Source organism: Bombina bombina, chromosome 6 (assembly GCF_027579735.1).
Source record: "Bombina bombina isolate aBomBom1 chromosome 6, aBomBom1.pri, whole genome shotgun sequence".
Classification (NCBI taxonomy): domain Eukaryota; kingdom Metazoa; phylum Chordata; class Amphibia; order Anura; family Bombinatoridae; genus Bombina; species Bombina bombina.
Window position 1 is genome coordinate 39,970,482 of NC_069504.1, and position 72,089 is coordinate 40,042,570.

The following is a 72,089-nucleotide window of genomic DNA, read 5'->3' on the forward strand; positions in this document are numbered from 1 at the left end:
TTATTATACCACACTCTAAGAGGTTAATCTCAGGCAGTTCATTTCCCTCAAGTGGATTTTCAGATAACACTGGAGTACTAGCAATATTAGACAGTTCGTTCCATTCATTTCCCTTTATGAAGTTAGTAACAGGCAGTTCATTTTTGTTAAACAGTAAGGGGTTAACAACCGGCAACTTTTTTACCTCTATTGTTGCTTTCTCATACCCCTGCGATGTCTGGCTCCTCTCCGTGACCGCTGCGGCTGCCCTTGCTGGTTCCAGGAACTCCGTGTGTGCATCTTGTACTCCCTTTGATCGGCGGTGCTTCCGCCCTCCCCTCCGGTGTCGCCTTCTGAGCCTGTGTCTAAAAAACAACATAAAGCATCCATTAAATCAAAAAGATATGTCACTTCCAGTATCAGCACATTTTACAAATATGGGCCATACAGTAAGCCAGCTTCGCTTTCAAGTGATTGACCATATCCCCCATCATAGAAGAGGGGGTAATAGGGAACTAAAACTAATGGTTTTAAATGATGGAATATATTCTGGTACCACTAGAGGTCACTGTGTTGTTGAAATTTACAAACCTGGATAGGTATGGGTTAAACCAATTAACACTGAGAATTGAAGCATGATTGGTCCAGATACCCTTTTTAAAGTCTGTTTGTTTGATTTTAACTTATGCATGATTAAGGACTATGTAGGTCCGAAACGTCGCTTTTTTACTGGTTGCTAAACCTCAAATAAAGATTTTTCACCTTTAAAAGAAGATTGTGTGCTGTGGTGCTGTTACCTTATTTTCTACATGGACTGTATACACTGGAGTTTGGCTGATACTCCTTGGTAACGTGCACACAGGTGGGAAAGAAACTTTACTAAAACCTATGGTGCTGGATTCAACTCACTTACTTCTTGTTTATGGAATCAGCAGAGTCACGAGCACCTGTAGTGAGTGAAAACATAATGGAGGACAAGCAGCCTTCTACTTTCTCTTATTCAGACATAGATGCAGCACGCATCACCTCATTGGCCCTGGGATCAAGGAATTTCTTAAGGGTCACTGCAGAAGCAGACACTAAAAAAGAGTATGAGAGAACAAAAAGAAAATTGATATCTCTGGAACTGCATTCTGTGACACTTGCAGAATACTACCGTATTAAAAGGATCCCCAGAGGCTTAAGAGTTAAACTGAGGCCCACCATTCTATCTAACAATGAAATGTATAAAAATAAATTTGAGAGCATTCTGAATAAGTGCTCATTTGACCTTATCGTCCTGACCGTGGAGTGCCTACAACTGGAAATTGAGAAACAGAAAAAAACCGTATCAGAAGTGGAAAGAATAATGGAAACTAAACTCACCCTGGATATGCTGAAAACTACTAAAGAAGAAGTAGATGCATTACTGGCACAATACCGTTCAGACCTGGAAGAAAGGAAAAGGGTTAAATTCATACGGGATGAAACGGACTATGCTAACAACCGAGTGTACCAGTGGTCACATGACCAGACGTCACGACGTGAGGGCCCACGCTGGAGGAGACAGCCGAGAACTACAGCAGCGCAAGAAAAGGAAGACAGCTCATCATCCGGCGAGAGTTTTTTAGACACAGGCTCAGAAGGCGACACCGGAGGGGAGGGCGGAAGCACCGCCGATCAAAGGGAGTACAAGATGCACACACGGAGTTCCTGGAACCAGCAAGGGCAGCCGCAGCGGTCACGGAGAGGAGCCAGACATCGCAGGGGTATGAGAAAGCAACAATAGAGGTAAAAAAGTTGCCGGTTGTTAACCCCTTACTGTTTAACAAAAATGAACTGCCTGTTACTAACTTCATAAAGGGAAATGAATGGAACGAACTGTCTAATATTGCTAGTACTCCAGTGTTATCTGAAAATCCACTTGAGGGAAATGAACTGCCTGAGATTAACCTCTTAGAGTGTGGTATAATAAGGGAAAATGAACTGCCTGAAATTAACTCCTTAGAATGTGACATAGTAGATAGTACACTGTCTGAGTTTATACCAGTGATACCCAATGCTAGTCCACAGGCAAATGTTGAAATTAATCTGGTTATTAATATCTCTAAATATAAGCTTACAGATAATGAGCATAGCTTATTAATGAAGGGCTTGTCATACTGTCCAGTGAAAGATTGTGATGAGTTTGAAATTGATAAAGATCTATACAAATTTTTCAGACTGCTAAGGTTGAAAACAATATATGGTGGTAAAAATGTAGCCAATGTAAGTGAAACTAATGCAATAAATGAAGATGATATGCAGAGTGAATGTTTGAATTTGAAAAAGTTAAATCTGCACAAAAAATCTTCATATGTACCTCCAACAAGCAACTCAGGTGTAGAAACATTTGTTAAATTTGTTCAACAAGATGTTGCTAATCTAATGAAAAAAACTAGATTAAATCCTTACACAAAACAACATAACCTCACAAAAGGGGAATGGGAGGCTATATCTACTTTGAAAAATAACAAAAATATCACCATAAAAAATGCTGACAAGGGCGGAGCAATAATAGTGTTAGACACTGACTATTATGTGCAGGAGATATTACAACAGCTGTCAGATGGAGGGGTTTATGAAATACTGGATCATGATCCTCTTAAAGAAATACAAAGAGAACTTAAGGGCATATTAGATAGAGCTTTGACACATAACATTATTTCTAAACAGGTCTATGATTTTTTGTATAACAAATACCCTATAACACCAATTTTTTATACATTACCCAAAGTCCATAAAAGCTTATTACATCCACCAGGACGCCCTATTGTGGCCTGTACCGATTCTATTTTTTCTAATATCTCTATCTTTCTGGACAAAGTCCTCTTTCCATTTGTCAAACAACAAAAATCCTTTATTAAGGATACAAATGATTTTCTTTCAAAACTTATGGGGATTGAAATAGAGGATACTTGGTTAATTTTTTCACTGGATGTGGTAAATTTATATACCTCTATTCCCCATGAGGCAGGCCTATTGACTGTGAAAAGCTTTTTGAGTGACAGTGGCTTATATAATCTATCTCAGATTGATTTTTTTGATGACATGCTAAGACTTGTCCTATATTGCAATTATTTTCTCTTTCAAGACACTTACTACATGCAAAAGCGGGGAACAGCCATGGGCTCCAATGTAGCCCCCTCATATGCCAATTTGTTCATGAGTGGCTTTGAGAACAAATTTGTCTACACTAATCAGCCATTCATCAGCCATTGTAAGCTGTGGCTAAGGTATATAGATGATATTTTTGGCATATGGGGGGGCTCATTGGAGTCCCTGATACAGTTTGTTGAGGATATCAATGCCTCCATGACAGGCCTAAGATTTACCCTTACTTACTCTATCCAAAAGATTAACTTTCTGGATACAACTGTATATCGACATGGAAATACATTAAGTACAGATCTATATGTAAAACCCACAGATAGAAATACTCTGCTGCGATATGAAAGTTTCCATCCTGATACTGTTTTTAAATCCATACCCAGGAGTCAACTTTTGCGTACTAAAAGAATAGTTAGAGATCAAAAAGTATTGCCAGAAAGACTAGTGTCTATGGGCAATAAATTTATCCAAAGAGGATATCCAAAAGAAAATATCGCTAAAAACATTCAGGATTTGGATAGAATACATGATAAAAAACCAACAGAGAAAGGAACAGATAGATTAGTGCTTTCAATGGAATACAGTGACAAGAGTAATGACATCTTTAGAATAGTAAGAAAACACTGGCACCTTTTGTCAAAATATAATCCAGAGATAGAATCATTTAAACTCCCTCCTATGCCATCATATAGAAGGGTAAAAAATCTTAGGGATCACATAGTAAAAGCTGACATAGGTACAACTAAAATGTCTGATGTAAATTACTTAACTACCCCTAATAAAGGCTGTTACCCCTGCTTACACTGTGCCCAATGTAATTCAGTTATTAAAGGGAAATTCTTAGCACAAAATGACAAAAGAAAGCAATATACAATCAATGGGTTATATACATGCCAAACTAACTATGCAATCTACCTACTTAAATGCCCATGTGGCCTTTGTTACATTGGCGAGACCACCCAAGCCGCCAGGGATAGGTTTAGTCAACATAAAGCATCCATTAAATCAAAAGATATGTCACTTCCAGTATCAGCACATTTTACAAATATGGGCCATACAGTAAGCCAGCTTCGCTTTCAAGTGATTGACCATATCCCCCATCATAGAAGAGGGGGTAATAGGGAACTAAAACTAAAACAGAAAGAAGTATGGTGGATTAAACATCTGAACACATTACATCCATATGGTCTGAATAGAGATTATGATTTGTATTTGTTTTTATAATGGTTTTAAATGATGGAATATATTCTGGTACCACTAGAGGTCACTGTGTTGTTGAAATTTACAAACCTGGATAGGTATGGGTTAAACCAATTAACACTGAGAATTGAAGCATGATTGGTCCAGATACCCTTTTTAAAGTCTGTTTGTTTGATTTTAACTTATGCATGATTAAGGACTATGTAGGTCCGAAACGTCGCTTTTTTACTGGTTGCTAAACCTCAAATAAAGATTTTTCACCTTTAAAAGAAGATTGTGTGCTGTGGTGCTGTTACCTTATTTTCTACATGGACTATATATATATATATATATTATTTGTTTATACTTTAAAACTCATTTTTTTCTTGAGGTGACGTTTCTATCTGTTCTCCAATCAGTGTTTTACCTATATGGCACTCACAAAAAAAAAAAAAAAAAGATGCTTCCTAGTGGCGCATGAGCTCGTCTCCTGGCCTTCCTCTGACTTGGACGTATACAGACCAGGAAGGGAAATGGGGTGGAGGATTAAAAGAAAAATGGCATAAGTAAAACATTATAACTTTCAGTGTTTTTGGTAATTTTTAAAAAATAATTATTTAGCAATTTGCTTTTAGATAATACATATTTACAAATAATCGGCTAGATTTAGAGTTTGGCGTTAGCCGTCAAAACCAGCGTTAGAGGCTCCTAACGCTGGTTTTGGGCTACCGCTGGTAATTAGAGTCAGTCAGGAAAGGGTCTAACGCTCACTTTGCAGCCGTGACTTTTCCATACCGCAGTTCCCCCTACGCCATTTGCGTATCCTATCTTTTCAATGGGATCTTTCTAACGCTGGTATTTAGAGTCTTGGCTGAAGTGAGCATTAGAAATCTAATGACAAGACTCCAGCCGCATAAAAAAGTTAGTAGTTAAGAGCTTTCTGGGCTAACGCCGGTTTATAAAGCTCTTAACTACTGTGCTCTAAAGTACACTAACACCCATAAACTACCTATGTACCCCTAAACCGAGGCCCCCCCACATCGCCGCCACTCTATTAAAATTTTTTAACCCCTAATCTGCCGACCGCACACCGCCGCAACCTACGTTATCCTTATGTACCCCTAATCTGCTGCCCCTAATACCGCCGACACCTACATAATATTTATGAACCCCTAATCTGCCGCCCCCAACGTTGCCGCCACCTACCTACAATTATTAACCCCTAATCTGCCAACCGCACACCGCCGCAACCTACGTTATCCCTATGTACCCCTAATCTGCTGCCCCTAACACCGCCGACCCCTATATTATATTTATTAACCCCTAATCTGCTGCCCCCAACGTCGCCTCCACCTACCTACAATAATTAACCCCTAATCTGCTGACCGGATCTCACCGCTACTCTAATAAATGTATTAACCCCTAAAGCTAAGTCTAACCCTAACACTAACACCCCCCTAAGTTAAATATAATTTAAATCTAACGAAATAAATTAACTCTTATTAAATAAATTAATCCTATTTAAAGCTAAATACTTACCTGTAAAATAAACCCAAATATAGCTACAATATAAATTATAATTATATTGTAGCTATTTTAGGATTAATATTTATTTTACAGGTAACTTTGTATTTATTTTAACCACGTACAATAGCTATTAAATAGTCAATAACTATTTAATAGCTACCTAGTTAAAATAATTACACAATTACCTGTAAAATAAATCCTAACCTAAGTTACAATTAAACCTAACACTACACTAGCAATAAATTAATTAAATAAAATACCTACAATTATCTACAATTAAACCTAACACTACACTATCAATAAACTAATTAAATAAAATACCTACAATTAAATACAATGAAATAAACTAACTAAAGTACAAAAAATATAAAAGAACTAAGTTACAAAAATTAAAAAAATATTTACAAACATTAGAAAAATATTACAACAATTTTAAACTAATTACACCTACTCTAAGCCCCCTAATAAAATAACAAAGACCCCCAAAATAAAAAAATGCCCTACCCTATTCTAAAATTAAAATAGAAAAGCTCTTTTACCTTACCAGCCCTTAAAAGGGCCATTTGCGGGGCATGCCCCAAAGAATTCAGCTCTTTTGCCTGGAGAAAAAAACATACAATACCCCCCCCCAACATTACAACCCACCACCCACATACCCCTAATCTAACCCAAACCCCCCTTAAATAAACCTAACACTAAGCCCCTGAAGATCTTCCTACCTTATCTTCACCACACCGGGTATCAGCCAATAGAATGCAAGCTCAATCTGATTGGCTAATCGGATCAGCCAATCGGATTGAACTTGAATCTGATTGGCTGATTCCATCAGCCAATCAGAATTTTCCTACCTTAATTCCAATTAGCTGATAGAATCCTATCAGCCAATCGGAATTCGAGGGACGCCATCTTGGATGACGTCCCTTAAAGGAACCGTCATTCGTCGGGAAGTCGTCGGTGAAGATGGATGGATCCGCGCTGGAGGTCTTGAAGGTCAGCCGGTCGTCATCGGATGGAAGAACCTAGAAGATGCGGCTTGGATGAAGATGTTTGCTGGTCCGGATGTCCTCTTCTGCCCGCTTGGATCAAGACTTCAGCCGGAGGATGGATGTCTTCAGCCCCCCGCTTGGGCTTGGATCAAGACATCGGAGCCTGGACGGATCGCTGATACCCGGTGTGGTGAAGATAAGGTAGGAAGATCTTCAGGGGCTTAGTGTTAGGTTTATTTAAGGGGGGTTTGGGTTAGATTAGGGGTATGTGGGTGGTGGGTTGTAATGTTGGGGGGGTATTGTATGTTTTTTCCAGGCAAAAGAGCTGAATTCTTTGGGGCATGCCCCGCAAAGGTCCCTTTTAAGGGCTGGTAAGGTAAAAGAGCTTTTCTATTTTAATTTTAGAATAGGGTAGGGCATTTTTTTATTTTGGGGGTCTTTGTTATTTTATTAGGGGGCTTAGAGTAGGTGTAATTAGTTTAAAATTGTTGTAATATTTTTCTAATGTTTGTAAATATTTTTTTATTTTTTGTAACTTAGTTCTTTTTTATTTTTTGTACTTTAGTTAGTTTATTTAATTGTATTTAATTTTAGGTATTTTATTTAATTAATTTATTGATAGTGTAGTGTTAGGTTTAATTGTAACTTAGGTTAGGATTTATTTTACAGGTAATTTTGTAATTATTTTAACTAGGTAGCTATTAAATAGTTATTAACTATTTAATAGCTATTGTACCTGGTTAAAATAATTACAAAGTTGCCTTTAAAATAAATATCAATCCTAAAATAGCTACAATATAATTATAATTTATATTGTAGCTATACAGATAGCCCTCAGTTTACGCTGGGGTTAGGGTCCAGAAGGAATGGTTGTAAATCGAAACTGTTGTAAATTGAAACCCAGTTTATAATGTAAGTCAATGGGAAGTGAGGGAGTTAGGTTCCAGGCCCCTCTCAAAATTGTCATAAGTAACACCTAATACATTATTTTTAAAGCTTTGAAATGAAGACTTTAAATGCTAAACAGCATTATAAATCTAATAAAATAATCACACAACACAGACTTCACTTGCATTTTTCTGCAAACAGTTCTTTCTATGCATTCCAATCTGGACTGATTTATAGACAGGAAGATCTTGTTCCTTTAAAATCTGCTCGATAGCTCAGGTCTAGTTAAAACTGATTAATTTCAGCTTGCTTGGCTTGCATATCTTTGCTGCAACACAAGCAGACAGCTCCACCTACTGGCTATTTTAATCAATGCACTACTTCTCAATGCTTTTCAATAGCAGTCACATGACTGAAAAAAAAGGTTGTTATTCTGAAACGGTGTAAATTGAACCGTTGTAAACCGAGGGCCACCTGTATTAGGGTTTATTTTACAGGTAAGTATTTAGCTTTAAATAGGAATAATTTATTTAATAAGAGTTAATTTATTTCGTTAGATTTAAATTATATTTAACTTAGGGGGGTGTTAGTGTTAGGGTTAGACTTAGCTTTAGGGGTTAATACATTTATTAGAGTAGCGGTGAGATCTGGTCGGCAGATTAGGGGTTAATTATTGTAGGTAGGTGGAGGCGACGTTGGGGGCGGCAGATTAGGGGTTAATAAATATAATATAGGGGTTGGCGGTGTTAGGGGCAGCAGATTAGGGGTACATACACACCAGTCCATACACACACAATAAGGATACTGATGGACCACTACCCCACTACATAGTCATGTAGGCTATATAGTTAAATCTCTCAAGTTGAACCGAAGCCCCAAAATTCACCCACTTCCGGCAATAGCGTAACCGGATGAGAGAAAATCTAAACTTCCGGTAATAGCGAAACCGGAAGTAACATGGGCGAAACCGGATGTTAGACTATTGATAAAGGAACCGGAAGAGCCAGTAAGTTTAACAGTCCGGAAGTGGGGCAAATACGGACAAGAAAAATTGTCTGAAATATACCAAATTAGAGCAATAAGAGACGCCAACAAATAGAAATATATGCGAAAAAGAATTAGATACAAACTACCCTAAAAGAACACAATAATTACAGACAACAAAACATAGTAACATAGTAACATAGTAGATAAGGTTGAAAAAAGACTGAAGTCCATCGAGTTCAACCTATACAAATCTAAAATACTTACAAAAAGCTCCAGTTAAGCTTAAATAACCCCATTAAAATGTGACCCATTTAATACTTGCAATCATATCCATGAATTTTTTTTATATACAGAAATTTATCCAGACTATTTTTAAATGTATCTATGGTATTGGCATTCACTACCTCCTTTGGTAATGAGTTCCACAATTTTATTGCTCTTACAGTGAAAAAACGTTTCCGTTGCAGGAGATTAAATCTCCTTTCCTCCAACCTTAAATTATGACCTCTTGTCAGAACCAATTTTCTTGGAATAAAAAGAGCTTCTGCCATCTCTGTATATGGGCCTTGAATATATTTATATAAAGTAATCATGTCACCTCTCAAGCGCCTTTTTTCTAAAGAGAACAGACCCAGTTTGGCTAGCCTCTCCTCATAGGTTAATTTCTCCAATCCCCTTATTAGCTTTGTGGCCCTTCTCTGAACTTTTTCTAGTTCTGCAATATCTTTTTTAGCAATCGGTCCCCAGAACTGCACTCCAAACTCAAGGTGAGGTCTTACCAGGGCTTTATATAATGACAGAATTATGCTTTCCTCCCTTGAATCAATGCCTCTTTTAATACATGCTAGTATCTTATTAGCCTTTGAAGCCGCTGCCCTGCATTGTGCACTCATCTTTAGCTTGTTATCTATTACTACTCCCAAATCCCTTTCGTCCTGTGTTTGGCTAAGTCTTGTCCCATTTAAAAAATACATAGCCTGCTTATTTTTACTTCCAAAATGTAGAACCTTACATTTTTCCGTATTAAATCTCATTTTCCATTCACTTGCCCATAGTTCTAATTTTAGCAAATCCCTTTGCAAAGAGAGTTCATCCTGCTCTGACCTAATGACCTTACTTAACTTAGTATCATCTGCAAAAATAGAGATGTCGCTATTTAATCCTTGCTCCAAGTCATTTATAAAAATATTAAAAAGAACAGGGCCCAGTACTGATCCCTGGGGGACGCCACTGATTATCTTTGTCCAATCTGAGTATGATCCATTTACTGCTACTCGTTGCTCCCTATCTTTTATCCAGTTATTTATCCATGAGCTAACATTTTCAGCTATTCCCAGTCCCTTAATTTTGTGCATTAATCTCTCATGTGGCACTGTATCAAATGCCTTTGCAAAATCTAAGTATATCACATCAACTGATTCCCCTTTATCTATATTTTTACTTACTTCCTCGTAGAATCTAATTAGATTAGTTTGACATGATCTATTTCTCCTAAAGCCATGCTGATTAGAACTCATAATCTTGTTTACACGAATATGCTCATCAATATAATCCCTTATAATCCCTTCAAATATCTTCCCCACTATTGATGTCAGACTAACTGGTCTATAGCTTCCTGGATCATCCCTGCTTCCCTTTTTGAAGAGTGGCACCACATCAGCTTTACGCCAATCCTGGGGTACCATGCCTGAGGATAATGAGTCTTGAAAAATTAAGAGTAAAGGTTTGTCTATAACAGTGCTAAGTTCACTTAACACCCTTGGGTGTATTCCATCTGGGCCTGGAGTTTTATTTACCTTAATATTTTTTAGTTTTTTCCTGATATCCTCTAAACAAAACCCAGTTAGTGGTATTGACTGGCATGTTCTATTCTGTTCCAAAGTATCATTCAATGGTTCCTCTCTTGTGTATACTGAAGAAAAAAACTGGTTTAGTACCTCAGCCTTCTCCCTGTCATTATTTATCATGCTACCCTCCACACATTTTAGTGTACCTATATTATCCTTCTTAGATTTTTTGCTATTTATGTACTTAAAGAACCTTTTAGGGTTAGACTTAGAATCCTTGGCAATTAATTTTTCATTTTCAATTTTGGCTAATTTGATTGCTTTTTTGCATGCTTTGTTACATTCCTTATAAATATTGTATGCTGAGTCTGTACTATTTTCTTTTAATAATTTAAATGCCCTACGTTTTTTCCTAATTTCTTTTAACACATTTTTATTTAGCCATAACGGCTTAGTTTTTTTATTTTTATGTTTATAACCATATGGTATGTATTGATATGTATATTTTTTTAACAAATTTTTAAATATTATCCATTTATCCTCTATTTTTATTAGAAAATACATTGTCCCAATTTATATTATTTAATGATTTCCTTAAATCGTTGAATTTTGCTTTCTTAAAATTAAAAGTCTTAGTTAAGCCTTTAAAACACTGCATATGAAAAGAGATTTCAAATGTGACCATGTTATGATCACTGTTACCCAAATGTTCTTTAACTTCTATGTTTGATATTATATCTGTATTGTTTGATAGCACTAAATCCAATATAGCTTTACTCCTAGTTGGCTCCTCTATTAATTGTGACAAGAAGTTATCCCTGAGAACATTTAAAAACAATAGACAAAAAGGAAAATCCCTTTTCCCATGTAACACTGGGCCAAACAGGAAAGGGCAGACCCTTAGTTTTGGCGCCAAATTAGAGCCAATCAGGATATAAAGCTCCCAGAGACATACAGACCAGTATTGTCTTGATAAAGGCCTAGGAGGGCCGAAACGCGTTGACATACTGGTGAGCACATTTCTGATTATCTTATACTGCATCTAGACGTTATTGCACTATTGTATTTTATTTCACCCACAGGTTTAGGAGGAAGATTTTGGACCTAGTCGCCACATTATTGCATTTTTTTCTTTTTTATGTTTCACGTTTACCACCTTTAAACACGGCTATTGGAGTTACTTTTGGAAGTTTTTTGGAAGTTTTTTTGATCAGATTGGATTTAATCATCTAGGATTCATCACACATACTGACTCACTAATTGTGGAACACTGTGAATTTTTACGAGACATTTGTTTATTATTAATTTTTATTAAGCCACACCGGATCCATCCGGTCATCACATTTTTATATTCTTATATTTTTATATTTTGTACATTTTTTTCACGTTTATTTTGGACACTACACTTAAGATTTGCTGTTTTAAGAACTGTTTTATCTGTGCTCAAATTGTACCCTTGTTTATTATATACTATTATGATCTTAGACTGTTGTTGGAGCTAACAATTATACTTATCCCAACACCAGAAGGGAATTTCTTGCTACTGGATATATGTAACATACTGCATCTTTTTATATTTTTATCTCTTGGATCCATGGAGATTTTAGGAAGGTTTTAATTGTATTTGTATTGTAATAAATATGTTTCATTTTTAACACACCTATACTCTATACATGCCTTTTTAGCTTCTTAGCGCTCACTCTATCACACACTTTCAGTTACTTCCCAAGTCCACTAGGGGACTTTTGCCAGTGAGCTTAAGGCTGTAGAATACTAGCGCTCGGTCTACTAAACACACATACATAGGGATAACGTAGGTTGCGGCGGTGTGCGGAGCGGCAGATTAGGGGTTAATAATAATATGCAGGGGTCAGCGATAGCGGGGGAGGCAGATTAAGGGTTAATAAGTGTAAGGTTAGGGGTGTTTAGACTCGGGGTTCATGTTAGGGTGTTAGGTGCAGACTTAGGAAGTGTTTCCCCATAGGAAACAATGGGGCTGCGTTAGGAGCTTAACGCTGCTTTTTTGCAGGTGTTAGGTTTTTTTCAGCTCAAAATGCCCCATTATTTTCTATGGGGGAATCGTGCACGAGCACGTTTTTGAAGCTGGCCGCGTCCGTAAGCAAAGCTGGTATCAAGAGTTGTAGTGGCGGTAAATATGCTCTACGCTCCCTTTTTGGAGCCTAACGCAGCCCTTCTGTGAACTCTAAATACCAGTGGTATTTAAAAGGTGCGGGGGGAAAAAAGCATGTGTAGCTAACGCACCCCTTTGGCCGCAGAACTCTAAATCTAGCCGAATATGTTAGGATTGTGCATAATTTACTATCACTTTAAAGGGCTCCATTTAGGAAGCAACAGATGCTGCTTCGGAGTTCGGAGCCCCATCATTTCAGGTCCGCCTTAAACGGAAATATGTATTGTATGCTGTCGGCATTTAGCGAAGGTCAAGCGGATATGATTCGCTACAGCAAATCATGTCCGCTCAACTCTTAATAAATCTACGTCTGGAGTCATCAGTTCTCATGGAAATTGGAAAACCCACAATGTTTAGTGTTGTATTACAAGAAAAGGAGACACAATTAATAAAGTATATTGCAAAGTTGTGCATAATAAAACATTTTGGGCTAGATTACAAGTGGAGTGCTAATTTATCATGCGTCTGTAAATGGACACATTCAATAAATAACCATCCATTACAAGTGGCTGGCTGTTGCTACCTCGAGCTCTGAAAATTAAACAGAGATTAGATTTCTGGTTAATTTTCAAAAAGTGCCCGAATTGGCCCCAAATGTATTTTTGTTTTTTTATTTTAGCTTTTTTTTAAAATAAAAAATATCTGTACAAAGCAGTTTTTAGGGGTTAAAGTTGGCGGGTGTGGGTTGAAAAGTGACTTTACATTTCTGTCTATGGTAAACTGTGTGTTCCCTGTAAATGTATATGTATGGAAGCACACTCAATTGACCACAAAGCTTCCATGCAATGTGAACGCGAGATCGTGTTCGCATCGTGGGTCACTTCAAATTACAAGTGAAGAGTAAATATCGTGTTCGCAAAAGCACACTTTTGCGCTCCACTTGTAATCTGGCCCTTTATGTTACAAGTGTCATATGTCCCTTTCAGCAGGCATCATTTTTTTAAATAAAATACTATTTTCTGCTTCCTTCTTGTTTAGTTATATACTTAAAATAATCATTCAATCTAAAGAATAGTTTGCCATTTCATATTGGGGGGGGGGGGGGGAATGGCTGCCTTTTGTAAACTCTGAGACTGTTGTAAGGTCTGGGACCATTGCAAGATCATCATCATGGGGTATAACCAGTGTGATTTCTGAGTTACAAAACAGCAGATCAGCCAAGAGCCCACTGAATTGTTTTACTGGAATGCCCTTTAAATCTAAAGCAAACTATTATGCGAATAAAGCCTTGGATAATTTGCAATAATCTGTATAATTACAGCATTTATTATATCAGCTATGAATATTAATGCAAGAAGTGAGTTACCTTGAGATTAGATTCTGTGCACTAGAAACATGACCATCTGCAGCTTCCCACCATAATATGGGGACAAAGGTTGGTCCCACTCCTTATAAATACCGAGCAGTAACCAGACAGACGGTTTTCCTTCCACAATGAAACTCCTGCTGATTTTTGCTGCCCTGGTGGCAGGCGTCTTCACTGAAAGGACATTTATTGGGTGAGTATACTGAAGCCTTAAGTACCCAGCTGCCCTCAGCTACATGGGATATCTTGTATATACGTTTTGCTTATTTATGACATATTTATCGCAAGAATATTACTTTCCATAAAGTTGTTGTGTTCTACACAGTAATAGGAAATCGGGCTCTTTTAGGGTAAATTCCTCCCTCAAAGATGCCAGCTGCCCAGTCCAGAGTGTGGAGAAAATGTAATTAGAATGAATGGTTGTTGTATTTTTACCCCTTTGTTACTGAGCAATTGTACACTCCTCTGTTAAAGCTGAGGCATTAACACAATCAGTAGTGGACCTACTCAACAGAGGGCCCTGGCGCAAGATTTGTTTGGGGCCCCTAAAAAGGTAACTCAGTAGAAAGCAAAAGTATTAATATTCATTCTGCTCTGTATAATGAATTTGAGGATAGATAGATAATAGGATGGATCTACAACCTGCACTAACAAAAGTATCCCCTGCATTAGTATTGTAAACCTTCACCACACCTATGTATAGACTGGCTGCTATGGCCCCCTCCAGCTCTTGGGCCCTGGTGCGACTGCACTTGTGGCACCAATGGTAATTCCGCCCCTGAACACAACGGTTTCTTTCAGTGTTTTTTTATGTAAAGTATCCACACAAATCACTGCTTCCTTTTTTTAGCTCACCGAGCACCTTCATGATATACCTTTAGTTACCAAAATAATCAAATATAAGAAAAAGCCACCATAAAAAGTGCAAAGAGGATACTCTATGGCATTATTTTCTATAGCAAACATGGTTATTTCATGAATGATTCCAAATTGCCAAAGCTTCGCAGGTAAAGGTGCTTTGTTTCTGCTTGGAAAGTGTATATATAAGAATAGCACCAGATTCCTCTAGGCCACTATAAGGTACCACAACCTATGAAGTTGCTCACTCTGACATCTTCAGTTCCTTATCACTTCACCCTTTTAATAGAACATTGTTATTTTCTTTAGAGACCAAGTGCTGAGGATCAAGGCAAAGAGCTATGATGAAATTAATCAACTTCAGGCCTTAGAAACATTGGCACACCTGCAGGTATAACTCTAAGTACCAACTAGTGGGTAGCATGCCTGCCAGTGCCCATGTGTAAATAATAATAGAAATCATGACTTAAATATTTTATGTTTATATATTTAAAGTGTGAGGTTCAACCGGATATCATTTGATTAAATGTATGAGAATTATTACCGGCTTTTTTCTTTTTCACGTTTTTGAAAACAATTGGGAATGAACACGTTAGATGTACAGTTATTGCTTACTGTTATTAATATTATTGTTATACTTTACATGCAGAGAGACAACATAGGAATTAGGGGCCCATCTACTGCAGGAGCTTACAGTTGTAGAAGGAATTGAGGTGATACAGGAAAACATTAGTGGGATAACTTGAGAGATGATCTGACCATAGATAACTTGGAATGAAGGTTATTAAGGGTTAAAGGGACATTCCAGCCAAAATTGAAACCAACATGGATGCATTTCAGTTTTGGTTAGAAGCATTTTATAGCATACATATACAAGACTCTAAGGTGTTTATACCATCTGGTAATGACTCAATTTGTTAATTGTTGACATGCTACAAGCCCCACTTGTGCTCTGAGCAGCTGTAGCATTTAAAATGCTTGTGCACTGAGAATATCTAACTATGCTTCACATGCACGTGCAGAGAAAAATGTTATGGGTAAAACTGATAACTTTTACTAGAAGCATTTTTGCTAATACACGTATATTGCAAAAATGTTTCTATTCATCTATGTGCATTTAAATTTTGACTGGAATGTCCCTTTATGGAGGAAACAGGTAGAACATTTGGTCTTATTGGTGGAGTATGTGACGCAATGTTAGGTAACTAAGGGACAAACTTCTAGGAATAAATTCAGTCTGAGAAATCCAAGAAACAGGCACAGGAAATATTTTTAGGTTAGTGAGAGAGGATGGAATTTCAGTAGAGCAGTGGGGGATGTGATGAGATAGGCACAGAGATATATGGTGGAGAAGCTTGGTTGCTAGGTTATAGTCAGGATTTCTGAATGTGTTATGCTCAATATGGGAATCCAGTAGAAGGACAGGCAGAACGATGCAACACAGACAGGACAGCCTTATTTCCAGGGCTCACCCTTATGTGCCCAAATTTATTTTTACAGTCCCCCTTATTTATCTGCTCTTAGAACATTTTATCTCTTATGTTTCACAACATGTAAAATCTTCATTTCACACATTTAATACATTCTTGTTCTAATATTTAGTTAATACGTTTGATGTATCTGACAATTTAATTTCTTTAGTACTACTTAAATGAGTAATAGAATTTACAGATACGCAGAAAGTTGTTAAATGTTTTAAAGAGGCATGAAAGACAAACATTTTCTTTAAAGGAACATTCAACACTAAAAAAATGCTGGATAGAATTATGCATTTGAAGAAAATATTAGTCTGAGAATAACATGTAGATGTGTTTTTTAACATTTCATTAGCTAAATATTAACAAGATAAGTGTAAAGTTTTAGTGTCTATAAAACAATGGGAGCTGCCATGTTGTAACTTAGGTTACTTTCTCTGCTGTGGCCAATTAGGGACTAGAGTGTACAGCCAATGGCTGTGTGGAATATAAGTGTTCTAGACTTCCATTTCTAACAGAAACTGAAAAGCTCATATTTTATATTACCATCTCAACGTGTTTAATGTCCCTTTAATTATTCAGATAGGGCATACACATTTAAACAACTTTTCAATTTACTTCTATAATCAAATTTGCTTCATTTTATTGGTATCCTTTGTTGAAAGTGCAACAATGCACTGCTGAGAGCTGAAGACATCTGGTGAGCCAGTGACATGAGGTATATACTGTATGTTTGTAGCCACAAATCAGTAACTAGCTCTCAGTAGTGCATAGCTTGTCCTGGACCTACCTAGGTATGCTTTTCAACAAAGAATATCAAGAGAACAAAGCAAATTAGATAATAGAATTGAAAAGTTGTTTAAAATTGTAAGTTCTCTCTGAATCATGAAAGAAAATGTATGTTTTTCATGTCCCTTTAACCCCTTAAGGACCGGGCATTTCAGACAAAAACTTCCCCAAAAGACCACAGCATTTTTAGCATTTTTGCCATCACTACATTTAAACAGAAATAGAGCCTTTTTTATATTTACCTTTCAAAACTATATATTTTTTTTTTAGTAGATAACCCAAAGTATTGATCTAGGCCCATTTTGGTATATTTCATGCCACCATTTTACCTCCAAATGCGATCAAATAAAACAATTCGTTAACTTTATTTACAATTTTAGGTTTCTCACTGAAATTATTTACAAACAACTTATGCAATCATGGCACAAATGGTTGTAAATGCTTCTCTGGGATCCCCTTTGCTCAGAAATAGCAGACATATATGACTTTGGCATTGCTTTTTGGTAATTAGAAGGCTGCTAAATGCCGCTGCGCACCACACTTGTATTATGCCCAGTAGTGAAGGGGTTAATTAGGTAGCTTGTAGGGTTCATTTTAGCTTTAGTGTAGATATCAGCCTCCCCCTGACACATCCCACCCCCTGATCCCTACCTGACACCTCTCAAACAGCTCTCTTCCCTTCCCCACCCCACAAAGATCACCTCCATCTCAAGTACTGGCAGAAAGTCTGGCAGTATAAAAATAAAAGTTTTTTTGTTGTTAAAAATTTTTTTAAAAAAATATTTTCTGCAGGGTTGTATCCCCCCTTACCTCCCAACCTCCCTGATCCTCCCCAAACAGCTCTCTAACCCTCCCCCCAACCCTCCCCCCTCTACCTATTTGCCGCCATCTTAGGTACTGGCAGCTGTCTGCCAGTACCCAGTTTGCTGCAAATTAGGCTTTTTATTATTATTATTATTATTATTAATAATAATTTAAAACCCCCATTTTTCCCCTTTCCCTTAAAGGATCCCACATAGAATCCCCCTCATTGCCCCTCTTCCCCCCTCACTGACGCAGCTTTTTAAAAAAAAAAATGTATCCCCTGTAGCGTGGCGTATCGGTCCCACCCGCTCCCGCCCCCTCCCTTCCCCCTTCAGCGATGGTCCGCCCACCCGCCTCCCTCCTTCCATCCCACCCACCAACGATCGGCACCACTGCTGTTCGATGTGTGGCCCTCTCACTCTACAAATCTATTTCTGCAGTGCCTCACTCGTGGGGCATTCAGAATTAGCGCAATCTAGCTAATTGTAGCGAGATTGCGGCAGAAAGAAGCCCAGGGCATAAGGACCAGCGTCGTACAGGGTACGGCGCTGGCCATTAAGGGATTAAGCTAGACTGTGTGAATGAAGATATGTCTGAAGAGTTTTGTTGTACCAAACTATCAAATTGTAAAATACATTTTTTTCCAGTAACTACTGTATAATTTGTCAATGTCATATGTGAAATTTGTTGATTCCTTAGTCACATTGGGCTTTTCGCTCGTATTACAAGTTGGAAGTTAACACGATCGCTTGCGTACAGGTTAGTGAGACCTCAGAGCTCGGGTTAACTGTTTCGCAAAACAAAAAAGTCTCACATAACACATCAAAAATACATATCAAAGTACATTTACAATCATAATAACATCTAATAAATCTTATTTAAAAAACCTATTGCTCAAAAAAGTTATAAGGGCTCAAAGATATGAGGTCTCAGGTGTTACAAAAAAAAAAGCTTCAAAGGGTTTTAACATAGAGATACATACATATACATGTCTAAAGATGGATATATATATATATATATATATATATATATATATATATATATATATATATATATATATATATATACATACATGTCTTTATATGTGTACATATGTATTTATGTATTCACAGACATATAGACCCATAAATACATGTGTGTATATATATATATATATATATATATATATATATATAGAGAGAGAGAGAGAGAGAGAGAGAGAGAGAGAGAGAGAGAGAAAGAGATTGAGAGAGACGTACATATTTATGCAATATTCATATTTAATAAAGTACTTAACTGTGTATTTACTGTAAATATTTCACATTCCAATGTTCTGCACATGGGGGAATATGTTCTATGTATTTTTAAATAGATAATATGTTAAGAATATGTTATATTACTGGGCTAAAAAGAAGTTTCACCCAGGTGGTAAATCGCCATAGAACAGGCTAACAATGGTATTGAGCCAGTTGTTCGTTCCTGTGAGTGCACTCCTCTCTGTATGTATTTAGTCTCCCTAAGGGAAAAAGGGGCAACCAGACGTGGACTCCTTGCTCAGTATGCTTAGAGGAATATGGTTACACCTCACTGACAAGGCCTAATGAAGGCTGAAAAGATCGCCTGGGGTTGCTGTGTTCCTTGTTCAGAGAGGAATTGCCTGGTATTTCGGCACTGGACTGACCGTAATAGGAAAGTTCTACTCTGTGAAAAGCATTACTGGGCTAAAAAGCTGCACCCAGGTGGTAAATCGCCATAGAACAGGCTAACAATGGTACTGAGCCAGTTGTTCGTTCCTGTGAGTGCATATTTATGTATATATATATATATATATATATATATATATATATATATATATATATATATATATATATATTTGTATCTATACCTATATATAATGTATAATGTATATATATAAATATAACATATTCTTCTATGTAATGTGAAGAACATTGGAATGTGAAATATTCTTATTTTCATGTCTGGTTAGCGCACTCGAGAATATGGGATTGTGTTTGTGCACGAGTAGCATTTTAATTTGGTTTCCAATTTTTTTGCTCTATTGACTTCTATGGGGGAATACGTTATCACATGCACAATATTCTAAATTAGGCTTTTTACAAACGATGTGTCAGTGCACATGTGGAAACAGTTTACTTTCTATTTGTAATACCAGCGTAACCCGACATGTGCAAAGAACTTACTTCTAGCGCAGTTAACGCTCAAGCGGGAGCTTTAAATAGCGCTCCACCTGTAATCTGGCCCATAAATTGTGATCTACATTATCTTGTGTATTAAAGAGTGTGGTTGCATATTATAATGAAATCCTCTTTGTATTTCTGTAGCTTGACTTCTGGGCTGAGCCTCATAACCCTGACATCCCAGTCGATATCAGAGTCCCCTTTGAAAATCTTCAGTCAGTGAAGGTTTACCTGGAATCCAACAACTTTGAGTACTCTATCATGATCGAAGACCTGCAGGTAGGTGAAATCTAGAAAGCAGGACATTGTAAGAAGATTGTTCAATTGTATGTTTTTTTCTTTCATTTAAAAGGATCCATAAAACATCATTCCAGGTAGAAAACCCTTTTCAAAGTGCTTGAGACTGGAAATGGTTTGGATTTTGGAATATTTGTATCTTTAATATGGGACAGTTTGGAGAGGGGAGGGAACCAACTATAAACAACATCTTATGTAATTTTTGCAATATTTACATGTCATAATGCAGCTTATTCGTGTAACCTAAATGTAGTTTTATATAATTTTTATACACAGCACCCTCATTCAGACAGTACAGCACTGTAATCAGACAGTAATATTTATATGTTCGTCTGTTCTCCACTTTCAATACTCTCCTCCGCCCTCCGCCACTTCCTAATACAACTTCTCTGTCAGCTCAAGACTTTGCCAACCACTTCATTAACAAAATTGACTCCATCAGACATGAAATCAGCTCTCAACATAATTCCATTCTCTCCCCCCCTCAAATACTCTCACTCAACCACAACCCTCATAACCTGAAACTTAGTTCATTCTCCCCTGTTACTGAGAAAGAAGTTTCGGCACTTATACTGCGCTCTCACCTCACTACTTGTCCCCTTGACCCTATCCCCTCACAGCTGCTCCCCTCTCTCTCTGCTACCCTTACCCCTATACTAACACACATTTTCAACCTCTCCCTCAGCACTGGTACATTTCCCTCATCGATGAAACATGCACTGGTCACACCTATCCTCAAAAAACCTTCCCTTGATCCTACCTCCCCATCCAACTACCGCCCTATTTCCCTCCTCCCTCTTGCTTCAAAGCTTCTTGAAAAACTAGTATATGCACGCCTATCCCATTTCCTTACGTTAAACTCCCTTCTTGACCCGCTGCAATCTGGATTTCGTCCCTATCACTCCAAAGAGACAGCTATTGTTAAGGTCACCAATGACCTACTTACAGCTAAATCAAAAGGCCACTTCTCTCTGCTTATCCTCCTTGATCTGTCCGCAGCCTTTGACACTGTCAACCACCCTTTTTTTGCTCCAAACCCTCCAATCCTTCGGCATCTGTGACACAGCCCTTTCATGGCTCTCTTCCTACCTGTCAAACCGTACCTTCAGTGTAGGCTTCTCTGGGGCCTCCTCTGCCCCGTCACCACTTTATGTCGGAGTACCGCAAGGTTCTGTCCTCGGTCCCCTTCTCTTCTCAATCTATACGTCATCACTAGGTTCCCTAATTAAGTCCCACAGTTTCCAATATCATTTGTATGCCGATGACACCCAAATCTACTTCTCTGCACCAGACCTATCTCCTTCCTTGCTAACCCGTGTCACTAACTGTCTTTCTCACATCTCTTCCTGGATGTCCTCTCACTACCTCAAGCTAAATCTCTCCAAAACTGAGCTCCTCATTTTCCCCCCTTCTTCCAAAATCTCCACCCCCAATATCTCTATAACTGTCGACAACTCCATCATTACCCCTACCCCGCATGCCCGATGTCTCGGGGTCACATTTGACTCAGATCTTTTCTTTCCTTCACTCCTCACATTCAGTCCTTTGCTACAGCCTGCCGCTTCCACCTTAAAAACATCTCTTAAATTAGACACTTCCTTACACAAGACACAACTAAGATTTTAATCCACTCTCTCATTCTTTCCCGCCTTGATTACTGCAACTCTGTCCTCTCTGGTCTCCCCACCTGCCGCCTAGCTCCTTTACAATCCATAATGAATGCCTCTGCCAGACTCATCTTCCTTACACGTCGCTCTTCATCTGCTGCGCCTCTCTGCCAATCCCTTCACTGGCTTCCTCTTGCCTCTAGGATCAAACACAAAACTCTCACTCTTACATATAAAGCCCTCAACTGCACTGCTCCCCCCTACATCTCAGACCTTGTCTCCAGATACTCTCCCTCCCGTCCCCTTCGCTCTGCTCATGACCTCCTACTCTCCTCCTCTCTTGTCACCTCATCACACTCCCGTTTACAGGACTTCTCCAGACTGGCTCCCATCTTGTGGAACTCTCTGCCTCGCTCCACAAGACTCTCTTCTAGTTTTAAAAGCTTCAAGTGCTCCCTAAAGACTCTACTGTTCAGGGATGCCTACAACCTACACTAACTTTTCCTAATACCAGTTCCTCTCCTCCACTGCAATCCCCTGAACCCCCTTGGCATTTAAGCCTAAAAGTCCAGCTGTTTGTAGATCACCTTCTTAAGAGCTGACTATAACAGTGCAACTATTGACAGGGCCCTCTACCCTATAATTGTTTTGTTGTACTCCCCCTTTGTTTATAGCACTGCGGAATCTGTTGGCGCTCTACAAATAACCGATAATAAATAAATAAATATGTTATATAATAAAGCTTATACATGTACTCTAAAGGTAGTTTTATATCATGTTTATACACAGCACCCTCAGACAGACAGTACAGTTCTGTAATCAGACAGGTAATATTTATATGTTATATAATACAGCTTATACATGTAACCTAAAGGTAGTTTTATATCATGTTTATACACAGCACCCTCAGACAGACAGTACAGTAATCAGACAGTAATATTTATATGTTATATAATACAGCTTATACATGTAACCTAAAGGTAGTTTTATATCATGTTTATACATAGCACCCTCAGACAGACAGTACAGTACTGTATTCAGACAGGTAATATTTATATGTTATATAATACAGCTTATACATGTAACCTAAAGGTAGTTTTATATCATGTTTATACACAGTACCCTCAGACAGTACTGTAATCAGACAGGTAATATTTATATGTTATATAATACAGCTTATACATGTAACCTAAAGGTAGTTTTATATCATGTTTATACACAGCACCCTCAGACAGACAGTACAGTAATCAGACAGTAATATTTATATGTTATATAATACAGCTTATACATGTAACCTAAAGGTAGTTTTATATCATGTTTATACACAGCACCCTCAGACAGACAGTACAGTAATCAGACAGTAATATTTATATGTTATATAATACAGCTTATACATGTAACCTAAAGGTAGTTTTATATCATGTTTATACATAGCACCCTCAGACAGACAGTACAGTACTGTATTCAGACAGGTAATATTTATATGTTATTGAAAATGGTGGTTGGATGGAGCTTTGGGACAGTACTGAAGTCGCTCTAAAACATAAGTGTCTAGACTCACCTAAAGAGTGGCAAAAGTTAGAATAAGTGTCAAGAGCGCCAACGGTAAAGGTTAAAATGGATGTTTAATACATGAATACTAAAACATTAAAACTAATATGTGTAACATATAATAAACAATGAGTGGGTAAAATGTTGTGCTTTCAAGATCAACCTCTGCAGTAAGATCAACACAGTACATACATATAGTACATACGTATAGACAAACAAAAAATAAATAGAAAACATATGATAAAAATAAAGTTTAAAACATATAAATGAACTGTCTAAGGTGCACCTTTAGATCGGATGTTATTCAAAAAAAGTTCCAATAGGCTGATAAAGTCACAAGTGAGAAAGTCACAAACCAAATGTCTCAAATGTTGGCGTATTCCAAATGGTGATGTGTATCAATAGGTGATAGTGATAACAAGTGATGATAAAATCCAAAAAGAAAAACAATACCTCAAAAAATGAAAAAGTTAAAAAATAAAAATAAAAATGTGATAAAAAAGTCAAAAAAGGCAAAAATGTTGAAAAAATTATGAATGTGTTGTGTCCAAGTGAAAAGTTAAAAAGTGATCCAAAAAATAAATAAATCTCTTTCAGATGGAGATAGTGTTCTTAGGTGATGGTTCGTGTTATCATGTCAACACCAGAATTTTTGTTGTTTAAAAAGAAAGATAATCCCTTTTTTACCTATTTCCCAGTTTTGCATAACCAACACTGTTATAGTAATGCACTTTTTACCTCTGTGATTACCTTGTATCTATGCCTCTGCAAACTGCCCCCTTATTTCAGTTATTTTTACAGACTTGCATTTTAGCCAATCAGCGCTCACTCCAGGGTAACTTCACGTGCATGAGCTCAATGTTATCTATATGAAACACATGAGCTAATGCCCTCTAGTGGTCAAAATGCATTCAGATTAGAGGCAGTCTTCAAGGTCTAAGAAATTAGCATATGAACCTCCTAGAATTATCTTTCAACTAAGAATATCAAATGAACAAAGCAAAATTGGTGATAAAAGTAAATTGGAAAGTTGTTTAAAATTACATTCCCTATTTAAATCATAAAAAGGTTTTGACTGTCTCTAAGGGTTAGTTTTTGTGTTAGAATTAGGTTAAGGGTTAAAGGGACATGAAACCCAATTCTTTTCTTTCATGATTTAGATAAAGAATACAGGGAGTGCAGAATTATTAGGCAAATGAGTATTTTGACCACATCATCCTCTTTATGCATGTTGTCTTACTCCAAGCTGTATAGGCTCGAAAGCCTACTACCAATTAAGCATATTAGGTGATGTGCATCTCTGTAATGAGAAGTGTGGTCAAATGACATCAACACCCTATATCAGGTGTGCATAATTATTAGGCAACTTCCTTTCCTTTGGCAAAATGGGTCAAAAGAAGGACTTGACAGGCTCAGAAAAGTCAAAAATAGTGAGATATCTTGCAGAGGGATGCAGCACTCTTAAAATTGCAAAACTTCTGAAGCGTGATCATTGAACAATCAAGCGTTTCATTCAAAATAGTCAACAGGGTCGCAAGAAGCGTGTGGAAAAACCAAGGCACAAAATAACTGCCCATGAACTGAGAAAAGTCAAGCGTGCAGCTGCCAAGATGCCACTTGCCACCAGTTTGGCCATATTTCAGAGCTGCAACATCACTGGAGTGCCCAAAAGCACAAGGTGTGCAATACTCAGAGACATGGCCAAGGTAAGAAAGGCTGAAAGACGACCACCACTGAACAAGACACACAAGCTGAAACGTCAAGACTGGGCCAAGAAATATCTCAAGACTGATTTTTCTAAGGTTTTATGGACTGATGAAATGAGAGTGAGTCTTGATGGGCCAGATGGATGGGCCCGTGGCTGGATTGGTAAAGGGCAGAGAGCTCCAGTCCGACTCAGACGCCAGCAAGGTGGAGGTGGAGTACTGGTTTGGGCTGGTATCATCAAAGATGAGCTTGTGGGGCCTTTTCGGGTTGAGGATGGAGTCAAGCTCAACTCCCAGTCCTACTGCCAGTTTCTGGAAGACACCTTCTTCAAGCAGTGGTACAGGAAGAAGTCTGCATCCTTCAAGAAAAACATGATTTTTGCTCCATCACACGCGTCCAAGTACTCCACAGCGTGGCTGGCAAGAAAGGGTATAAAAGAAGAAAATCTAATGACATGGCCTCCTTGTTCACCTGATCTGAACCCCATTGAGAACCTGTGGTCCATCATCAAATGTGAGATTTACAAGGAGGGAAAACAGTACACCTCTCTGAACAGTGTCTGGGAGGCTGTGGTTGCTGCTGCACGCAATGTTGATGGTGAACAGATCAAAACACTGACAGAATCCATGGATGGCAGGCTTTTGAGTGTCCTTGCAAAGAAAGGTGGCTATATTGGTCACTGATTTGTTTTTGTTTTGTTTTTGAATGTCAGAAATGTATATTTGTGAATGTTGAGATGTTATATTGGTTTCACTGGAAAAAATAAATAATTGAAATGGGTATATATTTGTTTTTTGTTAAGTTGCCTAATAATTATGCACAGTAATAGTCACCTGCACACACAGATATCCCCCTAAAATAGCTATAACTAAAAACAAACTAAAAACTACTTCCAAAACTATTCAGCTTTGATATTAATGAGTTTTTTGGGTTCATTGAGAACATGGTTGTTGTTCAATAATAAAATTAATCCTCAAAAATACAACTTGCCTAATAATTCTGCACTCCCTGTATGGGGTCTATTTATCAAGCTCTCGCCAGAAACACAAGTTATAAAGAAGTGGTCTAAAGACAACTGCTCCATAACCTGTCTGCCTGCTCTGAGGCGGCGTACAAACATAGACGAAAATCAACCCTATCCAATAAGATCGGGTTGATTGACACCACCTTTACTTGTATTTTCTATTTTGCTTCCTTTTCTTAGTATCATTGTTGAAGAAACAACAATGCACATGGGTGAGCCAATAATATGAGGCACATATGTGCAGCAACCAATCAGCATCTCCTGAGCCTATCTAGATATGCTTTTCAACAAAGGATACCAGAAAAGCAAAATAAATTAGATAATAAAAGTAAATTGGAAAGTTGTTTAAAAATGCATGCTTTCTCTGTATTACGAAAGAAAATAATTGGGTTTCTTGTCCTTTTAAGGCTTGTTTTGGGATACAGTTAGGCTAATTGTGTTTGGGTTAAGCTATGTGTTAGGTTTTGTTTTTTTGTGTTAGAATTAGGTTAGTTTTTTGGCTACCATTAAAGGGACAGAAAAGTCAAAATTGAATGTTAGTAATTCAGATAGAGCATCCAATTTTTAAAAACTTTCTAATTTACATATATTATCAGTTTGCTTAGTTCTCTTGTTATCCTTTGTTAAATAGTAATCCTAGGTGAGTTCAAGAGTATGCACGTGTCCTTAGCCATCTTGCAGCAGTCTTTACAACAATAATTTACATAGTTGTAAACTCTGCTGTCATAGAGTGTCTGCAGAATTCTATGGCATCAGAGTTTGCAGCTATGTATAACATTGCAATAAACATTGTTGCCAACATTGCTGTCAGATGGCTCCCCTAGGATTACTCTTTAACAAATGATACCAAGAGAACTATGCATAATTGATAATAGAAGTAAAGCTAAGGGTTATGGTTATTTTTGGGGTCACAGTTAGCATAAGGGTATGGTTAGTTTTAGGGTTACAGTTAGCATAAGGGTTATGGTTAGTTTTAGGGTTACAGTTAACATAGGGGTTATGGTTAATTTGGGGGTCACAGCATAGGGGTGATGGTTAATTTTAGGGTCACAGTTAGCATAGGGGTTATGGTTATTTTTGGGGTCACAGTTAGCATAGGAGTTATGGTTAGTTTTGGGGTCACAGTTAGCATAGGGGTATGGTTAGTTTTGGGGTCACAGTTAGCATAGGGGTATGGTTAGTTTTGGGGTCACAGTTAGCATAGGGGTATGGTTAGTTTTGGGGTCACAGTTAGCATAGGGGTTATGGTTAGTTTTGGGGTCACAATTAGCATTGGGCTTATGGTTAGTTTTGGGGTCACAGTTAGCATAAGGGTTATGGTTAGTTTTTGGGTTACAGTTAGCATAACGGTTATGGTTAGTGTTGGGGTCACAGTTAGCATAAGGGTTATGGTTAGTTTTGCGGTCACAGTTAGCATTGGGCTTATGGTTAGTGTTGGGGTCACAGTTAGCATAAGGGTTATGGTTAGTTTTGCGGTCACAGTTAGCATTGGGCTTATGGTTAGTTTTGGGGTCACAGTTAGCATAAGGGTTATGGTTAGTTTTGGGGTTACAGTTAGCATAAGGGTTATGGTTAGTTTTGCGGTCACAGTTAGCATAAGGGTTATGGTTAGTGTTAGGGTTACTGTTAGCTTTGGGTACAGGGTTAGACTAAGCGTTATGGTTAGTTTTAGGGTTACAGTTAGCATAGGGGTGATGGTTAGTTTTGGGGTCACAGTTAGCATAAGGGTAATGGTTAGTTTTGGGGTCACAGTTAGCATTTAGCTTATGGTAAGTTTTGGGGTCACAGTTAGCATTTGGCTTATGGTTAGTTTTGGGGTTACAGGTAAGGGCTAGGAGCAGTTTTCAGGTTAAAGTTAGCTCAAGGGCTATTGTTAGTTTTGGGTACAGGGTTAGGCTAAGGCTTATGGTTAGTTTTAGGGTTACATTTATTGATTAAGTTATTGTTACAGTTAATATTAGGTGTTAGGATTATTAGGACTGCAACTGCTGGGTGACATTTTAAAAATAAAATATTCCAGAGGGTCAACACAACATTTCGGTGCAGCTTTTATATTATACAGCATTTTAATTTAACCACAACTTTGCCAAAGTAAAATAGTGAATGTATCAGTTTTCTGTGTTTCACTCTTTGATATATTTGTAATATTTTACAAATCTTAACCATGCCAGTATCATATTATTATAAGTAATAGAAGTAGTAATATAATTTATTTGTAAAGCATTGCCAAATTCTGTAGCATTAGGTACATGAGTTGGGGTATGCAATGACTACAGTATTCACATTAAAAAATACATATACATAAAACAGATTAAAGAGTTTGCAGTCTACAGGTTAATGGGTGGGGAGACAGAAGACGTGGGGTAGCTTGTAAAGTAGTTTGTAGGTGTAGCAGTGAGATAGGCTAGTTCAGGATTTATTTTGCCTGTTAGGATGAGGAAGTTTCAGAGGGGTGGTGGTAAGTCTGTCTATGTTGGTCAGAAGCATTTTATTTCTTCCAATAATTTTCTTCTTGGTTAGAAGATACATGAGAAATGGCATATCTTCATAGTAATTATTTAGAAAGTTTATTTGTTCAACCCTAATTATTAGTGAGAAGCCAAGACACAATGTACACTGTAAAGCTGATGCCCAGAGTTTGTGGAGTGAAATAAGAATGTTTTATTTATAATTTTGGATAACATTTTTTTCAGAAAGTGATTGATGAAGAAAAACAAGAGATGGAAATGAACGCACGCAAGGAACGTAACTCCGGCACTTTCAACTACGGGGCTTACCATAGCCTGGACACTGTAAGTATCTGTTCCTCACTAATGTTCTGCTTTCTAATAATCTGTTGAATCTATTTAGGTATATATAAAAAATATAAAAAACAGATTTTTTAGTATCTCCATCAAAATAGTTAAAAATACTTTATTAAGGAAAATGGTGGAAAATGTATAATGGAAAATTGCAAAACAATATACAAATACAAGACGCGATATAGTACAGTCCTTTCATGCAATTGGCGCATATGACTCTTTAATATTTACTATATAATAGTTTCACATAACAAATCTGATGAGTATGGTCCCTAATCATAACACCATAAAACAATCTGATTGGGTCATTAAAGGGACAGTGTAGTCAAAATTAAACTTTCATGATTCAGATAGAGCATGCAATTTTAAGCAACTTTCTAATTTACTTTTATCAAATTTTCTTTGTTCTCTTTGTATCTTTATTTGAAAAAGCAAGAATGTAAGCTTAAGAGCCGGCTCATTTTTGGTTCAATACCTTGGTAGCGCTTGCTGATTGGTGACTAAATGTAGCCACTAATCATCAAGCGCTACCCAGGGTCCCGAACCAAAAATGGTCCGGTTCCTAAGCTTACATTCTAGCTTTTTTCATATAAAGATACCAAGACAACGAAGAAAAATTGATAATAGAAGTAAACTAGAAAGTTGCTTAAAATTGAATGCTCTATCTAAATCATGAAAGTTTAATTTGACTAGACTGTCCCTTTAATATGATGGTTTGACAGTGATTAAATATATGAATGCTGCAATAATACTCACTTGCTCTTCTTATGCTTTAGCTGTACAATACCATCAGCAGCATTGCTCAAGACTACAGCTCTTTGGTTACCAGACAACAGATCGGAACTTCTTATGAAGGACGCCCCATTTATGTCCTTAAGGTAAAAGTCCCAGATGTATCCTCATTCAAATTGCAGATATTTTTATTTTATTTTTAGTTGAAGGTGGTGGTGGTGTGGGGGGGTTTATGCTGGTTTAATTTACTATTTATTCTGTAAAACAAGGTCATTTATATTTCATATATACAGACTCTTATACAGTATTTTGTTATTGCTTCTATTAATGACCGGGGTTAGCTTATTTAAAGGACCAGTAGGCACAGTAGATTTGCATAATCAACAAATTCATGATAAAAAGTCAAGGCAATAGCACTTAGTTTAAACTTCAAATAAGTAGTAGATTTTTTTCTGACAAATTTCAAAGATGTCTATTTCTACTCCCCCTGTATCATGTGACAGCCATCAGCCAATCATAAATGCATATATATACTGCAAATTCTTGCACATGCTCAGTAGGAGCTGATGACTCAAAAAGTGTAAATATAAAAAGATTGTGCACATTTTGTTCATGGAGGTAAATTGGAAGGTTAGTTAAAATTGCTGCTCTATCTGAATTATGGAAGTTTAATTTTGACTTGAGTGTCCCTTTAAATGGACATTAAACTGCTGGACACAAGTTTAACAGAATAGTTACTACCCACCATGCCCATTGCTTTCCTCATGTGCCTGCAGCTCTCTTCAGAGATATCCCCTTATTTTAACCCTTTACAAGTGTTGTTTGGTGAAGCTACATATTTACAAAGTGGGCACAGCCATCTTGAAGCTCACATATTCTTTCGCTCTGTGACAAAAGTGGTGAAGATTCACAGATTAGTGATGTTGCCGGCTTTTTCACAGCTGTTTTTTGCGCTTCAGTTTAGCACACACAATTCAGAGTGACATTTTTGCAGTTTTTGTACACACTTTAAAAGTTACCTAACATATATAAAAAGTGCCACATGAATAATATAGAACAATGCAGCCCTGCAATAATGTAACGCTCTATCTCATATGCGGAAGTGCACAATACACCCGTCAAACAGCCGCCATCACTGATCTGCGAATGCGCACTACTTCTGTTACAGAGCGCAAAATGGTGGCAGCCAGTAAAAAGTAAAAGAAGTTGAGCTTGACCAACAAACACCAGTGTCATGGGACCAGGGGTACCAGGGATGCCTCGGCAATATAAAGATCCAAACGAAGTGACTTAAAATTCTTCAATTCTATTTAATGTGACAGTTTATTCATTGGATTTTAACTCACAGCCACTGAAGGAAATTGAAACTTTCTCTCATTTGATTAGTACCAGGGATGCCTCCTTACCTGTTCGCCGGTGGGTAAGGTGGAGGGCGCCGTCAGAAGTTTCTCCGTGGCTTTGACTGTGACTCTATTCGGAATCATGTACTTCTCATAACTCTTCATTGTTAGATATAATGTTTTTTTAAAGGGACAGGAAAATTAAAGTTAAATAAACTTTCATGGTTCACATAGAGCATGTCATTAAAAAAATGACTTCTCTTATCAAACAATTACTTTGTTCTCCTGTTAACGTTTGTTGAAATGCCTACCTAGGTAGGCTCAGGAGAGTGCACGTGTCAAGAGCTAAAGTTTTTAAAAAGGGTGCTCTCTTTGAGTCACAGGAGTTTATATTTGACTGCCATGTCTGTTTAATAAAGGTAATGTAGCACAATATCAGAACAAGAGGTCATGTTGTCAAATTGGAGGGTCAGGAGTAATTTGCAGAACTTTGCTACAGAAAGGGTGGTTGATTCATGGAATAGACTTCCAATAAGGGTGGTAAAGCATGCCTGTGATGTGAGTAAAGCTGAGAATCACACTTCAGTCGTTGCAGATTTTTGGGTGATTACAAAGGAAGTTCTTCGCACAAATTGAATTTATTTAATTGTATAATTTTACTTATCCATAGTGTGTTTAAGGTAAAAAGATATTTACCTTGGTTGTAAGCTGGGACCAGTTCTGCAGTAAATGTGTTGCAGGCAGATACAAGCCAGGGTTAGCACTTAAAGGACAGCAGCAGCTAAAGGATATCAAGAAGTCAGTAGTCAAGTCAGTGTTCAGTACCAGTATAGCAATCAGGAACCAGATGTCCCAGCAGGAAGGATAGGCGGAAGATAATGCAAAATTCTGTTTCAGAGTTAAGCAGCTAGTTATCAGTCAACAATACAAGGTACAAGCAGGGTGTAACAAAAAGCATAAGCCAGGATACACACCAAGGTTAGAATCGGAGCAGGCAGGAGCAAAAACACTAGGACTTCCATAGAGAATAACCAAGCACCAATCAGGCGTTAGCAGGAGTCTTTAAACACCACCCACACTGGTTTTCATGCCAAACAGCTGCAGGGTCACAACTAGTGCTACCCCAAGCAGAGGTTTCACAGTTAGCATTATCAATAGTATAAGTCTGTAGGTCTTGTGCACTATTTGTACCCACCTCTTGTTAGAGCTGCAAGATGGTAGTTTAGCTCTACCCACTTGACCCCTACAAAGCTATCCTGTACACCGACTATGTTTACAGCGCTGCGGAATCTGTTGGCGCTCTACAAATACCTGATAATAATAATAATAAATTGTAATCAATGTAGCCGTATGTTACAACGGTTTCACGTACCACCATGTAGAATGAGTTCCACCTTCAGAGGCGTCTCTTGTTCGATGCACCATTATAATAAAACAGACATATTAATATTCTACACATTTAGATATTTACATTAAAAGGACACGAAACTCAACATTTTTATTTCATGATTCAGATAGATAATACAATTTTGAACCTTCCTATTAACTTCTATTGTCTAATTTGCTTAATTCTTTTGGTATCTTTTTTTGAAGAAGCATCAATGCGCTACTAGGAGCTAGTTGATTGTATTGGGTAAGCCAATAACATGAGACAGATATGTGCAGCCACCTATCAGCAACTCCTGAGCCTACCGAGGTATCCTTGTCATAACAGGATACCAAGAGAACAAAACAAATTAGATTATAGAAGTAAATTGGAAAGTTATTTAAAATCACATGATCTACCTGAAAAATGAAAGAAAAAAATGAGTGTTTCATGTCCCTTTAACTGTGTTTCAATAAGTTCTCAAGTCATGCGTGATTAAAGCAACTATATATGTTAATATTCTCAGAAAGGTAGAAGAAGCCAGGCTTAATGAGTATCTAACAGGGTCTCACCTATACACGCCCACAAGGAGTCTCTCAAGCTTCATTACATTTACATACATTTAGCCAAAAGAGTTTCACACTGTTTCAAAAAATTACAGTGAGTGAGATTTAATATTTTATCACAAAGGCTCAATTTTCACAACGTGCATAAGCTTTACACCAGTGTCTTGTGTATGTTGCTCATAGTTCTAATCTCTTTTATTTCCATTACAGTTCAGCACTGGTACCAACCGCCCAGGTATCTGGGTCGATGCTGGAATTCATGCCAGAGAGTGGGTCACCCAAGCTACTGCCCTGTGGACTGCACACAAGGTGTTTGTTACAATAAAATGTTACAGTGTCATAGTATAAAAAGTCAGCAGTGACCATTTAAAGGGACAGTAACCACTTTGAAACTGTAATCTAAAATGTTTAATTATGTGTAGTAAGAAAAAAAACTTTGTAATGTACTTTCATTGTTTATTTAGTCCCTGTTTCATGTAATGTACCTCTAAATATGGTGGTTTATTTTGGTCTGCACCCTGCAGACTTCATGAGCCTAATGTTGCTACATATCTGTCCCTAACTGGCCCAACAGAGTACCTAAGACAAATATACTGAAGTGCTGGTTTAATAGGAACCTCTGCCAGGCCCCTGTCTTCAAGGTTTGTTGTTCAGAAAAGAGAAGGTGGGCAGTAAAACCAATCATATACCTGGCCACTGACGCCTGCCCTCCGCTCCCCATAGACTATTATTACAAAACACAGTTACCCTCAAATAATCAGTGAAAACCTTAGTTTGCTAAGCTTTATTATACTGACATTGCCAGCAAAAGACAAATGAAATGAACAACATGTTGTTTTTGTCCCAGCTTGCCTCAGACTATGGAAAGGATGCATCCGTCACCTCTCTACTGAATAGCCACGATGTGTTTCTCCTGGTTGTCACTAATCCTGACGGATATGTTTACTCTCACTCTGCTGTAAGTATCTGCAGTTATTAAAGTATGCTCCTTGCTAGCCTGAGCAACTTGTAGCATTTTTTAATTTTTAAAGCTATAGGAGGTGCAACTAATAATGTCATACACACTGGCCCCATAGGCTAAAAAAGCATGCACAGGCTTCTGTGTTTAAAGCCTAGAATCTAACAGGATCAGAAAGTCCACACAACCTCTCTACTCCTAATCTCTCTCAATGTACCATCCAACCTTTCTACTCCTAATCTCTCTCAATGTACCATCCAACTTTTCTACACCGTATCTCTCTCACTGTACCATACAACCTTTCTACACCGTATCTCTCTCACTGTACCATACAACCTTTCTACACCGTATCTCTCTCACTGTACCATACAACCTTTCTACACCGTATCTCTCTCACTGTACCATACAACCTTTCTACTCTTAATCTCTCTCAATGTACCATACAACCTTTCTACACCGTATCTCTCTCACTGTACCATACAACCTTTCTACTCCGTATCTCTCTCACTGTACCATACAACCTTTCTACACCGTATCTCTCTCACTGTACCATACAACCTTTCTACACCGTATCTCTCTCACTGTACCATACAACCTTTCTACTCCGTATCTCTCTCACTGTACCATACAACCTTTCTACTCCGTATCTCTCTTACTGTACCATACAACCTTTCTACTCCATATCTCTCTCACTGTACCATACAACCTTTCTACACCGTATCTCTCTCACTGTACCATACAACCTTTCTACTCTTAATCTCTCTCAATGTACCATACAACCTTTCTACACTGTATCTCTCTCACTGTACCATACAACCTTTCTACTCCGTATCTCTCTCACTGTACCATACAACCTTTCTACTCCGTATCTCTCTCACTGTACCATACAACCTTTCTACTCCATATCTCTCTCACTGTACCATACAACCTTTCTACACCGTATCTCTCTCACTGTACCATACAACCTTTCTACTCTTAATCTCTCTCAATGTACCATACAACCTTTCTACACCGTATCTCTCTCACTGTACCATACAACCTTTCTACACCGTATCTCTCTCACTGTACCATACAACCTTTCTACACCGTATCTCTCTCACTGTACCATACAACCTTTCTACACCGTATCTCTCTCACTGTACCATACAACCTTTCTACTCCGTATCTCTCTCACTGTACCATACAACCTTTCTACTCCGTATCTCTCTCACTGTACCATACAACCTTTCTACACCGTATCTCTCTCACTGTACCATACAACCTTTCTACACCGTATCTCTCTCACTGTACCATACAACCTTTCTACTCCGTATCTCTCTCACTGTACCATACAACCTTTCTACTCCGTATCTCTCTCACTGTACCATACAACCTTTCTACTCCGTATCTCTCTCACTGTACCATACAACCTTTCTACTCCGTATCTCTCTCACTGTACCATACAACCTTTCTACTCCGTATCTCTCTCACTGTACCATACAACCTTTCTACTCCGTATCTCTCTCACTGTACCATACAACCTTTCTACACCGTATCTCTCTCACTGTACCATACAACCTTTCTACACCGTATCTCTCTCACTGTACCATACAACCTTTCTACTCCGTATCTCTCTCACTGTACCATACAACCTTTCTACTCCGTATCTCTCTCACTGTACCATACAACCTTTCTACACCGTATCTCTCTCACTGTACCATACAACCTTTCTACACCGTATCTCTCTCACTGTACCATACAACCTTTCTACTCCGTATCTCTCTCACTGTACCATACAACCTGTCTACTCCATATCTCTCTCACTGTACCATACAACCTTTCTACTCCGTATCTCTCTCACTGTACCATACAACCTTTCTACTCCGTATCTCTCTCACTGTACCATACAACCTTTCTACTCTGTATCTCTCTCACTGTACCATACAACCTTTCTACTCCGTATCTCTCTCACTGTACCATACAACCTTTCTACACCGTATCTCTCTCACTGTACCATACAACCTTTCTACACCGTATCTCTCTCACTGTACCATACAACCTTTCTACTCCGTATTTCTCTCACTGTACCATACAACCTTTCTACTCCGTATCTCTCTCACTGTACCATACAACCTTTCTACTCCGTATCTCTCTCACTGTACCATACAACCTTTCTACTCCGTATCTCTCTCACTGTACCATACAACCTTTCTACTCCGTATCTCTCTCACTGTACCATACAACCTTTCTACTCCGTATCTCTCTCACTGTACCATACAACCTTTCTACACCGTATCTCTCTCACTGTACCATACAACCTTTCTACACCGTATCTCTCTCACTGTACCATACAACCTTTCTACACCGTATCTCTCTCACTGTACCATACAACCTTTCTACACCGTATCTCTCTCACTGTACCATACAACCTTTCTACTCCATATCTCTCTCACTGTACCATACAACCTTTCTACACCGTATCTCTCTCACTGTACCATACAACCTTTCTACACCGTATCTCTCTCACTGTAGCATACAACCTTTCTACTCCATATCTCTCTCACTGTACCATACAACCTTTCTACTCCGTATCTCTCTCACTGTACCATACAACCTTTCTACTCCGTATCTCTCTCACTGTACCATACAGCCTTTCTACTCCTAATCTCTCTCACTGTGCCATACAACCTTTCTACTCTGTATCTCTCTTACTGTACCATACAACCTTTCTACTCCGTATCTCTCTCACTGTACCATACAACCTTTCTACACCGTATCTCTCTCACTGTACCATACAACCTTTCTACTCCTAATCTCTCTCAATGTACCATACAACCTTTCTACACCGTATCTCTCTCACTGTACCATACAACCTTTCTACTCCGTATCTCTCTCACTGTACCATAAAACCTTTCTACACCGTATCTCTCTCACTGTACCATACAACCTTTCTACTCCTAATGTCTCTCAATGTACCATACAACCTTTCTACACTGTATCTCTCTCACTGTACCATACAACCTTTCTACACCGTATCTCTCTCACTGTACCATACAACCTTTCTACTCCGTATCTCTCTCACTGTACCATACAACCTTTCTACTCCGTATCTCTCTCACTGTACCATACAACCTTTCTACTCCGTATCTCTCTCACTGTACCATACAACCTTTCTACTCCGTATCTCTCTCACTGTACCATACAACCTTTCTACTCCGTATCTCTCTCACTGTACCATACAACCTTTCTACTCCGTATCTCTCTCACTGTACCATACAACCTTTCTACACCGTATCTCTCTCACTGTACCATACAACCTTTCTACACCGTATCTCTCTCACTGTACCATACAACCTTTCTACACCGTATCTCTCTCACTGTACCATACAACCTTTCTACACCGTATCTCTCTCACTGTACCATACAACCTTTCTACACCGTATCTCTCTCACTGTACCATACAACCTTTCTACTCCATATCTCTCTCACTGTACCATACAACCTTTCTACACCGTATCTCTCTCACTGTACCATACAACCTTTCTACACCGTATCTCTCTCACTGTAGCATACAACCTTTCTACTCCATATCTCTCTCACTGTACCATACAACCTTTCTACTCCGTATCTCTCTCACTGTACCATACAACCTTTCTACTCCGTATCTCTCTCACTGTACCATACAGCCTTTCTACTCCTAATCTCTCTCACTGTGCCATACAACCTTTCTACTCTGTATCTCTCTTACTGTACCATACAACCTTTCTACTCCGTATCTCTCTCACTGTACCATACAACCTTTCTACACCGTATCTCTCTCACTGTACCATACAACCTTTCTACTCCTAATCTCTCTCAATGTACCATACAACCTTTCTACACCGTATCTCTCTCACTGTACCATACAACCTTTCTACTCCGTATCTCTCTCACTGTACCATAAAACCTTTCTACACCGTATCTCTCTCACTGTACCATACAACCTTTCTACACCGTATCTCTCTCACTGTACCATACAACCTTTCTACTCCTAATCTCTCTCAATGTACCATACAACCTTTCTACTCTGTATCTCTCTCACTGTACCATACAACCTTTCTACTCCTAATCTCTCTCAATGTACCATACAACCTTTCTACTCAGTATCTCTCTCACTGTACCATACAACCTTTCTACTCTGTATCTCTCTCACTGTACCATACAACCTTTCTACTCCGTATCTCTCTCACTGTACCATACAACCTGTCTACTCAATAGCTCTCTCTTTGTACCATACAACCTGTCTGCTTCATATCTCTCTCTCTGTACCATACAACCTGTCTGCTCCATATCTCTCCCATTGTGCCATACAACCTGTCTGCTCCATATCTCTCTCTCTGTACCATACAACCTGCCTGCTCCATATCTCTCTCTCTGTACCATACAACCTGCCTGCTCCATATCTCTCTCTCTGTACCATACAACCTGCCTGCTCCATATCTCTCCCATTGTGCCATACACCCTGTCTGCTCCATATCTCTCTCTGTACCATACAACCTGTCTTCTCCATATCACTCCCATTGTGCCACACATCCTGTCTACTCCATATCTCTCTCTCTGTACCATACAACCTATCTGCTCCATATCTCTCTCATTGTGCCACACAACCTGTCTACTCCATATCTTTCTCTCTGTACCATACAACCTGTCAACTTCATATCTCTCTCTGTACCATACAACCTGTCTGCTCCATATCTCTCTCTGTACCATACAACCTGTCTGCTCCATATCTCTCCCATTGTGCCACACAACCTGTCTACTCCATATCTCTCTCTCTGTACCATACAACCTGTCTGCTCCATATCTCTCTCTCTGTACCATACAACCTGTCTACTCCATATCTCTCTCTCTGTACCATACAACCTGTCTACTCCATATCTCTCTCTCTGTACCATACAACCTGTCTACTCCATATCTCTCTCTCTGTACCATACAACCTGTCTACTCCATATCTCTCTCTCTGTACCATACAACCTGTCTACTCCATATCTCTCTCTCTGTACCATACAACCTGTCTACTCCATATCTCTCTCACTGTACCATACAATCTGTCTGCTCCATATCTCTCCCATTGTGCCACACAACCTGTCTACTCCATCTCTCTCTCTCTCTGTACCATACAACCTGTCTACTCCATCTCTCTCTCTGTACCATACAACCTGTCTACTCCATATCTCTCTCACTGTACCATACAACCTGTCTACTCCATCTCTCTCTCTCTCTGTACCATACAACCTGTCTGCTCCATATCTCTCCCATTGTGCCACACAACCTGTCTACTCCATCTCTCTCTCTCTGTACCATACAACCTGTCTGCTCCATATCTCTCTCTCTGCACCATACAACCTGCCTACTCCATATCTCTCTCTCTGTACCATACAACCTGCCTACTCCATATCTCTCTCTCTGTACCATACAACCAGTCTGCTCCACATCTCTCCCATTGTGCCACACAACCTGTCTACTACATATCTCTCTCTCTCTACCATACAACCTGTCTACTCCATATCTCTCTCTCTCTGTACCATACAACCTGTCTACTCTTGATCTCTCTCACTGTACCATACAACCTGTCTACTCTATATCTCTCCCATTGTGCAACACAACCTGTCTACTCCATATCTCTCTCTGTACCACACAACCTGTCTGCTTCATATCTCTCTCTGTACCACACAACCTGTCTACTCCATATCTCTCTCACTGTACCATACAACCTGTCTACTCCATATCTCTCTCTGTACCATACAACCTGTCTACTCCATCAGGCCCATTTATCAAGCTCCGTACGGAGCTTGAAGGGCCGTGTTTCTGGCGAGTCTTCAGACTCGCCAGAAACACAACTTATGAAGCAGCAGTCTAAAGACTGCTGCTTCATAACCCTGTCCGCCTGCTCTGAGCAGGCGGACAGGAATCGCCGGAAATCAACCCGATCGAATACGATCGGGTTGATTGACACCTCCCTGCTGGCGGCCAATTGGCCGCGAGTCAGCAGGGGGCAGCGTTGCACCAGCAGCTCTTGTGAGCTGCTGGTGCAATGTTAAATGCGGAGAGCGTATTGCTCTCCGCATTTAGCGAGGTCTTGCGGCCCTGATCCGCAGTGTCGGATCAGGTCCGCAAGCCCTTTGATAAATGGGCCCCATAATCTCTCTCTCTGTACCATACAACCTGTCTACTCCATATCTCTCTCTCTGTACCACACAACCTATCTACTCCATATCTCTCTCTCTGTACCATACAACCTGTCTACTCCATATCTCTCCCATTGTGCCACACAACCTGTCTACTCCATATCTCTCTCACTGTACCATACAACCTGTCTACTCCATATCTCTCTCACTGTACCATACAACCTGTCTACTCCATATCTCTCTCTCTGTACCATACAACCTGTCTACTCCATATCTCTCTCTCTGTACCATACAACCTGTCTACTCCATATCTCTCTCACTGTACCATACAACCTGTCTACTCCATATCTCTCTCTCTCTGTACCATACAACCTGTCTACTCCATATATCTCTCTCTGTACCATACAACCTGTCTACTCCATATCTCTCTCACTGTACCATACAACCTGTCTACTCCATATCTCTCTCTCTGTACCATACAACCTGTCTACTCCATATCTCTCTCTCTGTACCATACAACCTGTCTACTCCATATCTCTCTCACTGTACCATACAATCTGTCTGCTCCATATCTCTCCCATTGTGCCACACAACCTGTCTACTCCATATCTCTCTCACTGTACCATACAACCTGTGTACTCCATATCTCTCTCACTGTGCCATACAACCTGTCAACTCTATGTCTCTCCCATTGTGCCACACAACCTGTCTACTCCATATCTTTGTCACTGCACCATACAACCTGTCTAATCCATATATCTCCCATTATACCATACAACCTGTCTGCTCCATATCTCTCCCATTGTGCCACACAACCTATCTACTCCATATCTCTCTCACTGTACCATACAACCTGTCTACTCCATATCTCACCCATCGTGCCACACAACCTGTCTACTCCATATCTCTCCCATTGTGCCACACAACCTGTCTACTCCATATCTCTCTCACTGTACCATACAAACTGTCTACTCCATAGCTCTCTCTCTGTACCATACAACCTGTCTACTCCATATCGCTCTCTCTGTACCATACAACCTTTCTACTTCTAATCTCTCTCACTGTACCATACAACCTGTCTACTCCATATCTCTCTCTCTGTACCATACAACATGTCTACTGAATATCTCTCTCTCTCTGTGCCATACAACCTGTCTACTCCATATCTCTCTCACTGTACCATACAACCAGTCTACTCGATATATCTCTCACTGTACCATACAACCTGTCTGCTCCATATCTCTCTCTCTGTACCATACAACCTGTCTACTCCATATCTGTCCCATTGTACTATACAACCTGTCTACTTAATATCTCTATCTTTGTACCATACAACCTGTCTACTCCATATCTGCTAAACATTCTCTGGTATTTTGGGCAAGTTCTTCTCTGAATGTACAGGTAGTGACAAGGTTAACCTCTGGTTGCACATTAACAAGCCTGCACCATAAGGACTCCCAAGTTGTACCATCAGCTTGTATCTGTCTATATTTATTTTTTGAGCATTATTCTCTTTATAGGTTTACATGAAATATTGCTTTATGTTTCCACAGGACCGTATGTGGCGTAAAACTCGTTCAGTTAACTCTGGCAGTAGGTGTTATGGTGTAGATCCTAACAGAAATTGGGATGCAGGATTTGGAGGTAATTATTTGTGTTTGAGCTCCTTTCTAATTGAATGATAACTGGCCTATATTCACCAACAGTGGAGAGAGTTAATCAATATTCTCCAGATCTATGCTGATTTTTAAGGAACTGGATTACTAAATAGGTCTTCATACTTTGATAAAAATGCTTTAGATTTAACTGTGGTATTCTATTGAAATGTTGAAAAGTTTAAAACAGTGCACACATTACATACATACAGACAGGCACATACATATACATACATACATACATACATACAGACAGACAGACTGAGAGGCACATACACATATATACATACATACATACATACTGTACAGACAGGCACATACATATACATACATACATACATACAGACAGACACATACATATACATACATACATACATACAGACAGGCACATACATATACATACATACATACATACAGACAGACAGACTGAGAGGCACATACACATATATACATACATACATACTGTACAGACAGGCACATATGTACGCACATACATACAGACAGACAGACAAACAGACAGACAGAGAGGCACATACACATATATACAGACAAACAGGCACATACTCATACATACAAACAGACAGACCGACAGAGAGGCACATACACATATATACAGACAAACAGGCACATACTCATACATACAGACAGACAGGCACATATGTACGCACATACATACAGACAGACAGACAGACAAACAGACAGACAGAGAGGCACATACACATATATACAGACAAACAGGCACATACAGACAGGCATATACACATAAATGCATACATAGATACATACATACAGACAGGCACATACACATATATACAGACAAACAGGCACATACTCATACATACAGACAGACAGAAAGACAAACAGACAGACAGAGAGGCACAAACAAAAAAGTTGGGACAGGGGCAATTTAGGACTAATAGCGATGTGACAAGTTGAAATAAGAAGGTGATGTGAAACTGGTGAGGCAATTGTCTAGTCAGGGTATATAAGGAGCCTCCAAAAAAAGTCTAGTCCTTTAAGAGCAAGAACGGGTTGAGGCTCGCCAATGTGCCAACAGATGCGTCCTCAAATAATCCAACACTTTGAGAACAACATTCCCCAATGATAAATCAATAGGATTTTGGGCATTTCACCTTCTACAGAGCACTTTATAATTAAAAGATTCAAGGAATTCTGACAAATCTCGGTGCGTAAAGGGCAAGGCCGAAAACCACTTCTAAATGCGCGTGATCTCCAATTCCTCAGACATCACTGTCTCAAAAAACGTTATGAGTCTGTAATGGATTTCCTGACATGGGCTCGGGAATACTTTGGTAAACCTTTGTCAGTGAACACAATGTGCCGCTGCATCCACATATGCAAATTAAGGTTTTATACTATGCAAAGCAGAAGCCATACATCAACACTGTCCAGAAGCGCTGCCAACTTCTCTGTGCTCGGTCATATCTGAGATGGACAGTAGCACTGTTTTGTGGTCCGACAAGTCAACATTTCAAATAGTTTTTTGAAAAAAAAAAAAACAGCCGTCATGTTCTCTGGGCCAAAGAGTTAAAGGACTATCCAAGCTGTTCTCAGCGTCAAGTCCAAAAGCCAGCGTCTGTCATGGTATGGTGGTGTTCCAGTGCTCATGACATAGGTAACTTGCACATTTGTGAGGACACCATTAATGCAAAAACAGTTGTATACATTTTGAAGAAACATATGCTTCCATCCAGACGTCATCTTTTCCAGGGACGTCCCTGCATTTTCCAGTAGAACAACACCCAACCACATTCTGCCTGGATTACAGCGCATGGTTGCATAAGCAGAGAGTGCGGGTGCTAGCATGGCCTGCTTGCAGTCCTGACCTGTCTCTGATTGAGAATGTGTGGCGCTTTATGAAGCACAAAATAAATTAACGAAGGCACAGTTGCGCAGCTGAAAATTCTGCTTGCTAAACTTAACCAACTGGTGTCTTCAGTGCTTAAACACTTAAAGGGACAGTCAAGTCCAAAATAAACTTTCATAATTCAAATATGGCATGTCATTTTCATGTCAACTTTCCAATTTACTTTTATCACCAATTTTGCTTTGTTCTCTTGGTATTCTTAGTTGAAAGTTAAACCTAGGAGGTTCATATGCTAATTTCTTAGACCTTGAAGGCCACCTCTTATCTGACAGTTTTTCACCACTAGAGGGCATTAGTTCATGTGTTTCATATAGATAACATTGCGCTCATGCACGCAAAGTTACCTAGGAGTAACCACTGATTGGCTAAAATGCAAGTCTGTCAAAAGAACTGAAATAAGAGGGCAGTTTGCAGAGGCTTAGATACAAGGTAATTACAGAGGAAAATGTGTATTATTATATACTTTAAAAAAACTCAGGCGAAACAGCCGTCAGGTGTGAGTCTGAATAATCTGTCTGCACTTTAATTTTGTTATGATTTGATCACATTAGTATCCATCTGTATAAGACTGTAGCCCTTGAACCTTTTTGTGAGAATAATTGTGGTAATGCATTCTGTGAGAGTATTTATTTATTTATTTATAAAATATTTTACCAGAAAGGATACATTGAGATTTCTCTCGTTTTCAAGTATGTCCTGGGTCCACAAAACATTGCATTGATACAATAGGGTACAATAAAATACAAAAACAATAATAATACACAATATATGCAAAAATTAACATAGAACAGGTAGGAAATATTTAATCAACCATGACAGGTGCATTCTGTTTTGAGATATGTAGAGAGGGATCTCTTAAAGGATATTAGGCTTGGGGAAGGTTTGAAAGTGTGCGGGAGGTCGTTCCATAATTGTGGTGCTCTGTAGGAAAAGGAGGATCGAGCTGCTTTCTTTTTGTATCGAGGCAAGCTAAATAATGTGCTGGTACTGGATCGGAGGTTACAGGAGGTGGGAATAGCCGGGGAGAGCATTCTGCTCAGGTAGGGTGGGAGCTTCCCAGAAAGGCTCTTAAACACAAGGCAAGAAAGATGGAGGGTGCGTCTGGATTCCAGCGACAGCCAGTTTAGTTCTTTTAGCATGTCACAATGGTGGGTCCTGTAGTTACATTGTAGCACAAAACAGCAGAACAAGTTATACAGTGTATTAAGTTTATTAAGGTAAGTTTGCGGTGCAGGTGCATATACTACATCCCCATAATCAATGATTGGCATCAGCATTTGCTGTACAATCTTGTCCTTTACTGTAGGACTGTGGCAGGATTTGTTTCTGTGCAGGGCACCTAGTTTTGGATAGAGTTTAGATGCAAGTTGTTCTATGTGGAGGCCAAAAGATAGATTGGGGTCTAACAACATACCCAAGTATTTGAAAGAGTGGACTGCGGTCAGTGTGCAATTTGATTTTGTTTTGATGCATAGATGGAAATTTTGTAGTTTGTGTAATTTAGATACCATTCCAAAGATCATTGTGACAGTTTTGTCAGTGTTTAGGAAGAGTTTGTTTTTTGAGATCCACTTTTCTACCTCTGTGAACTGGTCTTGGAGCACTGCCTCAAGCTGCGGCAGATCGGAATTGTTTGCATAGATTACCGTGTCGTCTGCGTACATGTGTACAGTTGAGTATTTGCAGACATTAGGCAGATCATTTATAAATAATGTGAATAGTAGGGGGACGAGAATGGAACACCACACGTGACTGAGAGAGGGAGGGAGTCACTGTTAGAAATGGAGACATATTGTGATCGATCCGATACATATGATCGAAACCAGGTTAGCGGACGATCACCAATACCTGAGTTTTTTTTTTAGCAGTAGTATGTCGTGGTCTACTGTGTCAAAGGCCTTTGCAAAATCAAGGAAAATAGCTCCAATTAGGTTTCCTTGTTCCATGCCAGTTTTGATGTTGTTGCAAACTTTTAGGAGGGCAGTTGTAGTGGAGTGATTCGGGCGAAAACCTGATTGATCAGGGGTCAGATAGTTAGATTGTTGGTAATACTCACATAATTGCGTATGGACGCATTTTTCTAAAGTTATTTTTCAGTTGCTGTCTAGCTGCAGGTTAAAAAAAAATAAAAAATGAAGAAATAAACTGCAGTCAATCAGCATCAACAGTGCTGAGGTCATGAACTCTTTTACTGTGATATCATGAGATTTCACCTAAAGGGACATTATACACTCATTTTTTCTTTGCATAAATGTTTTGTAGATGATCTATTTATGTAGCCCCTAAAGTTTTTTTTTTTAAATGTATAGTTTTGCTTATTTTTAAATAACATTGCTCTGATTTTCAGACTCCTAACCAAGCCCCAAAGTTTTATGAGAATACCGTCAGATACCTTCTCCAGCTTGCTCCTGTTTGTGTAAGGGGTCTTTTCATATGCAAAAGAAGGGGGAGGGAGGCGTGTCTTATTTCCTACTTGCAGTGGGCTTTACAGCTGCCTTTTCAACAGAGCTAAACTGAGAGCTTCTAAGTAAGTTTTTAAACAGTTTTATACTGGATTTTTATATCAGTATCTGTGCATCCTATTCTTTATAATAGTGTCTATTGCATGCAGTTATATGATAATGAGTGTATACTGTCCCTTTAACTCTCATGAGATTTCATAGTAAACTTCCTTAAACTAAATAGGGAAATATCATGAGTGTGCACGAGGCTCACTCCCTTGCCTGTCCCAGGACAGACATACTGAGTTGCTGCTTAAAGTCCTTTAAAATGGGATGTGGCTACTGAGGAACTTTTGAGGTAAAATATCTTCCTTTTTTACATAGAGATGTTCAGCTGATATTTTCTATTCAGCTTTTTACAGCTATGCTGCATCACTTTCAAGTGTTTCAAAATTTGGGTATCATGGCCCTTTAACCAATGAACTCAGCCCTGCTGCCCAGCTGAGTATTATGCACAGGGCAATACCCACTATAGGACCACTCATACTTTCTGCTTTTGAAAAAGGCGAATCGAGAGCCGATAAACATGATCCATATTTTGAGATTTAATATGGGAAGTACATTGTAAACACCATTTGAAGCACTTTGGCAATTATTATTATCGGTTATTTGTAGAGCGCCAACAGATTTCGCAGCGCTAGCAATACACTTGCTGCTGAAAGATATGCATTTGATGCATGAATTATAGCTTATAAAGTGCATGCAACCCACTAGTCATACTGCTGTAGGCTGCATATGTAAGCTGCACATGTTTCAGGCTCTACCACTGATGTAATACAACATCACATGCACCCAGCATACCGTGGTATTGGCATTAGATTGCATGTGTATAAAGCTAGCAAGTGTTCTGCAATAACGCTGTACATTTAAACTACCACTAGAATGTTATATGAGCGCAGGTAAGTCAGTTTGTCAGATACACAAATAGCCCATATGTAGCAGGGAGATCCTGAAATCTGATTTCCTCAGGCATGAGGTCTGACCTAAACCATACATAAACCCTCGTACTGCTAGTTCCACTGATGTCAGGTTTCCTTGTGCACAGGGCCAGGAGCCAGCAGTGATCCGTGCTCTGACACTTACCGTGGGCCCAGAGCAGAGTCTGAAGTTGAGGTTAAAGCTGTTGCAGACTTTATCAGAGCACATGGAAGGATCAAGGGCTTCATTAGCATCCACAGCTACTCCCAGTATCTCCTCATCCCCTACGGATACAAGTGCACAAACCCTGCTGACTACACTGAGCTGGTGAGTATTTGTCTTGCAGCTTCACAAATGACTTCTGGACACACTCCTTTAGATGCTTTTACATTCTACATTCTAGTGTAAGAATTCCTTCCCTATATTGTCAGAGCCCTTTATTTTTAAACAAATTATGTTATTTTCCTATGTGTTTAACACCTGCAAAGGTAGTGCTCCTGACCCCTCCAGATGAGGGTAGAGCTGGTGAGCCAATCAGTAGCTGGCATGCATCTGTATGCTTCAGTCTCTGAATGTATCTTCATCTGGAGCAGAATGAGGGTATCCTAGGAGTACAACTTTACATTTAAACCTTTTGAAGGAGTTAAAGGGACACTGAACCCCAATTTTTTTTTTCATTATTCAGATAGAGCATGCAATTTTAAACAACTTTCTAATTTACTCCTATTAGCACATTTTATTCATTCTCTTAGTATCTTTATTTAAAAAGCAAGAATGTAAGTTTGGATGCCGGTCCATTTTTGGTGAACAACCTGGGTTGTTCTTGCTGATTGGTGGATTAATTTAACCGACCAATAAACAAGTGCTGTCCAGAGTTCTGAGCCAAGTAAATTAGAAAGTTGCTTAAAATTGCATGCTCTATCTGAATCACGAAATATGGGTTCAGTGTCCCTTTAGGCGCATAGTAAAAGAAGGGAAATTGTTTAAAAATGAAATGGAGCGCTTTAGGAAGCTAATAATTCAATACAATCAAAGCAAACTATAACTATATTTAAAGAAACTATAAATATTAGTATCAAATTAGTGCTAGTTGAAATATTCTGCATATTCTAAAAATTTAAAGAGACATTAAAGTCAGAATTAAACTTTCATGGTTTAGGTATTCTTGTTCTCTTGATATTCTTTTTTGAAGAGCAAACCCCAGGTAGGCTCAGTTGCTGCATGTGTCTTTCACACTCATTGTAGTAGTATTTGTAACAATGTATAACACTGTTACAAATATTATTTCAAACACTGCTGCTAAATGCACCTGCACATTCCTGTGCCTACCTAGGTTTACTGTTCAAAAAGAACAAAGCAAATGTAATTAGCAACATCACAGTGTTGTGCCAGGCTTTGGTAATACAGGACTGACTAGAAAGAAACATTCAAAGCAGTATCTTAAAACTAAAGGGATATTGTATTGAGGAATTTTCTATCATCCATTTAAACATGTTAACTAGATTTGCCTGAAAGGTTGTGACATATAATCTGTTTACATTTAATATGCAAAAATAAACCTAAATGATAAAGTAATTAGAAACACAATTTTTGTAACCTAAGTTTTCACAATGCAGCATTTGCAGGTTAAAGAATGTACTTTTTGGTCTCTCTAGGGAGCGTGGTACAAAGCACAAATTTACACAAATGGAAGAGGAGTTTTATATCCTTTTAAGTATATGCCGCTAGTTTATAGAATATAGAAATGTGTACCCGCATCATCTCTGTTTTATCTCTGATCGTTTCCCTTCTCTTTCTAGATGAACGTGGGCAGAGCAGCAACAAGCTCTCTGAGCTCCTTGTACGGCACAAAGTACACTGTTGGTACTATCTGCACCACCATCTGTAAGTGCTTATATCAGATTTGCTTTCAGCCTTCTAAGATTTTTGCACTTTTTAATAAGAGAATTATAAATTAAGAACAAAAAGAACACCTTACAAAACTTACAAAAAGTGATTGGAAGGGACAAGAGTGTCAAAGTAAAATGCCCTATAAAATCAGAACATTTTATTTTTCTATTTGAATGTCTGATTAGCTGAAAGGTATTTCCTGCTAATGTTTATTGGCTGATAAGTACTTCCTGCTAATGTTCATTGGCCTATAAGTACTTCCTGTTAAGGCACATTAGCTGAGAGGTACTTCCCACTAATACTCATTTGCTGATAGATACTTCATTTTTACGATAAGTACTTCTTGTTAATTCTAATTGGTTGATTGGTACTTCCTGATAATGCTCATTGGCTGATAGATGACTATTTGTCAGCCATTTAGCATTAGCAGCAAGTTCCTAAAAACCAATGATCATTAGTACTTATTTGATTCATATGAATGATAGGCATTTTTGGAGCCCCTTTATGTACAGTACATAAATACTATACTCCAACCTGCTGATGTCAAATATATCAGTTATGTCAAGGTGTGATGAATACAGATGCGGCATCACCTTGAAAATTAGGTTCAACACATTTTAACCATTTTAGTAGCTCCAATTTCCCTTTCGCTCCTTTTTTTAATTTTCATTATATATATTATTATAATTATATTTTTTCTCCCATTTTGATCTCAGATAACATTTTAGGTTTCCTAAAGGATAACAGCCAATTCTACTATATTTCCACAGATATGTTAAACAGTCACTTGGGCATCATTTCATACATTTATCAAGTTAGATTTTTATTAGTATTTGGCACAAGATATGTGTTTCAAACTTTTGTTCCAGTTGGACATTTCTTAGGTACAGAAAGAATTCTGATAGACTGTAAAGAGGTTTACATTTTTCTTCATATTAAGATTGGTTGCTGATTACAGTGCCATATCTAGTAAATGTTGCTCCTCATAGACATGCATAGACAAGTACATGTAACACATTGAACCCATTCAGTTAATGGCATGACTGCAGAAGAATGTTAAATCAAATACAGGATTCATAGAATTGGGAATTTAGTATCAGTAGGACTCATTTTACCCTTAGCAGTTATGCCCATGTATGAAGATCCACAAGGTCACCAGATTCTCCTGTATCCTAAATGATACATGCGAATCTTACACATAAACAATTTGGTGCGTCTGCCCTTGCTGTCATATTTTCTTACATTCTGTTTGAAAACCAGGAAATGTGATGTCATTTGTTAGATATTGCCCCCTTAATTACCTTGCCTCAATATGTTTTGATCTCTAATTTTAAACAGTGACAATAGCACACTGTTAAGATTATTGTCAAGTAAAGCCATTAGAGTTCTCCCCAAGATTGTATATTACTGGCAGGGAAGGTAAATTTAAGGTTAGTTCAAAGTATAATGTATATAATAAACAATAAAATATACTATCTAGTATACCTGAAGAGTCTTCTATGATTGAGGGCATATGTTTTGAAAAAGTTGAACTTTAGATGTCATATTGAGTTTAGAGACAAAGAAATATATTTATCAATAAGTTCAAAATCTTAACTCCATAATAAACTGAGCAAATATAACTGAAAGTGATTCACATTAAATGGAACACAATTACAAAAAAAAGCCACCAACAAATATAATAAAGACATAATAGGGCAGCATTACTGATAGAAACATTGACATATATGGGCACATGACAAGAGCTAACAAATACCACTCAAGGTGTAACATGCAAAAAAGTGAAATAGTGATTTACATGTAGACAGTTTTTCTGTGAACTAAAGGTTTGAACTGTTCTCCAATCAGTGCTCTCCCCTTAAGGCACTTTTATTGTTGCTAGAGCACTGATTGGAGAACAGTTCAAACCTTTAGCTTACAGAAAAACTGACTTTTGAAGTGGGCGATGCAGTGCGGGGTATTAGAATTTCATATCTATATTAAAAAGTAAGTTATAGCGCAACTTCATTACAAGTGTTGAATTAAACTCCATCTAAAATATCACTAATATTCCAGATCTGATTTTATACAGGGGAGAGTTTACCATCACTTTAAGGACTCTACACAGGAGATTAGTGTATTGCTTTGCTCTAACCCAGTCAATAAGGACGGTATCATTCGTCACACAGAGAGCAAGCAACTCCAGTTTTGTTTGCGGTTTCTTGTCGCTGGCAAACGTAACATAGTTATAATTTTCAATATTGCAGTTTTTTAAGGCTTTTTATTATTTTTATTTTTGTTATTTTTTATATATTATTTTTTATAGTTTATACATCATATAAATACAAATTTATAATAAGGAAAAATGAATAGAATTATTTATTTTATATATATATTTAGTAAACTTGATATGATAATCATCTTATATTTGTCTTAACATGGTCTTATTATCAAATATTTTACATATTGTATGATTTGTATTTTAAATGTAGACCAATCTAGTGGTGGAAGTATAGACTGGACCTATGATCTGGGAATCAAGTACTCCTTTGCCTTTGAGCTACGTGACACTGGGCGCTATGGTTTTCTGCTTCCAACCACTCAGATCCTGCCCACAGCTCAGGAAACTTGGCTGGGCTTAAAGAAGATCGTGGAGCACATCCGAGACAACCCCTACTAAAAACAAACAAGACCAAAGTGTGCAGTGTATGTTCTAAACCTTTGTATTTCTATGGCAAGAGCCTAATAAAGAACAAAGTCAATCATATTTTGCTTCCCATGGACCTTGTCTGTGGTTAGAATGGACTCTTATTTTTATAAAGTAAATTCAATACAATATCATAACAATAAAACACTTCTTTGAAATATTATATATAATATGTAAAGAAAATAATGCATCAGAGCATTTCTTTATTGTGCTATTGCATGTCTATACCTATGTGTTTAATCCTCACCATTGCTTAACTCTGGAACAGCAACGCACTACTGGTTTGTAGCTCAAGATGGCTGCTGAGCCAATCAGGGGCAGCTTATGTGTGTACCCACAAGTCACTGGCTGTGTTCAGCTCATGATCAACAGTGTATTACCCATCTGAAGCTGACTTTAACTCTTTGTTTAAGCTCAGGAGCGTCCAATCTGGAACACTATATGGCAGCAGTTTTGCATGAATGTTATCTTTTTGCAAGAACACTTAATGGCAGCACTATTTCCGGCCATGTATTACTCCAGACACCTATCTATTTAATATCTTTTCAACAAAGAATACCAGGACAACGAAGCAAATGTAACAATATCAATATAGAAATAAATTGTAAAGTTTTTAAAAAGTGTATGCTCTGTCTGAATCACAAAATAATGTGTGGGTTCCATATCCTTTAAAACAAAGTGAACAAACAACATTCTTGTCACTGCTTTTTGCCAGTGTCTCAAAGATCTGCCTATTGCCAGACCGGCCGCCTGAGCACATGAAAATAGATCAAGTATCGCTTAACAGGACAGGGAGGCAAAACAAACAGTATTTGGGATCCAATGTAATTCTAGACCTTAAAATGTAGATGCATCAAAGGGCCCGATTGTCTAAAGCTCTCTGGTCTAGCAAGATTATGTAAGAAAGTAAGTTTTAGCTTGAGAACTGTTTATCTTGCTAAGTGAGGTTCTGGGTGTGAACGAGAGGTACATTTGTTACAATATAAGGCTCAAAAATAAATAAAATAACCTTTATAAAAATCAGCCCCTAAATATCAAGTTTAATCCATAAGCTCCTGTTATGGAAGTTTCACATTTATCATGGGCATGGGCTTTATTACTGTGATATACCAGTATCTACAGCTATGCAGTGTTGTGAACATACAGATGAAGAAGGAATTGGATGTATCACAGTCACATAGGGCTGTAATTTGCTAGGCATTCCTTCTGTTATGTGACCAATGTATTACTATATATATATATATATCTGTATATATATATATATAGGGAAAAGCAAGGAGAATAATCAGTCCCTATTATAACTTAAAACTTAAAACCCTGCAGAGTAAGAGTGCTGTGTGCACAAGTATGCTGCTTTATCGCAAATACCAAAAAAGGGAAAGTATATACGGACTCTGCTGGGTAGTCAATCTCTGTAATTACTGGTATGAAGTTTCAGCTCTGCTGATCACTGTATCGCCATATTAGCATAGTATACCAAAGTGCCTGTTTATTTCAATGCGGGCAGTCAATGTAACAAATAAGTTGGAACAAAGTACCTGTTCATCAGAGCACGGGTGGTCCGTGTCGTGCGTGCAGGCGTGTGGTCCACTGGTAGTAGCCTGGATCCTAGGCCAGTGTCTGCATGCCGGAGTCCGCCCCTGATGATGTCAGACCTACACGGAGGATGGGTCAGTAGGTGACGGGGTGCTCCCACTGGTATGCCGCTGTAACCTCCGCTGAATGTGACGGTATGACTGGCCCAATTGCCAGGTGCTGGTTCCTCATCTGGTAGCGACAGGAAAGTAGTACAGGTAAGGCGGTACAGGAGAGCTCAATGCGAGAAGTAGGTCGTCCCTCTCTTGAGGAGACCAGGTAACACTCTGCAGGGAACAGAGCTAAGTGCTCGTAGACAAGTTCTGATCCTCAGGCCAGCTCGGCCGTATGCATAATAAGAAAAAGAACAACGAGAATAGCCAGGAACTCAAAGCCAAAGTGGTTTATTCAAACGTACAGGTGTGGCACTAAACAGTGTGCAAGGTAGGCAGGATCTGACGCGTTTCGTGCATGCTCACATGCGCTTCATCAGAGATCTACAGGTGTTCACCAGGTAAGTGGTTAAATACAATATAATAGCCAATAGGAATGCCAATTGACAAGTACAAATCACGTGAGTACTGTGTACTAATAATCTCAAACATTAAAATGTGAAAAAGTGACATAAATGCATAAAACATGTGAAAAACATATAAAACATATTAGACTCATTCTCCGTACGATATTACTGCTGCTATGTATCACTTGTAAGTGTCTTCACTAAATCCCCTATAAGAGGGGGTAATATTTTACTAAAATCACGAATTATATCTATATTGAAGCTGTTTGATCTCCAAACAAGTAAAAAAGGACAGTTGTATCTAAAGTGCTGCGAAAAAATTACACTAAAGCTATGGATACTCTGAATACACTGCTAGAGGTGTATATATTTGACTTCAACCTTTGCATGCATGAACAGAGGTGAATATTATGTTGTGTATTAAACTCGGAAGGGACAGTCGTACAGGGCGTATACATAGTGAATACATGGTCAAAAACTAAAAGTCCCTTTCTGATGTTTTACTCCTACTACAAGAGAAAAAACATTAGTATTGTTAAAGCTGAAAGATATCTAAACATAATAATCTAAATATGTGCTGGGTTGAGATACTAAAAAAAAATTGAAGAAAAAATCCTATAGCTAAGTTATATGAATAGTAAATGGATGTGTTAATAAAAAAGATAATAATGATAAAAATAAAATAATATAAATAAAAAAAAAGAATGTTATGATTAAAAAATATATATACTATATATATATATATATATATATATATATATATATATATATATATATATATATATATATATATATATATATATATATATAATTAAACAAATTAATGTAACAATAATTTGCTTAAAGTTACCTAATACCCATATGCCTAATCATTTGAAAGTGATATAACATTTCTGTAAAAAGCTGACTAAGAAATATCACATGAACATCTCTATTTAAAAAAGGAAGATTTTACCTCAAAGCTGGGATCCAGAGCTACTCTTTCACTGTCATCTGTGTAAAGATCTCCTGTTATAGAATGCACAGAACTCATTAAAGCACCATTGTTCAACTTCAAGAACGTTTTATGAACTGAAGATAACACACCCATTTCACCTCATGCTTGTCCCTAGTGTTAGAACATATGAACTGCAACAAATATAAACAGAAACAACTGGAAGAAACCATTATGATATATACATTACATCCCCTTCTTAAAAATAAATAAAAATAAAACAATATATATATTATATATAAATAAATATACATTTTTTTTTAAAAAAAGCACACAGTTATGTAGTGTCATAATCTTCCCAATACTTTGGCTTGATTCTCCGTCCATATCTTGAGAATCTACTGGGTGGCTCAACTTGTGCTGTTTCTGTCGTGCTAGGAAGAATCACATTGGAGCTGTGATCAGAGAGTTGTGTGGTTGGTGTTGTCCTCTGTAATTGTCCCTCCTGTATGTCCACATGTGAAGCATCAGTTGAGCTTAGAGTCTCATTTTTTTTTTATTATTATTATTATTTTTTTGTCTTTTAAAGTTATAATTTTTTTTTTTAAATATATTTTTATTGAGATTTAATTTAAGGCACATATACAATTTATGGCAATAAAATCAACTTGGATACATAGTTTCCATATATACAATCTCAACTAGGGAACAGATGAGGAGTTACACAGAGTAAACTAAACATGTTTAAATGACAATGCACATAAGTAGAATTTAACAGTTATTGTGCCAAGCAAACTGTATACCTTCTAAATGTTCTATGACGCCATTCTTGGGCCTGCCAGTACAACATTGTGGCATTACAGAGGGTATTCATGGACAAAAGGAGGCCACTCTTGGACCTCTCAATACATCATTGTGGCGTTACAGAGGGTATTCATGGACAAAAGAAGGCCACTCTTGGGTCTGCCAGTACATCATTGTGGCGTTACAGAGGGTATTCATGCACAAAAGGAGGCCACTCTTGGGTCTGCCAGTACATCATTGTGGCGTTACAGAGGGTATTCATGCACAAAAGGAGGCCACTCTTGGGCCTCCCAGTACATCATTGTGGCGTTACAGAGGGTATTCATGGACAAAAGGAGGCCACTCTTGGGCCTGCCAGTACATCATTGTGGTGTTACAGAGGGTACTCATGGACAAAAGGAGGCCACTCTTGGGCCTCCCAGTACATCATTGTGGTGTTACAGAGGGTACTCATGGACAAAAGGAGGCCACTCTTGCGCCTCCCAGTACATCATTGTGGCGTTACAGAGGGTATTCATGGACAAAAGTAGGCCACTCTTGGGCCTCCCAGTACATCATTGTGGTGTTACAGAGGGTATTCATGGACAAAAGGAGGCCACTCTTGGGCCTCCCAGTACATCATTGTGACGTTACAGAGGGTATTTATGGACAAAAGAAGGCCACTCTTGGGCTTCCCAGTACAACATTGTGGCGTTACAGAGGGTATTCATGGACAAAAGAAGGCCACTCTTGGACCTCAAATGGTGAATCTCAGTTTTTCATTTTTTAACACAGAAAGTGAAATTAAAACAGTTAACACATTATTCATTAGTATAAATATATATATATAAAGTGAAGAACTTTCCAATATAAAGAAACAAGTAAGAAAACCATCATAACATGAAGATGAAATTGGGGATTTCTATAATTTGTGTGGTAGAGCTCGCTAGCCTCCAAAATTTCTGATGGAAGTAGTAAATCAATATATGTTCTTGTGTCGCTAAGCAGCATTATAGGTGGGACTTGAATGATCTATTTCTCTAACTTGGTACAGGTGGCCCTTGTTTTACAACGGTTCAATTTACACCGTTTCAGAATAACAACCTTTTTTTCCCATCATGTGAATGCTATTGAAAAGCATTGAGAAGCAGTGCATTTATTAAAATAGCCAGTAGGTGGAGCTGTCCGCTTGTGTTGCAGCAAAGCCAAGCAAGCTGAAATGAATCAGTTTAACCAGACCTGAGCTATCAAGCAGATTTCAAAGGAACAAGATCTTCCTGTCTATAACTCAGTCCAGATTGGAATGCATAGAAAGAACTGTTTGCAGAAAAATGCAAGTGAAGTCTGTGTTGTGTGATTATTTTATTAGGTTTATAATGCTGTTTAGCAAATGTTTTTGTTCATTTAACTTAGTTTAATTATATATTCTGCGTTGTGTGATTATTTTATTAGGTTTATAATGCTGTTTAGCATTTAAAGTCTTAATTTCAAAGCTTTAAAAATAATGTATTAGGTGTTACTTATGACATTTTTGAGAGGGGCCTGGACCCTATCTCCCTCACTTCCCATTGACTTACATTATAAACTGGGTTTCAATTTACAACGGTTTCAATTTACAACCATTCCTTCTGGAACCTAACCCCGGCGTAAACTGAGGGCTACCTGTATTAGAATATGTGAAATATATATTTATGGTAACCAGAGCAGACCCAATTGTAATGTTAAGCTGAGGACTTTCAGAGTATTACTATATATGGGAAGAGTATATATAAAAGTGTTATAACATTTGCTAGCTATAAACCTTTACTCATATTTCCCATTTCATATTATGCATGTCGGGCCAGCTCGACCACCCCGGCCGTAGGTAGCGGAACTATCCCAACTACAATGACAACACAGTGAGGGGTCAACTCAACCCGTGGTACCTGACCCTGAGATAGGTCATATGTAGGTTCCCATCTATAAAGGGTCACATCATATTTATATGGTTAAGTACCAGCTCGCCTGAGTATAATATATCACGGATCATAGCCAAGAAATGTTTCATATTGAGCTGTGTGAGCTTGTATATGAACTCTAAGTAAATGTAAACAAAGATAATAAATGTATGCATTCAGTTGGAATAGCAGTTAAATGACTGTGAAGCAGCACATACATACTAGTAAATAAACAATGGTCACCATTTTGTTAAGGCTCAAAAATAAGGAAAAATAAAAATCTTAAATCTTCAAACAGGTTATAGTGTTCATGCAGGGATACCAGAAACATCCCATATTAATATGATACAGGGCTACAAAAGACGCCACACCCATGTATCTGTTGCATACACATACAGACACGTTTAGATATATATTATTTTCCCTAGCATCTATGTTTTATGTGAAGTGTATTAATGCATCAAGTAGTGTATAAGTTTAAGAGTATTATCCCTTATGATAAGTACAGATAACATCCTGCACATATTGTCATCAAAATGTATGATATAATATAAGAACTCAGTCAAAGGAGCCCATAGCTTTGTTTGTTTTACCTTGGGAGGTATTAAAACAATATGCTTTCCACCTTTGAGCATAACATTATATGGTGCGAGCTGTTACATTAGTAGTATGGGGGAAACAATCTATATTAACTTTTAGAAGGTATTGCAATATTTACATAGACACAGTATTCATCCTTAGAGATCCCTGATTTGTCGCTCACTGACTTGTAAAATCAGAGGCTTCACCGGCAATTTGCAAAAATAAAGAAAGAGGGTGCTACATAAAGCGATCTTTCAGGTTGGCTTACTATACAAGTTTAATAAGTAGAAAAGTCAGAATTGGCGCTAAATACCAACCCTATGCCAAGTATAAAAGGGTTCCTTTCTGAAAAACCCTAAAAAGATACAACAGTATTTTTCTACTTTCACACATTGTTTACTATGCAAGTTTACCCCACTCCACGCCTGTGGAATGGGGTCTTATGTTGTTGTGGGATGTAGATTGGAGAAAGCGTCTCTGCATTATAGTTGCCACAGTTAATCAATGCCACAGTTCATCAACAAAGATAAGACTGGTTCCTGTGCAAGCAATGCGAGTCTGGGGAGCTTGCCACGGAGTTCTTGGATCTTTGTAGAGGAATCAGCAGAGGCTTTTGGGGGAGGACATTTTGGGACTGCATAGGTGTTATGTCCCTGCCGCCTGTTACCGGCTGTTAAGCTGAGATGGGTCCCTCTGACAGGGCTCAGATGCAAGATGGCTAATAGTGCATCAGCATATTGATCCGTTCGACCCCTCAACACAGAGCAAGTTGAAACTGAGTTCCAAGCAGCAGAGGGCTGGGTTGGTGTGGGCAGGCTTACTGCGTCAATCACCGCAGTGGCTATAATCCGTTCAGGGTTACTGTCTTCCCTTAGATCTATAGGAACTTTGTCTTGTGAGTCAAATGGAGTTTTTGCTTCAGTGGCCCACGTATCAGGTGGACAATGGACAATTAGAGGCTTGGTCGATGACTTTGACCTTTGGGTGAAGGGTTTGCATACTTCTTTCAGAGAGTCCCATTCCGCCATTATCGCTGCCTGAAGTTTTGAAAAATGAGCATCCAATAGTGCTCCGACCTCTTGTAAGCAAAGTTCAGCCTCTGCCATTTTTAATAGGCCGCAAACAAACCAAGCTGATATGCCAGATGGTTTTCAAGGTGCTCTGATAGGGGTGTAAATAACACAGTTCTGCAATAAAAGTATACGTTTTAGTTTAGATAGCGTTTAGGATGGTGTGTTGAGAAACTCGTAGCAGCATAATATTTCTGTGAAAAAATTGCAATCCAATAGGGAAAGCCTTACCCGGATAACCGGGGGAGGGTGCTGAGGTCTCAGAGGAGGCCGCCGCCAGAGGCCTCAGCAGTCTAGATCAGTGCTCCAGAGTCATTATGTCAGCAAATTTGATATAGTTCCGTTCAGTAGGTTATACTGCAGACACATATAATGTTTTTTTCCGTAGATGCTGCAGTTATCTGTATATAATCGGCGGATTGTACAGATCCTCTCCTAGAGCTCATGATAATACGTCCTGTCATGGACGCCCCGTAGACACGCCCTCCTTAGAGTCTCATTTATATCACTATGTGACATCCTTGATGGTACATAAAGCTCTGCATCTGGAATATTTGTAACTCCTGTATTTATACCTCTGCTATGACGCAGATGTATTCTGTTGCGCCGGTAATCATTGCCATTCTCAGTGCAGACAATGTATGAGCGTGGTGCACTTGTTACTTTGGTTACCACTGCAGGTTTCCACCTTCCTTCTAATTTTTTTTATCCTTACCCTATCGCCAAGCTCACAAGGTTTTAGAAATTTAGACCCACGGTCATAGTACTGTTTCTGCCTGTTTTTTAATGATTCCACTCGCTGTTTAACCATTGCAGGATTCTGTACTTTGGAGGCAAGTTGTGTGGGTGTTGAAGGCAAAACGGATTTCAATTGTCTACTCATTAGTAATTGTGAAGGTGATGCAATTCCATCTATTGGGGTGTTACGGTAGTTTAGAATACACAGGTATGGATCTTGATTAGTTTGGGCTGCTTTTTCCAAAATGTTCTTTGCAATTTGTATGTATTTTTCAGCTAAGCCATTTGACTGTGGGTAATGTGGGCTGGACAATGTGTGTTTGAAACCCCATTCTTTTGCACCATGTGTAAGACTTCTGTGTCCGTGTCACTATGAATTAACTGCATGTGTGCTCTGGATGTTTCATATGCTTTAGCTATTTTTACTGCAGAGTTTATGGTTAGATCCTCTTCTAGCAGTAATTTTTCCTGTATTTCTCTAGAATTTGATCCCATCACAATTCTATCTTTTATCATCACAGTCCTGAAAGGCACAGTCTTTAGCTATGAGATGTAGCTGTGTGACCCACTCATCTATAGATTCTGTTTTACCCTGATGTCTTTCATAAAACACTTTTCTCTGTACAGTTATGTTTTTCTTAGGAGTACAGTATGCCTCAAACTTCTCAAATAACACATTGGGACCCCTTTTACCTTCAGCAGATACAGCTCCACTAGCACTCCATGATCTGCAAATATCTCTGCCTTTCTCTCCAATGCATATGAGAAACTGTGCAGCCTTCTGCTCCTGTGTCCACTTGTCAGCATCAGGGCCAGCAAATAATAATTCCATGAGTTCTCTCCATCTTGTGCAGGGCTCAGATACATTGCCTTTATCAAAGTCCATAGGAGGCACTTGTTGTCTGCTTGCAGCCATGACAATCAAACTTAAATAAATATGTTTACTTCTGACACCATGTAAAGATATCCTGTTATAGAATGCACAGAACTCATGAATGCACCATTGTTCAACTTCAAGAACGTTTTATTAACTGAAGATAACACACCCATTTCACTGTTATACCTCATGCTTGTCCCTAGTGTTAGAATATATGAACTGCAACAAATATAAACGGAAACAACTGGAAGAAACCATTATGATATATTCATTACAATCTGTACGGTGAAAAAGCAACAATAAATCAGCTTCATTAGTCCTGAGTTCACACTTTGCTTTTTGTGATCGCATGGGATTTCACCAAATGGTTATGGACAGAGTGTTTCTTTATTTTTAGTTGATGGATGTTCCTGGTGGCTCAGGTCTGAGATAGAATCCTTATGTAAGCTCACTAAAATACCTGCTAGTATTGACACAAATATAGATGTTTTAGGCTCCTCCTCTTCCTCAAAGAATATCAGTTAAGAACTATGATCAACAAAAGATTTTAGCAGCTATATAATTCAGTTATCCAGATTTTCGATCTATACTGCCCAAAAAAGCTACCAGATGGGGACACATAACTAGTGAGATTGGCATCCCTGGTTTACACGAAATAAAAGATCTTTAGACACATTTTTGGTGAAGAGACTACAGAAAATTAAAACTATCCTGTACCGTCAATTGTCTGTTCCCTTACCGTTTAAATTATCTGGGTCTACAGATAAATCATCTTTATTATGCCTACTTGTATACTGACGACTATGTGAGGTGGTTGACTTTCTCTTAAAGCATAATTTCTTTATGTTTGATAGAGAATTCTACATACAGAACTGCCATGGGGGCAAAATTTGCTCCCTCTTTCGCAAACCTGTATGTAGGTTGGTGGGAATCTGCCTACTTGTATACTGACGACAATCCATTCAAGGACAGCATAGTGATGTATATGCGGTTCATTGATGACTTGATCTTTGTCATCAAGGAGCCATTTGATTTTGACAAATTTAAAGAATATCTTAATTTCAATGATCTCAATTTAAGATTTGTTGGTGATCCTCCTAGTGACTCAGTGATTTTTTTGGATTTGAACTTACGGGGAGATGTCCCCAGTGGTAGGGTCATCGGTGGCACTTATCGCAAGCCGACCTTTGGGAATACCATCTTGCATGCCCAATCATGTCACCCACCACATTTGGTGAGGTCTATTCCCAGAGGTCAGTTTTTGAGATTACGTCGGAACACTAACTCAGATGAGTTCTTTGACAGTCAAGCAAAAGCCTTAGTTGTATGCCTACAGGCTAGGGGTTATAACAAAAAACAACTGGATAATATCTATGATGAGTTTAAGAAATTAAGACAGAGTGATTTGCTTATTGGTACAAAGAGAACTAATGATATTACACAAGATAAAGTTGTTTTTACAACTGAGTACTCTAGTCAATTCTATAAGGTGTGTTCTATACTCAGGAACAATTTAAACATATTGAAGGAGGACAGTGCTCTATCCAGTGTAATTGAAACTTGTAAGTTTGTTCCCAAGAAACCTATTACTTTATCCACTAAACTAGCTCCTAGTCTTGTATGCAAAGGCACTCCTAGTAACAGCGAATGGCTAAGGAGGAAAGGGACATATAGATGTGGTAATGGCACTTGCATTACCTGTGGTTTTTTGAGTGTTGGTGATTCGTTTAGATGCATAGTAACCAATGAGGAATTCTCCAGTAAATGTTATGCCAATTGTCGGAGTTCATTTGTGGTTTATTTACTTGAGTGCAAGGTTTGTTTTCTTTAGTATGTTGGTCAGACCTCTAGAGAGTTGAGGTCCCGAGTAAGGGAACATGTCAGAGACACAAAGGATTTTGTCAAAGAATCTGCTATTGCCAGACACCATAACTTGTTCCATATGACAAATGTCTTTAATATGACAGTTAAAGTGATTGACAAAGTAATCCCACCCTAAGAGGTGGTGATAAATACAAGCTGTTACAAAAACAGGAATTGTACTGGATTTATAAATTGTGAACCATTATCCCACAGGGTTAAACCGAGAATGGGATATGAGCTATGTTATAGATTAGCGCTTTAGCTCTGTTTACGGTATTATTTGTTCACCCGTAAATTGTCATGCTACATTTATTAATAGCAATATTTTGTGGAACCAGTATTTGAAATATACCCTTTATGCACAGAGCCGATGTATTATAGTAATGTTTTCCATGGAGTCCTTAATGTCATTAATAAGGTCATGTCTATTGATCAATAAAACAGAAAAAATAAAATAGAATAAAATAAAATAAATGAAATAGTATAGGTTGAGGTAAATTCCTCTGATTGTAAATTTATTGACAAGTATTCTATTAATTATCAACTACAGTTTTGAATATAAATAGCTAATTTCAAAAATTAATTGACATACTTATGAATTATTTTTATTATTTATTTCATTATTTATTCTCATTCTTTTTTCTATAATAGGCTAACATTGCATGTAATGATATAATATACTTAGTTTGAATCTTGGATTCTGACTTCACTTATATTTTTTTCTTTAATAATAGCACTTTTTTTGTCCTATATATGTTTCATCTGTTGGGGGTTTAATTAATATATTCTTGTCATTTTTTTATCAAATGTCATTTTAGGTATAGTTTCCTCTTGTGTTTAGAATCCCTTTGAATGTGCTTGTGTTTTTGTTTGCTCTTAGTAATGTGTAATATATCTCTGCAGCTTGTACATATATGTTTGTTTTTTTACTTGTGTCAGATGTTTTTAATAAGTTTTGATTACAGGCTAATCAGGTCCCTTTAAATATGGAGCCTGAGCAGTATCACATATCCTATGATTAAGTGCCTGGTGTGCACGACACGAGTCAGGAGTTTCCTGATATGTATCTGTATTTTAAAGTCAATAAAGTTTCTACTTTTTTCAGCCTTCTATCTAGTGCCTTTTGTAGTGCAGCTGCATTTTTTTTTCTTTTTTGCTTCTTTATTAATAGTTGTCTTTACCAGATGTACTTGCCATTATTATATCTGCTGAAAAGCCAAGACCCATGGTTTCCTTTTTGCCAAACATCTAAAGCCAAATACATAAACATAGATTTTGACGGTAGATCATAACCATAGGCCCCACAAGTCTGCCCAAATTTCCTTAAAGTGTAAACTTATTTAGTTTGTAGGACAGTCGTATGCTTATCCAACGTATTCTTGAAGTCCCCCACAGTGGTTTGTCCTTACCACATCTAATGTAAGTTTATTCCATTAATCAAAAACCCTTTCTGTAAAGAAGTGCTCCCGCAAATTACTTCAACTTGAGATCATGACCCCTTCTGAAATTACTCTTTTTTTGTAAAAAATACAGCTCAGTTTTTTAAGACCATTACTATACTTGAAAGTATCACCTATATGTCATGTTTAATAATTTTATCTCCATGGAAACAGTAAATTGATGATTCCTGGGGCTGTTACGGAACACTGCAAGATCTACTTGTGTCTAGAGTAATGCAAAAAAACAGCAGGGAGATAATGATCACTAAATACAAGTTCTGCACCTATAAATGAATCGATTTAACTTATTTTGGTTCTGAATTAAAATTTTCACTATGTGTTTAACAAAGTTACAGTCACACTCCCAAAAAAATGTGTTGACATTTCTGAGAAGGTCATGGCTGGTGAGCCAATCAGGAATGAACTATTTAGTTTTCACCAATCATTGCCATTGTCCTGGTTAGGCATGGCACAAGTGTGTCAGATACATAACATGGTTAACTTCTTGGCAGGGGGTAAGCACAAGGTGATAAAAAGGAATCTAAAAAAAAAAACAGAGAGCATTTTACTTTTTTATGATTTGATATCCCTTTAACTCCTTTAGAGTTGATCCCAGAGCAGCTAAAGCAAAACCTATTCTAGCTTATTTTAAGGGGAGATAACAGAAAAGTGATGGACCAAGCACACAATTCTTAAAATTTGAACATCTGAACAAGCTAAAGTGAAATAGTAGCCTCACTCAGTGCTCTTACAAAAGAGGCTAAAGATGGAAGTCCCATAAGTGCAGAGCTGCCTCCCATAGAAGTATGAAGCTCTCTTTCCCACTATGCGACAAGAAAAGATTTAACCTTTCATCCAATTCCATTCAGTAGAATATAAATATACAAATTGGGGTAGTAGCCACATTCATAACAACATTCATTTTGAAATACAAAACAATCGGCTAGATTACGAGTTTTGCGTTATGGCTGTGCGCAAATAGCGCATGCGTAATGTTTATTGTCCACTCTTCGTAGCGTAGGTATTACAAGCCTGAAAAAACGTTGTTACGCATTTGTATCAGTTGTGTATTCACCGCTGCGTAATGGATTACCCCCCTAGAGATCAATGGAAACAGAAAAATAAACAGATTTTTCATCTAACACTCGGTATCGCGAGAACTACACATTGCTCTATCACATTACACATACAACTTAATGGACATAAATAATAATCATGTCAAATGTACAAATAACAATCACTCACACAACATAGCAGTTTCACATTCAACATTCACAATTATTTACAACAAATACTACATAACATTTACACAAAACGAGGATTCAACAAATACGTTTGGATCTGCATCACGGAACAAAAGAACAAGAAAATTACACATTGATACACAAACCAAACATTCGCATTGGCGATTAAGAAAGATTTTTTAAAAATAAAGATTTAGAACAGTTAACAAATACGATACGATCAAAAATTATAATTTTGATTTTGCAATACTAAATTATGATAATGTTATGCAAAAGATCACTATGACATCATCACATTATACACATTCCTTAAAAACATATGTGGATTTTTAAACTCAATAGAGCATGCGCAAAGTCAAACAACTACTCCCCATGGCACATATACAAATCTTCACAATAGCACACCTGGACCTCTTTTACTTTGCAAACCGGTACATCATTAAACATTTACATAGGGTATATAAGCACGCTCTAAACATGGCTACCTTAACTGTATTGCTTTTTCGAGACAGGTACAGGTCTAGGCGTTGGAGGTTAGAGATAGTGAGAGATAGTCAGAGATAGATAGAGAGATAGTGAGAGGGAGAGAGAGAGATAGTGAGATAGATAGTGAGAGAGAGAGATAGATAGAGGGAGAGTGTGAGAGAGAGAGTTGTATTTGTGTACGAATCTGTCTGGGTGAGTGTGTGAGTGCTGCTTTGTTTTTTATTCCTTACACATAGTTAAACATATTTTCTTTCATTTACACGCAAACACATTCAATACATACATACACATACCAGTAACCCTACATACACACACACATGCACTCCATACCTCATTCCCTTTAAACCTATACGCAACCCATAGTTATAGTTTGTTCATTTAGTCCTTTTTTATACGTTTGTCTGTTTATTACTACCCCTTGCCCTATTTTCTAGAACCCATTCACACTTTGAGCACTTTTTACTTTTGGTTCATTATTTTGACCCCCCTTTCATTTGTGCACTTTCACCTTCTGAAAAGGTATGGCAGGAAGAAGGAGTAGGGAAGAGATTAGGGACGAGATTAGGGAGGAGATTAGGCAGCAGATTAGGGATGAGATGAGGCAGGAGATTAGGGAGGAGATTAGGGAGGAGAGTGGGAGAGGAAGGGGGAGAGGAATTACAGAGGAAGAGGGAGAGGTCATGGTGGGTGTACCAAGCCACATTGTTGAAGACGAACAAGTGGCTGGGCCCAGTGGGACAAGGCAGGAGCGCAGAGAGGACGCAATATAGTCTGGAGAACAGAGGCTCACATCACAGGGGAAGCCCAGGCAGAGAGAGGAGAGGTATACCAGGGAGGAGAAGGAGGCCCTTATAATGGCCTATATGGAGAAGGCTAGGAGGCTACAGGCACCAAAGGCCACCCCTTCAGCGAAGAAAAAATTGGGGCTTGAGATCATAGATGCTGTCAACGCAGTGGGGGACTTCAGGAGGGACTTAAAATCTATACAGCACTGCTACCGGGACTGCAAAAGCAAGCTCAAGAAAAAAATGTTGAGGGAGAGGCAAGGGAATACCGGGACTGGTGGCGGCCCGGAGCAGACATTCGTCTACAGCCGCTGGGAGGAATTGCTGTGTCCCAACATCTCCGAGATGGCCCTAGTCGGGATTGAAGGAGGGATTGATCCCGGGAACCTGCACTTCTCATCTTCTGGTAAGGGCATTTACTAATCTCTTTTCATCCACCTCATAACTCCTTTACACTCAAAATAAATTATGAATATGGCTAAAGCAATTACATTTTTTAAACATTATTCCGAAAAAAAGTCAGAATTACCTTGAGAAAGTTGGATTTGAAGAAAAGCTATCACATTAGTATCTAGTCTCCAGATTATGTGTGCATTTAATCATATTTAAGACGCACACAAAAATACATTAATATTGACCATCTCGATATATACGAAAGACAGGTTTTCAAATACGTAAATCGTATTGATTTCTTTTGGTTAAAACTGAATCACTAAGGCAGTCTCATTAATACACTTTCAAATATAACATTTACATATTTATTTGGAACTGTGCTAATATCTCTTATTTCTTTAATTTTAAAATATACAGAGTCTGAGGCCGGTGAGGAGGAAACACAGCAGGAAAATGCTCCTCCTTCACCCAGGCATGAGAGTAGAGCAAAAGGTGACACGCCACGTTTGAGATACCCCTGCACAAGCCCCCCCCCGTGCAGAAGACCCCCGTGCAGCAGCCCCAGTGTAGCAGTTCCCCGTGCAGCAGCCCCCCGTGCAGCAGCCCCCGTGCAGCAGCTCCCCATGCAGCAGCTCCCCTGACGAGTACACCCCCCCCCAACAATGCCCAAGGTGGAGATGATGAGGGTCTTCCTACAGGAAATGCAGGACTCCCAGAGGGCACAACAGACACACACACAGTTTATGACCAATGCAGTGAACACCCTGATAGAAGGACAAACAAATATTGTAAATGTTCTAAATAACATATTTCAGGTCTTCCGGGAGGTGGCAAACAGGCAATATCCAGAAATGGGAAGACCACAAGAGCCTGGACCATCATCTCCTGTGCCTCCTCCATCTCCTACTCTGCCTGGTCAACCCCCAATCACTCACAGTACTCCTCCTCTCCCTCTTCCCCAAACATATCCAATGAGGACACGTCTGAGGAGGCATTTGACCACTCCAGAGCCTCACTGTCGTGGAAAGAAGGGAAGGAGGAAGAAGTAATTATGTTTATATATCATTGTTTTTAATTTAAAGTTAATGTGTAAAGGATAATTATGTGATGATGTCTTCTTACACTTGTGGAGCACACTCTGTATTTAATAAGCTTTTGAGGGGCCGGGTCCATGGAGGCAGATTGTTTGCAGAGTGTTTTACAAGTGTGTTGAGACAACATCATTACATTGCTTCATTATCTTGTTATCCTTTGCTGAAAGGTTTATCTAGGAAAGCTCAGGAGCAGCAAAGAGCCTAGCTTCTATCTGCTGATTGGTGGCTGCATATATATATCGATTGTCATTGCCTCACCCATGTGTTCACTTAGAAACCAGTAGTGTATTGATGCTCCTTCAACACATTATACCAAGAGAATGAAGCAAATTTGATAATAGAAGTAAATTGGAAAGCTGTTTAAAATGGTATGTTCTACATAACTAATGAAAGATACATTTAGGGTTTCATGTCCCTTTAAGAGTTACATTTGAATTTCATGCTCACAGTGCTATATTATTTGGATAACAACAATGTTGAATCGATACTTGACACAATATTGAACATTTAAATAAATAATAAATATTAGGACATAACAGCTCTAAAAAGTATACATGATTTATTATATGTTACACAATTAAAATCATCTATATATCATATGATATAGGTGAATGCATATTGAAAAATTACTTCAAATACAAATGCGCATGTTTCGGAAATTACAATGTATACAATTAAACACAACACATAAATTATTTGTTAATGAGAAAATATTGTTGACAAACATTAAACAAGATGGAGTATATTCATCACAGAACATACATGATTTATCACTTGCCTCAAAATATATTTGGGATCAACAACACATTGACTACATTTGTTTCTTCCATGAGACAGCCATCAGTCAAAATATTTTAGATCTTTTATCATCTATGTTTCAGTGTTTAATGCTTTTTTTGCATGTTATAGGGCAATAAGTACAAGTAGCACTTTACTATTTCCAAACCACTTTTTTTTTCAAAATTAGCGCTAGTTACATTGGAACCCTGATATCTGTCAGGAATACCTGAATATTCCTTGACATGTATATATTTTTTTTAGAAGACAACCCAAAGTATTGATCTAGGTCCATTTTGTTATATTTCATGCCACCATTTTACCGCCAAATGCGATCAAATAAATAAAAAAGTTCACTTTTTCACAAATTTTGTCACAAACTTTAGGTTTCCCACTGAAATTATTTACAAACAGCTTCTGCAATTATGGCACAAATGATTGTAAATGCTTCTCTGGGATCCCCTTTGTTCAGAAATAGCAGACTTATATGGCTTTGGGGTTGCTTTTTGGTAATTAGAAGGCCGCTAAATGCCGCTGTGCACCACACGTGTTTTATGCCCAGCAGTTAAGGGGTTAATTAGGGAGCTTTTAGGGTTAATTTTAGCTATAGTGTAGTGTAGTAGACAACCCCAAGTATTGATCTAGGCCCATTTTGGTATATTTCATGCCACCATTTCACCGCCAAATGCGAGCAAATTAAAACATTTTTTTACATTTTTCACAATTTTAGGTTTCTCACTGAAATTATTTACAAACAGCTTGTGCTATTATGGCACAAATTGTTGTAAAAGCTTCTCTGGGATCCCCTTTGTTCAGAAATAGCAGACTTATATGGCTTTGGCATTGCTTTTTGGTAATTAGAAGGCCGCTAAATGCTGCTGCGTACCACACATGAATTATGCCCAGCAGTGAAGGGGTTAATTAGGTAGCTTGTAGGGAGCTTGCAGGGTTAATTTTAGCTTTAGGGTAGAGATCAGCCGCCCACCTTACACATCCCACCCCCTGATCCCTCCCAAACAGCTCTCTTCCCTCCCCCACCCCACAATTGTCCCCGCCATCTTAAGTACTGGCAGAAAGTCTGCCAGTACTAAATAAAAGGAGTTTTTTTTAAAAATAAAAATAATAAAATATTTTAGCTGTGATGGACCGCTGCCTTAGCCCCCAACCTCCCTGATCCCTCCCCAGCTCTCTAATCCTCTCCCCTACCTAATTGCCGACATCTTGGGTACTGGCAGCTGTCTGCCAGTACCCAGTTTGTCCCCAAAAACAAAAGTATTTTTTTTTTCTTTTGCACTTTAAACTTTTTCTGTAGTGTAGCAGCCCCCCACAATACCCCCTCCCCCTCCCAGATCCTTTTATATTTAAAAAAAAAATTCAGTCTTTTTCTCCCCCTCTCCCTCCTCATTGGTGTCAGTGGCTAATGCGCGCACGCGCACACACACGCGCGCGACCCCGCAGGCCCCCCGCACGCTCCCGGCACCCAGCGTGCACATTGCACTCACAGGAACCGGATGTCGGGTAGCGATGGGCCGCCCACCCGCCTCCCTGCTACGCTCCCATCCACCAACAAACGGCACCATCGCTACCGGTGCAGAGAGGGCCACAGAGTGGCTCTCTCTGTATCGGAGTCTTCTAAAAGGGTATTGCAGGATGCCTCCATATCGAGGCATCACTGCAATACCCTGAAAGCTGCTGGAAGCGATTGCAATCGCTTCCAGCACTCTGTTAGACAATTGGACCAGGTACGTCTATTGTCATTAACTGGTCGTTTTTGCATGACGTACCTGGTACGTCAGTTGTCATTAAGGGGTTAAAGAGATACTGAAGAAAATTAATGCTTTTCATTATTTAGATGGAGCATGCAATTTTCAGTAAATATATCATTTTCTAGGTTTAATATTTAAATGTACTTATCTGTATTTTGTAAATCTGGAACAAAAGCATAGTACACGGAACATTTAATGCTTATCATGTGTGTATCGCTTGATGATTGTTCTAAATTTATACAAAAATCAACATGTGCTATCCATTTTCTGAAGCACAAAAGTGTAGACTAAGACACTTTGAAATTTTAATATTAAACTACTAAAATAAATATATTTAATTAGAGGAGTACATTATAAGGATCATTCAAATTGAATGCTCTATCATAATCATGATCATAAAATATTTGTGTAATATACCTTTAATGATGTATGAATGAGTAAATGGACTTACCATCATCCTGCTCATGCAGGGCTGGAATGGTGCCGGATCCCTCAGGGATTGTCAAAGTAACTTCAACTATTAATGATATAAATATAAATTATGTAACACAATGTGTACATATGCTTTAAAATTACATATTTTGCATGAATAAAAACTTATTGTAAAAAAGTAAAAATAATATATATTGAAATGTGAAGATTAGACCACTAATATGAAAATTAAATTTATTACTTCATTAAGGTGAGTGAAAAGAAAAATTATGTCTTTCACAGATGTATTTGTTCAAATATTAGACAGCCGATTCTTATCTTATTCATCTATCGAATGCAAGACATAAGATATATTTAAAACAATGTCATCATGGTGCTGTTAGAATATGCTTATATATAAAGGTAATCCTAGAGGGAAAGATGTTATTTAAATTACAGTATTGTTTCAGCAAAACAGTGTAATGGGTAATAAAGGATATTTTGTATCTTTATAAAAATACAATATCACTATTTGAGACTGTCCCGCTAAAGGAATATTCTATTCAATATGTTAATGTAATGAATCGGATAGAGCATGCAATTCAAATCTAAAAGATAATTTACTCATATCATCATGAATATATAATTTTCTTGCTATCTTAAGAATAAAGAATTTAAGCATATGAGAGGTGTATTTTTAGATTCAGCACCTGTGAACCAATTTCTGATTTTTGTCTAAATGTAGCCAATAACTGTCAAGCACTACCCAGGTGCTGAATCCAAAATGGCCCAGTCCCTAAGATTACATTCAACTAAAGATAACATGATTATGAAGAATATAATATGTAATATATATATACTAATATATACTAATAAATTCTGATTTTGCTTAGAATGGAATTCTATATCAGAATCATGATTTTTCATTTTAAATACACTTTACATTTAATTAGAGGATTTATGTTCATATAGATCAATGTGAATGTATTAGGCAATGTTATGTACAAATTTGTAAGCCACGTGTGAAGTATAATGAGGGTCCAGCACCAACATCCATATCTGTAAAATATTAAATCAAGATTGGATATCATTAGTAAAAATCATAACTTGACACAAACAA

The 72,089-nt window shown here is 38.2% G+C and overlaps 1 protein-coding gene across 1 annotated transcript; it reads left to right on the forward strand.

Moving 5' to 3' along the window:
• The first annotated feature begins 14,080 nt into the window (after positions 1-14,080).
• On the forward strand, positions 14,081-51,755 carry LOC128664954 (carboxypeptidase A2). The gene is made up of 11 exons (XM_053719744.1): positions 14,081-14,152; positions 15,127-15,208; positions 20,207-20,341; positions 28,942-29,040; positions 29,826-29,927; positions 33,264-33,362; positions 33,901-34,011; positions 41,711-41,801; positions 47,247-47,446; positions 48,919-49,003; positions 51,481-51,755. The coding sequence occupies exons 1-11, from the start codon at positions 14,088-14,090 to the stop codon at positions 51,666-51,668; spliced, it is 1,257 nt and encodes a 418-aa protein (XP_053575719.1). The 5' UTR covers positions 14,081-14,087; the 3' UTR covers positions 51,669-51,755.
• Positions 51,756-72,089: the final 20,334 nt, after the last annotated feature.

Excerpts from the sequence above, each read along its gene's own strand:
- LOC128664954 (XM_053719744.1), top strand. The coding sequence starts at position 14,088 with ATGAAACTCCTGCTGATTTTTGCTGCCCTGGTGGCAGGCGTCTTCACT. Across the intron at positions 20,342-28,941 it reads TCATGATCGAAGACCTGCAG|AAAGTGATTGATGAAGAAAA; the intron begins GTAGGTGAAATC and ends CATTTTTTTCAG. Across the intron at positions 34,012-41,710 it reads ATGTTTACTCTCACTCTGCT|GACCGTATGTGGCGTAAAAC; the intron begins GTAAGTATCTGC and ends ATGTTTCCACAG.